The sequence below is a fragment of the Grampus griseus genome (assembly GCF_964374135.1).
Source record: "Grampus griseus genome assembly, chromosome: 17".
Classification (NCBI taxonomy): Eukaryota; Metazoa; Chordata; class Mammalia; order Artiodactyla; family Delphinidae; genus Grampus; species Grampus griseus.
The window spans coordinates 46418835-46490923 of NC_139011.1; the positions used below are offsets into that span (position 1 = coordinate 46418835).

At 37.1% G+C, this 72089-nt stretch overlaps 1 protein-coding gene and 1 long non-coding RNA gene across 5 annotated transcripts; one reads left to right on the forward strand and one right to left on the reverse strand.

Moving 5' to 3' along the window:
* Positions 1-24453: 24453 nt before the first annotated feature.
* Positions 24454-54750, reverse strand: RIPK2 (receptor interacting serine/threonine kinase 2; the record flags this gene model as incomplete). Of its 3 annotated transcripts, none has more annotated exons than XM_082674974.1 (11): positions 24454-25064; positions 25871-26026; positions 27643-27736; positions 28849-28932; positions 32338-32423; positions 36789-36950; positions 37788-37837; positions 38918-39075; positions 46962-47117; positions 49735-49888; positions 54578-54750. In XM_082674974.1, 11 exons carry the CDS (start codon positions 54748-54750, stop codon positions 24727-24729), a joined length of 1611 nt encoding a protein of 536 aa, XP_082531100.1. In that variant the 3' UTR covers positions 24454-24726. The 3 variants fall into 3 exon arrangements, with proteins under 3 accessions (XP_082531100.1, XP_082531101.1, XP_082531102.1); XM_082674975.1 differs by lacking the exon at positions 54578-54750 and adding an exon at positions 51039-51224; XM_082674976.1 differs by lacking the exons at positions 49735-49888; positions 54578-54750 and adding an exon at positions 48586-48632.
* Positions 54751-55391: 641 nt separating this feature from the next.
* Positions 55392-59894, forward strand: LOC309835134. Of its 2 annotated transcripts, XR_014297939.1 has the most exons (4): positions 55402-55526; positions 55745-55791; positions 56724-56911; positions 59221-59894. It is a non-coding gene; the product is annotated as an uncharacterized lncRNA (long non-coding RNA). The 2 variants fall into 2 exon arrangements; XR_014297938.1 differs by lacking the exon at positions 55745-55791 and having other exon boundaries at positions 55392-55526.
* Positions 59895-72089: the final 12195 nt, after the last annotated feature.

Below are 72089 nucleotides of genomic sequence, written 5' to 3' on the forward strand. Positions count from 1 at the left end.
GTCCACAAGACCACATTTCCTCCAAAGACTATTGGGGAGAATCCTTCTTTGCTTCTCCCAGGTTTTGGTGGCTCCTGGCATCCTTGGCTTATGCATACGTCACTCCAGTTTCTGCTTCTGTCTTCATATAGCCTTCTCCTCTTCCATCCGTGTCTTCTCTTACCTTTTATAAGGACACCTTGTCATTGGATTTAGGGCCCATCGAGTCAATCTAGGATGGCCTCATCTCAACTTTCTTAATTTAATGACATCTTCAAAGATCTTTTTTCCAAAAAAGGTCACTTGAACAGATTCCAGGGGTTAGGTCTTCAACATATCTTTTTTTTTAAGTCCACCATTTGGCAAAATTCATGAAGCAATAATAATAATAATAAAGAGCATTCTAGTCAAAAGCTGGGGAATAATGCAAAAATAATAATTTTGGTTTTAAAAGGTACAGTCTGGGTCCTTCTTTCTGAATGTACTTTGCCAGCTGGGCTCTTTGCCTCTGAAGACCACTCTGAAATTGAGATCACACAGCGTGTGATATGCATGTAAAAGATCTAGGAAGGGTGAGTGGGCTGTCAAGGATTAAAAAGACTAAAGAGACTTGTGTGTGTGTCTGTCTTGTTTCCTGATGTACCTATATGCTAAGTCCTTGAACAGTGACTGGCACACAAAGGATTTCAGTAAATCTTGTTTAATGACTCAATGATGTGTCTGCCACCCTTTGGCATATATATCCCTACATTTATCTATCTATCCATCTATCTATCTATCTATCTATCATCATCATTTTTTACTGTCCTGTATGTTTGTATTTTCCTCTACAACTAGAATATAGGTAACTTGAGAACACAGGTCCACACTGTAATTCTTTCTAGGCTGCATAGTCCCAACACATAAATTTCTATACAAGGGGCCCAATAAAGATGAATTAATTCTGATACCACAAATGACTGATTTATCTGTGAGTCTTGCTCATAGTTGCTATTTGCCCTTTTGGTTGGGATGACATTTATTTTAGTGTAAAATAATACAATGTTGGGTTTCTTTATAGCAGCTGCTCAAATGTGTCATCAAGGATTTTGCAAATGAAAGAAGAAGAATCTATTTAGTAACAGAAAGGGTTCAAGAGCTGATTAAGTAGGTCAGGTGGTTCTGCTGTTTGATTCAGCAGAATTCTTCCTAGAATCTGCAAATTAATATCTGGGTGACCTAGGGAAAATCACTTACACCTCCATAACCTCTCCTAATCTCAGTTTCCTCATCTATATTGTAGGGATAATCATAGTACTACGTTCCTGGTGTTTTCAGAATTAATGATATTTGCTAAAACATTTGATAATGTAAGCTTTGTACAGAGTAAGCAGTCAAAAAAATTAGCTGCTATGTTATTCTTAACCATTCCAGTTGAAAAGACCATCTCTCTGCTAATTATCTCTCTCACATTTAAATCTCTGGTCTGGTGCTCTTTCATGCTTTCCAGACAACGGCTTACTTGATATCTCCAAGTGGCTGTCCAAAGTCTTCTCAAATTTATTATATCTGAAACAGATCTCCTTATTCCATTCCCCCAAACCAAGCATTAACCAAAACCAAATCAAATCAAAACAAAATTTCTTCCTATTCTCTTTCCTATCTACTAAACTACTTAGGTTCAAAACCTAGTAGTAATCCTTAATTCTTCCCTTCCCTCATATATAATCCATCACTAAATTGTATTGGTTCTAACTCTAAAATGCATATTGAATCTATTCATCTCTCTGTCTAAACTGTCCCACTCTAGTCAAGGCTTTCTGAGGGGAGTCTCATTCTTGCCTCTCCCCTCCTCCACAATCCACTCTTCACCGAGCCATCAGTGGGCATAAATTTTTCCTTAAAACTCTTCAGCCGTTTTCCATCATGTTTAGAATAAAATTAAACTCCTAAATACACTTCACGTTCTGGACTGTATTTATCCTCCGACTATCTCATACCACCCTTCTCCATATTGCTCCCAGCTCTTCTTTTTGCCTGGAAAGCTCTTCCTCCACTCATTAACATGGCTGGCTCATTCTCCTCCATAGTATTGCATTGTGAAGTGCCACTTGCTAAGAGATGTGTTTCCTACCACCCCGAGCAAATTAATTTTTTCCACCTCACACTCAAATTCTTTCTCACAAGACCTTGTTCATTTAATTTTTCACTCTGTTTGTAATCTGTAATTGTCTTTTGTTTGTTTGTTTGTTTGCTAGATCATTGTTTCACTCAGCCAGGAAAAAGTAATTTTTTTGAGGTAAGGTCTTCCTCAAAATGACATTACTTGTACATCGTGAAATAAGTAGCCTAGTTTCCTTGCTTTCAAAAATGCCTAATTTTGTTTAATTAGTGTCAGGACAAATACAGATATTTTTAAAAGGCTTAATTCTCCCTGTTGAAGATAGTTTCCTCCCCTCATTTTTTTTTTTTTGACTCAGAACATTTACTTTAGAAAACAGTATTGTAAACATTTTCTCGTCTCTTTCAAATGTACATAAATCCTTTTGGAGACTAAATAGGCCTTTGGTAACTATATAACCCAGAAATGTTTTTCTGAAGACGGGGGGGGGGGGGGGGGGGGGGGGCATCTCTTAGAAATGTAATCATCAAAGAAGACTGTGCCCCATTTCTTAGTTTCTGTGAAAGGGTCAGGGCCTAACTTGGGGGAGGGGGGACACATGGCTCCAAGTTGCAAAACTATCTTGTATCATAAGATATGAAAAGTTTATTGTTCCTTTGGAAATTAGCTAACACAGCTAACAGAGAATTAGCTAACACAGAAGTTCACCCCAATTTGACCAGGTAAGTCTAGGATGAAATATATATGACAAACAGTGCTGGCAAGTCCTCTTACTTGAGAACTAGTTATTGTTTATCTTGAGGAGGTACATGAATAGGTTGTATCTGCTTGGCTACGTAGAAGGGTAACATTTATTTTTATCTTTTAGAGAGCTGACTGTGATGCCTATCACATTGTAATTTAATGCTTATTCAATAACTAAACTTTTATTTCTCTATTTACTTTGTGGAAGAGAACTTCTGGGCAGGGAAAATATTTTGTTTTTAATTATATTTTCCCAACATCAGTAGTAAATATACTTCAAGTTTAAAGAAAAATTTAACTGTTAAGTGCTTAATAAAGTAATAGCACTATGGCAAATAAAATTTCTAGTTAACTGATTTTTTTAAATTCTAATTGTCTTTAGTGGTCATACAATACACTCAGGGCAATTTTCAGTGTTCCAACCAACTTTCTTTTCTTTTTGCATTCTTTGATGGAAAATGCCTGTGCAGGTCTAGCTCCTTGATTTCATTTGTGAATCATTAAAAAAAACAAAAAGGATTCATAATATCATTAGCAAAAGTTGCTTTTGAATTAGTGACAAAATAAGCCTTCTAAGGTAGTTCTCTTTAAAGAGCATATTTACTAGTAAATAGATTAATACAGATATAGCTGACATTCTCCACTTTGCTTTCATCATAGAAATATGTTAGACAGTTGGTTTTCTTCATTTAACCCAGTGTAATTCTCTTTACACAATGACTGTGGCAAGAATGATAATATGACTTCTAATGGAGAAAAGGGAAGTAATCTAAAAGAAGTTTCATGTTGATCAATGCTCAGGAAATAGCATACTTCAGATAGACATTACTTTAGGAATAAAGTAACTGTGTTATCTCATAGTACTTTGAAATACCTTGTAGGGGAGGAAGGAAAAACTGTTCCTCCATCTTCTTAGGGTCCCTGGCTAGGTCTGAACATTAAACTGACAAGACAGTTTAACAGGAGAAAAGTAAATAAATTCTACTAATTTTTTACATATACATGTGAACCTTCACAAGAGAATGAGGAAGTGAGCAAGACAGGGAGGTTTCATGCCTTTTAGACAAAAAATAAATTTGTGAAGAAGTGACAATACAAAGGGGTTTGGGTTAGGGGTAGTAAATGATGAAGAGAGATAAGGGTTAGTTTAACAATATGTGTTTGTACAGATTTCTTGGCCCTAAATTCCCTGTCTCTGGTAAGAAGCTCTTCCTTCCTCCTGATACAGAGAGGGTACATTTCACATGGGAGTTTTATGACCTGTTTTAGCAAAGAAGGGTGAGGAGGCCTTCAGAGTGACCTTCTGCTGTTTTCTCAAACTCCTTCAGCTTAAGATATTTTATATGCCAAGATGCTATATTTTAGAGTAATGTGTCCTGTACCCCATCAGCCTAAATACAGAAGGCTTTGAAGTCTGCATCTCCTGCAGGTTCAGAATCACAAACCTGGTTTTTTCCTCCAAGTACAATATTTCTGGAGGGGAAAATACTCCCTGGAATTATGCTGTCAAAGACTGAGAAGAACCTGTGATAGAGGACATTTCTTCCCTGGCAATTCTATTTACTCCTAAAACTGTTACCGATATGAAAGATGAAACATTTCTTTCTTCAAAAAGCCTTTTCCCCAATAAGTTTGTGTATCAGGAGTGAATTTGTCTATTACGCTTAGGAACAAGATACATCTATTTATGTTTCTAAATTAATTAAACTGACTCAGGCCCTTACCTGATAGGGTTGGTGGGAATTCTGAATCTTACTCTTTCTTCAGGATCCTAAAATTTATACCCAACCTGGCAGGCAGAATAGGGAGAATGCTCATGCTCCAAAGACCATACCTTTAACCCATGGTACTCACTGTCCTTCCTCTTGCTCTTTCTGCTATATGCTGGTGCTATTGGGTACTGGTCCTGCCTGACCTGGGCAAGCCCAACTATCCATTGCTATCCACTCTCCTGCCCCAAACCCCCATCCTGGTTCCTCTGGAGTACTGTGCTTGCAAGGGTCCAGTCTTTTCAACCCAAGAAAACTTCCCAAACCACCATCGACCCTCAGAGCAACAGGAAAGCTGCTGCTCAATTAGAGCTGCTTTAGGACTTTCATAGGCTTCTCCATATATAAAAACTATTTTAAAATGTATATTTTACAACTGCTTGTATTAGTTTTTGTTATAGTCATTTTTTTTCCTCCTAATTTTAAAAGAAATTAAATTTAAAACATTTTCATGGGCCTTAGGCTCTGAGCCTTTTGCGCTTAACAGATAAGTGGACCAGGCTCCCAGGACTAGTTTCCACCTTCCTCCCTTAGGGTAGATTCAGCTCCATTGTTCATAATAAGCCTAAGATTCTAAACTGTTAATGCACTTCTGGGAATAGAAGAAATTTAGAATTTTGAGTCAATTAACCTTTGTAGGGGGCCTGGGTGAAATATCTCTCCTTTGTTTGTGATAAGGCTATCCCCTCAATAATAGAGAAAAATTTTCAACCTTTTATTCCCCTTACCCCTTTAAACTTTGTGCCATTCTACTAAGGGGCAGAGGTGGAAACAAGGGTGGTGGTCATCCTGCCAGTTAGAGCCTTTCTTAGTGAGTGCATCCTTTTTTTCAACACTTTGAGTGTTGTAAACTACTTGGAGAATGCCTCAGAAACAAATATGAGGGAGGGAGGGTAAGGTGAGAGAGCTCAGTGATCTTAGTGAGGAGAAGAGACTTCAAACAGGAAATGAAAAGTACTTGCAGCTATTCTGTTCATAAGTTCCCTCAGGGTTTCTGAATATCTGCAAAAAGGAATCAACCAAAGGTGATGGAAGTTGGAACTTTGGACTGGTTATCTACCATAACAAACTACCTAGGTCAGTAGTTGAATAAGAAGTGGTACAGGGCTTCCCTGGTGGCGCAGTGGTTGAGAGTCCGCCTGCCAATGCAGGGGACATGAGTTCATGCCCCGGTCTGGGAAGATCCCACATGCCACAGAGCAGCTGGGCCCATGAGCCATGGCCACTGAGCCTGCGGGTCCGGAGCCTGTGCTCCACAACGGGCGAGGCCACAGCAGTGAGAGGCCCGTGTACCGCAAAAAAATAAAATAAAAAATAAAATAAAATAAAAATAAGTGGTACAGTTTTCATGAATGAACAGTTTCTGGATTATTATTTTGAGGATCCTAGTTTTAAAATTTTCTAGTTGTTCCTATTTCATAGTAAATTCTAGTTTTAAAGATATATCCACTCAAATCTCTCTAAGAGTATTATTTATACTTATTTTAAAATTGTCTTCTGTTTAGCCTTTAATTTTCTTAATTTTTTTTAGATAAATTAAACTTGGGGATTCTTTATACAATTGGTACCCTTAAATTGTGAGATTTTGGTGGCCATAATGTCTTGCACCTAGATTTTATAAGCAGGGCCTGAGCAATACCATATTGTTTCTATGAAAGGAGAGGAGACATGTCTCTTTTAATATTTTAATGTACTCCTTGCCAATAAAAAAAAAAGTGTGCTTACATTGAAATACACATTTATTTAGTTAGTTTTGGCTGCTTTGGGTCTTCATTGCTGTGCACGGGCTTTCTCTAGTTGCGGCGAGCGGGGGCTACTCTTCTTTGCAGTGTGCAGGCTTCTCACTGCTTCTCTTGTTGCGGAGCACGGGCTCTAGGCGTGCGGGCTTCAGTAGTTGTGGTGATCTTGGAGAGGCAGCAATAAGTGGTGGCATGAAGTGATATCTTAATTCCCTGCCCAGGAACTGAACCTGGATAGCCTGGATGAAAACCAGAGATCCTAGCCACCACACCCCCTGGCTTTTGCCCCCAGTGAAAAATGCATTACTCACGGAGGCAAAGCTGTAGAAACAGGTACAAAGTTTATTATTAGAGACATAGCACAACACAAGTGGGAGAGCACACAAAGAAACTGTTTGTTTAGTTAAGATAGAAGCAAGGCAGAGATGCACACCCGGAGAGAAAGTGTGTGGGCATCCTCCCTAATGAGGAGGAGTGCAGCAAACAGGCGGTTAAGTCATTTATATAGGGCAGTTCTTCCCGCTCTTTGTTTACCTTTGGCCAATTATCTGGTTTCTTTTTCCACACCTGACCTACCTTAGGACCCTCCCCAACATGTGTGCGCAACATTTTTCCAAGATGGATTACAACCCAGAGGCGTATGGGATGGCCTTAGCATCACATATTATGGGGTGGTGCCCCCTCCTTTTTGGCCCCCAAGGAACTTTCCTGCATATGTGCAATGTTTCCCTTGCCCAAGGATGGGAAATGTATGACCTCTTGATCTTTGAACAGCGTTTACCCCCTCTCTGTCCCTGCCATAAAAGTGGTCAATGTCCGGTTATTTACCCTATTCCTGTTGTTGTTTCTTATATCGAAGTGCAGATCTCGAAATATAGACAGGAGTCTGGTCATAAATATGTAGTCTGGAGCCCGTTTGTCTCTTTCTTCAGGAAATGTAAACAGGGAGCTGGTAATGAATGTCCAGCCTGGAGCTCATCTTCTTCTCACCCCAGGAGGTGTGAACAGGAGGCCAGTTGTAAATGCCTAGCCTGGAGCCCATCTGTCTCTTGCCTCAGTGGCACGCAGGCTCAGTAGTTGTGGCTTGCGGGCTCTAGAGCGCAGGCTCAGTAGTTGTGGCGCATGGGCTTAGTTGCTCTGTGGCATGTGGGATCTTCCTGGACCAGGGCTTGAACCCGTGTCCCCTCCATTGGCAGGTGGATTCTTAACCACTGCACCACTAGGGAAGTCCCTAAATACACATTTTAGATTGAAAAAGCAAGCCAATACTTTTTAAAAACTAACCTGGACATAGAAATTATTTTGATTAAACTTGTAGATTTCATATTCTTTATGATAAATAATATGTAAACACTAAAAATATTTCAATTATGTTCATTAGTGACTATATGAATGGGTGTACCTAAATAGTGATGATTAATTGAGCTTTGTCAAGTTAATGGGAGGAAGCCTGTGGCATTTTCCAGACTTTGGCCCAGAATCACTCAACATTTTAGTTAGTAAAATGAAAAGTTGATGGATAAAATTACCAAGAGCAACTTTGTGAAATTTGTGGATGAAAAGCTGGGAGATTCCAGATTTAGGAACCAAAACTATATTGAATGACTGGAACTAGGGATGAAGTTAGAAAAATTAATTTAAGAGAGATAAAGGCAAATTGTTATATATGGGCCTAAAAACCCAAGTAGAAATAAGGCAAAATAGCATAGATATAAAAAGACAAAGGATTTTTAGGTAATAGTTAGATATCAATTCAGCAATGAAATGTGACTGCTAAAAATAGGTTTTTAGTATATTAGCTATAAGGGAAGAGATATCCCAACCGTTCCGGTAAGACCTAACTAGATTAGGAGCACTGTGTGCAGTTATGGGTACCATAATTTAAGAGGAATAGAGATCATGCCTCTTCTTAAATAGCCATTGAAGGAAAGAGGGATTATGTTGAAGCAGGAAAAAAAAAAAGTCATCAGGAACAGAAGTTGCTTGGAAACATATAAAGGGCTGTCATATGGAAGAGAGATTAGATTTATTCCATAATCTTAAATAACAAAATTCAACTGAGTAAATTTTAAAGATCTAATTGGTTTTATTAAATGATTCATAAGTCAGGCAGCATCTCATCTAGTGACTAGAGAGGGGCTCCAAAGGGCTACAGAAAGGGAAAGGTTTTTAAAGATAGGACAAAGAAGTCATAAACAAACAAACAAAAGGATTGTTTTGGGTGAGGTCATTTTCCTTTTGGGAACAAAAAGGGTCTATGTGGCAGATTACCTCACTGGTGCTGACCAGATAATTCCATATTGACCAGTTAAGATTACATTCCTAGAGAAGGCTGAAACTGCAATTAGTTTAGGTATTAAACCCCAGTTTGTTGATGTGAGCCTGGGTCAAGTGACTCCATTTTGGGCCTGTGGTTTTCTTTTTAACAATACTGTTCCAAGGTTTGGACCAATAGATACATACAACAGGGAAATAGATTTTTAAAATCAGTGTAAGTGTTGGTGTCATCGAAAAAAAATTAATCAACAGTCAATCTAAGAAAGAAATGGATAACTTTATTCTAGTCAAGCTGAAGATTATAACCTGGGAGACAGTCTTTCAGAAAGCTCTGAGGATTGTTCTGTCCATTAGAGGTGAAAGCACAGTTATATAAGCTTTTGAGACAACAAAGTAACATACTGACAGTTTACATAGGCCAACAAGGCAAATAGTGGATCATCATGACCCCTTACAGGATTGAGAAAGGAACGTTATCTTCTAAGGAGTTACCTTGCTGGCCCCAGGAAGATATTGCTTGTTTTTGGCAAGCAGGCATTCCTGTGTCTTCTAAGGAGATCTAGTTAATGTATAATGCAGATGTACAATGCACACTGCAGAGGAGGGAGTAGTGGCTTAAAAAAGGCAGAGAGAGAATTTTATGTCAAAATTTTCTTGTCCTGACTTAACAACAATTTTATTTCATATAGGAAAGAACTATCTGATAGAATGGTCTGGAGATGAAATACATTGCCTCGATAGGTAATAAGGTCCCCCATCATCAATGAAAGTTTTTATTCATGATACATGTGTACTTAACATCTTCACTGTAGAGGAATTTGAGGAATATCTGAGGCATAATTTTTCCTTTCAACCTTAGAAAATCGTTAATTCTGACACCAAACTTAAAATGATTAAGGACAAAATTGGTAACAAGAGTAGAGGCACTGTAGAATAATTTTTCAGGAAAAGGATTAGAAGGGAAGAACAGATCAAATAAAGGAATTTTATTTTTAAGGAAAATCCGGGTTTTGGGGGGAAAAAAAAGGTCCAGTGGAGAGTGACAGAAATGGCAGGAGGTAGTGTGGGAAGTAGGCTCTATGAAAGATGGGAAGTGCAATTTTAGAGAAGAAACACATTTCTGAAACTAATGAGTTGCTTGTGAGAATGGATAAACATGGAAGTTTTCTGATTCTCCTGTTCTCCCAATTGGTCCTAATTTTTCTTCATAAATTAGGAAATTAAGTATTTGACTGAGGAGGCTGAGGGTGGGCAGAGGATTAATGACAAAGGAGGGAAATATAAACCACCTCTTACTGCTTGGTACTGCTGATTCAACACCCTAATCTTTCATAATTATGCCAATTTCTTTAGTATAACTTTCAGCATAATTTAGTCTTGCATTTTGTGTTGTCCCACATCAGCTCTGCTTTTCTGCTGTCATAATTCGTTTGTCCCTTCTGAAGTTCTTCCTTAAAGGGCTGAGTTGTAGATTCTAATCCACTGATCTGATTATCATGTTTAACGTGAAGTGATCTTTTCAAAATGTAAAATATAACTAAAATTGTTTTAGGAATTCAAGTTGGATGAAAAAGAAAGTAAAAATTTTAAGTTAAACCTCAGTTCTGAGATTACATTCTGAAGACAAGTGTGGCAATCAGACATAAGGAAAACAGATCTGTGATCCAAAGAGAAATTAGTTTATGCACAACTCTATCCTGTTTCTTTTTAAAAATTTCTTTTTATTGAAATATAGTTGATCTACAATATTGTGTTACTTTCAGGTTTACAGCAAAGTGATTCAGATATATATATATATATATATATATATATATATATATATATATATACGTTTTTGATTATTTTCCATTATAGGTTATTACAAGATATTGAATATAGTTCCCTGTGCTATACAGTAAATCCTTGTTGTTTATTTTATATATGGTATTGTGTGTCTGTTAATCCCATACTCCTAATTTATCTCTCCTCCGCTTCCCCTTTGGTAACCATAAATTTGTTTTCTATGCCTGTGAGTCTGTTTCTGTTTTGTAAATAAGTTCATTTGCACTATTTTTTAGATTCCACTTATAAGTGATATCATATACTATTATTTATCTTCTTCTGTCTGATTTACTTCACTTAGTATGATAATCTCTAGGTCCATCCATGTTGCTGCAAATGGCATTATTTCATTTTTTTTATAAGTAATATTTCACCATATATATGCCACATCTTCTTTATCCACTCATCTGTTGATGGACACTTATGTTGTTTCCATGTCTTGGCTATTGTAAATAGTGCTGCTATGAACATTGGGGTGCATGTATCTTTTTGATTTAGAGTTCTTGTCTTTTCCAGATATATGCCCAGGAGTGGGATTGCTGGATCATATGTAACTCTATTTTTAGTTTTTTAAGGAACCTCCATACTGTTTTCCATAGTGGCTACACCAATTTACATTCCCACCAACAGTGTAGGAGGGTTCTCTTTTTTTCCACATCCCCTCCAGCATTTATTATTTGTAGACTTTTTGATGATGACCATTCTGACCTGTGTGAGGTGGTACCTCATTGTAGTCTTGATTTGCATTTCTTTAGTAATTAGTGATGTTGTGCTTCTTTTCATGTGCCTGATGGACCTCTGTACATCTTCTTTGGCGAAATGTCTATTTAGGACTTCTGCCCCTGTTTTGATTGGGTTGTTTGTTTTTTTTATTGAGTCGTATGAGCTGTTTGCATATATTGGAAATTAAGCCCTTGTCGGTCACACAATTTGCAAATATTTTCTCCCAACCCATAGGCTTTCTCTTCGTTTTGTTTATGGTTTCCTTTGCTGTGCAAAAGCTTGTAAGTTTGATTAGGTCCCATTTGTTTCTTTTTGCTTTTACTTCTTTTGCTTTGGGAGACTGACCTAAGAAAATATTGCTACAATTTATGTCAGAGAATGTTTTGCCTATGTTCTCTTCTAGTAGTTTTACAGTGTCATGTCTTATATTTTAGTCTTTAAGCCATTTTGAGTTTATTTTTGTATATGGTTTGAGGGAGTGCTCTTACTTCATTGATTTGCATGTGGCTGTCCAGCTTTCCCAACACTACTTGCTGCAGAGACTGCCTTTTCTTCATTGTGTATTCTTGCCTCCTTTGTCAAATATTAACTGACTGTAGGCATGTGTGTTTATTCTGGGCTCTCTATTCTGTTCCATTGACCCATATGTCTGTTTTTGTGCCAACACCATGCTGTTTTGATTACTGTAGTTTTGTAGTATTGTTTGATGTGTGGAAAGGTTATGCTTTCAGCTTTGTTCTTTTTCCTCAAAATTACTTTTGCAATTCTGGGTTTTTTGTGGTTCCATATAAGTTCTAGTATAATTTGTTCTAGTTCTGTGAAAAATATCATGGGTAATTTGATAGGGATCACATTAAATCTGTATATTGCTTTGGGTAGTATGGCCATTTAAACTATATTAATTCTTCCAATCCAAGAACATGGTATATCTTTCCATTTGCTTGAATCATCTTTAATTTCCTTTATCAATGTTTTGTAGTTCTCAGTGTATAAGCCTTTCACCTCCTTGGTTAGGTTTATTCTTAGGTATTTTATTTTTTGATGAATTGTTGAGATTTTCCCCTTTCCTATAGATTCTTGCTTTTTTCTATTTAGAGAAGACCATTCAATATTTCCTTTAGGGTAGGTATAGTATTGCTTTATTTTTTGAGTTTTTGCCTCTCTGAGAAATTCTTTATGTCTCCTTCTATCCTAAATGATAATCTTGCTGGATACAGCTTGCTGGTATTCTAGGTTGTAGATTTTTCCCTTTCAAGACTTTGAATATATTTTGCCACTTCCTTCTGGCCCACGAAGTTTCTGTAGAGAAATCAGCTGATAACCTTATGGGGGCTTCCTTGTAACTGACTCTTTGTTTTTCCCTTGCTGCCTTCAGAATCCTCTTTTTCATCTTTAACTTTTGACATTTTAATTATGATATGTCTTAGAGTAGGTCTGTTTGGGTTCATCTTGTTTGGGATGCTCTGTGTTTTCTGTATCTGAATATCTATTTCCTTTTTTAGGTTTGAGAAGTTTTCAGCCATAATTTCTTCAAATACAGTTTCGATCCCCTTTTCTCTCTCTTCTCCTTCTGGGATTCCTATTATGTATAGATTGACATGCTTTACTTATCCCATAGATTTCATATGTTGCTTTCATTTTTAAAATGTCTTTCTGCCTGCTGTTCTGATTGGGTGATTTCCCTTATCCTATCTTCCAGATCACTTACTCATTCTTCTGCATTATTTAATTTGCTGTTTATTGCCTTCAGCTCAGTTTTCATCTCAGCAATTTAGTTGTTTAATTTTGATTAACTCCTCTTTAAAGTTTCTAATTCCTTGTTACAGTGATCTGCATTTCTATTGATAGTCTTTCTTAATTCCTTCAGCATTTTTATTACCTCCTATTTGAACTTGGGATCTGGTAGACTGGAGAGGTCTGTTTCACTGTTCTTTCAGAGTATTTCTCTTGTTCCTTTAATTGGGTGTAGTTCCTCTGCTTTTTCATTTTACTTATATTGCTCTGACTCTATGAATTTAAGAGAAACAGTTATCTACTGTGGTCTTGAAGGGCTGTTTTTATGTGGGAGCAACATCTGTAGACTATATGGGTCCAATATTTTGGTGTGAGGGCTGTTTTTAGTGTGGATGCTTGCCACATCTTTCCTCAGGGTGTGCTGGCCCTTGTCCCCTTGATAGAGGGTGTGACTGGTGTCATGGTGACCAGTGCCTGCAATGGATGTTGCGCAGGGCCTCCTCTTTTCTTTGTGGTTGTCACAAACCTGTTGGGGGCAGTGTCTGCTCCCCAGTTGTTGGAGTAGAAGCCTCCAGATACAGTTCTAGGCTATGGTGTGATGTAGACAGGACTGGAGGGCTCCCTCTGGGAAAGGAGCTGCTGTGTGTTCTCTCCAGGAGCTGTTTGCTAGTAAGTGTGACACTGTGATGCCACCTGCCACCTGGTGTGCATGCCAACAAAGATCACCATTACTGGCACTGTCGTCCATGGCCACCTCCACTGGGGGAGTGTCAGTAATTGGCTTGGAGGTTCTTTAGGCAGGCATGTGCACTCAGAGCCACTGGCATGAAAACCTGCAGAAGCAGGTCCCTGTGCCCACTGTGGGAGTGCCAGTAATCAGCTCAGATTTCAGCCTGCCTCCATGTGTTCACACCCACAAAGTTGGCAAAACCTGCTGTGACTGGCACCCTGCTTCACTGTGAGCAAGCTAATGAGGCTGCTATGGTGAACCCACGCCCCACCCCTCCCTTCCTGTGTTGACAACGGGGCTCCTATAGCAGACCTATGCTCTGTTCTGTGCACAACCCAGGTTGCAGCTGGGCCACACTCCAGGCCCTTAGGCTGTTTCTGTGCAGCCAAACTGAGTACCCTCCCTGGGTCTGTCTGAAGCCTGAATATCAGCACTGAGTAGCTGTGCACGTCAGCAGGCGTGCCTCTGAGGCAGGGAAGTGTGGCAATGTGTCATGGACTGTCTGTGCTGGTCTCTCTTTATCTTGCGGGGCTGTAAGCCAGCTTCTGCACTCTCCTCCTGAGCTTCTGAAGCTCCCTATCTGTCCTACCAGACTTCCCAGCCAGTGAAGGAAGTTCCCAGGGTGAGGGAATCTTTCTTCTTTCATAGTTCCCTCCCAGGTCTCATCCTGATTCCTCTTCCTCTCCCGTTTTCCTTCATTCTGCCTGGTTATGTGGCAGTCTTACTTGTAGCTTAGGTTGTATGAGATTTTCTGCAAGCTTTCAGTAGTTATTCTGTGAGAATTGTTCCACATGTAGATGTATTTTTAATGTATTTGTGGAAGGAGGCAAGTTCCATATCACTCTACTCTGCCATCTTGATCCCCTCCTCTATGTGTTTCTTAAAACAAACTATAGCATGCATAATGGTCTGGAGAGTTTGTTAAAACAGATTCCTGAACTCACCACCAGAGATTGATTCAAAAGGTCTGGTAGGGGTCATGAGTTTGCATTTCTAACAAGCTCCAGGTGATGCTAATGCAGCTGCTCTGTGGACTACTCATCTGGGTAGCACTGCCTTAACATACAGTGCAAAGAATGCATTAGCATTACCTGTTACTATCTAGTTAAAAAGTAGATTATTATAAAAGTTTAGGCCCCTTCTTAGAGTGATTGAATCTTAGTCATTTTCTTATTAATTCTATTGTTCACATTCATGTATACCACCTATAATTTAGTACTTCATATTGTCTTTTTATTTGAATATTATAAAATGAAAATTTTATATATTATAAGTAGAAAACCAGTGCCACTTGTTATATGTAATTTTCAAATGAAATATTATTTTAAAAATTATAAAAATTCCTACTATTTTTCCTGAAGCCTAGTCTTTTTCTTAACAATAAAGGATGATAGCACAACTGTAACATTCTGCTTTACTTAACTAGATGACTCAATAAAGAATTACAAAGAACTTCCTTTGTGACTCAAATGTTAATTTAGTGCTGTTTGTCTGGATACTACCTGAAACAATCCCATCTACTACCAGCTGTATTCACATTACATCCTGGGAAATGTGATTTCAAGGAAACATCTTCCTCCTCCCTTCTCCAGCTTTCATTCCAATGAACAATTCATTAAAGAGATAGTTAGAAACTGTCTACGCCAGGCCCTGTTCTATACTGACAGGTCATACTCAGAATACCTTGTGGCACCTTCCCCTAAACATCACTGTATCGATTACTGGTATAATGAACATTGGTTGCTGAGACTGTAACAATTCTACTAATGGCTGAGAGCTCATCGTAGATTCATCTTGATCCTTGTCATCATCTTCATCATTGTACATTGTTATTTGTGCAGAAAAATTTGCAGAGCTGCAATGACGGATGACTGCATCTGTGCCTCCCTAAGTTATGGAAGAAAGTGGCTGGTATGCACAGAGCCATAAGCATACAGACTGATTGGAAATCTTGAGTTTTTAGATCTACACAGAAAATGAAATAAAAAGGGCAAAGTTCACTTTATCAATCCAGATACCACATCATCAAATGATAAAAGTCTATTTGAAACCATCAAGATTCAAAATTCTTACAAAATTGTATACAGAAACGGGTAAAGCCTCCAAAAGATTTTTCCTCCCATTTCCCAAATTAAATCTTTATCCAAACACTTTAAAAAATAAGATATAATAAAATATAACTCACAAGCTTAGTTTCCAACTTTCCCTAGTAATTTCCATATTTCTCAAAGACACAGTAATGAGGCACCACAGGTCCAGCTCCAAAATGGAGATTAAAATACTTATTTTAATAAAATATTTAATTGTCTCAATGCCATCTAGTCATTTTACTCATTTTTTTCTTTTTTCAAACTGTGGGTCATACTGTATATCCCAACTTGAAAACTTGTACTTTCAAATTTATCTTGTATCACACTTTTTGCTGACACTGCTAATAAACATTTTCAGAAAAGGGCTATTATTACTTGTAAGTTTTCACATTAGTGACATAACACACTAAACAAAAAAAGAACTCACACTGTATATTATTGGTATGAAAGAGTTAAGAAAATGAAAAAAGCATCCCTGATAATATTATGTGGCAATTACAATGAATGAATTAAGCTTATATGTGATCTGGAAGGCTGCACATTATGTACTATTAAGCGCAAAAATCAGGTTGCAGTATGATGTGTTATAAGGATGATAATATTAAGAAAAGATCCATCCCCAAATGGGCATATATTTATTTTTTTTAACCTTAATTTTTTTAAATTGAAGTATAGTTGACTTACAATGTTGTGTTCATTTCTGCTGTATAGCAAAGTGACTCAGTCATACATATATATATATATATATATATATATATATATATATATATATTCTCTTTTTTAAATATTCTTTTCCATTATGGTTTATCATAGGATATGTTTTTTTCTTTTTAACATCTTTATTGGAGTATAATTGTTTTACAATGGTGTGTTAGTTTCTGCTGTATAACAAAGTGAATATCTATATATACAATTATCCGGATTTCTCCTCCCACTTGCGTCTCCTTCCCACTCTCCCTATCCCACCCCTCTAGGTGGACACAAAGCACCGAGCTGATCTCCCTCTGCCATGTGGCTGCTTCTCACTACCTATTTATTTTACATTTGTGAGTATATATAAGTCTATGCCACTTTCTCACTTTGTCCCAGCTTACCCTTCACCCTCCTGTGTTCTCAAGTCCATTCTCTACATCTGTCTCTTTATTCCTGTCTTCCCCTAGGTTTTTTAGAACCCTCCCTTTTTTTTTTGATTTTATATATATGTGTTAGCATACGGTATTTGTTTTTCACTTTCTGATTTACTTCACTCTGTATGACAGTCTCTAGGTCCACCCACCACACTGCAAATAACTCAATTTCGTTTCTTTTTATGGCTGAGTAATATTCCATTGTATATATGTGCCACATCTTCTTTATCCATTCAACTGTTGATGGACACTTAGATTGCTTCCATGTCCTGGCTATTGTATATAGTGATGCAATAAACATTGTGGTACATGACTCTTTTTGAATTATGGTTTTCTCAGTGCTTAGAACCAGTAGTGGGATTGCTGGGTCATATGGTAGTTCTATTTTTAGTTTTTAAAGGAACCTCCATACTATTGTCCATCGTGGCTGTATGAATATACATTTCCACCAACAGTGCAAGAGGGTTCCCATTTCTCCTCACCCTCTCCAGCAGTTACGGTTTGTAGATTTTTTGATGATGGCCATTCTGATTGGTGTGAGGTGATACCTCATTATAGTTTTGATTTGCATGTCTCTAATGATTAGTGATGTTGAGCATCCTTTCATGTGTTTGTTGGCAATCTGTATATCTTCTTTGGAGAAATGTCTATTTAGGTCTTCTGACTATTTTTGGATTGGGTTGTTTGTTTTTTTGATATTGAGCTGCATGAGCTGCGTGTATATTTTGGAGATTAACCCTTTGTCAGTTGCTTCATTTGCAAATATTTTTTCCCATTCTAAGGGTTGCCTTTTTGTCTTGTTTATGGTTTTATTTGCTGTGCTAAACCTTTCAAGTTTCATTAGGTTCCGTTTATTTTTGTTTTTATTTCCATTACTCTAGGACGTAGGTCAAAAAGGATCTTGCTGTGATTTATGTCATAGCGTGTTCTGCCTATGTTTTCCTCTAAGAGTTTTTTAGTGTCTGGCCTTACATTTACATCTTTATTCCATTTTGAGTTTATATTTATGTATGGTGTTAGGAAGTGTTCTAATTTCATTCTTTTACATGTAGTTGTTCAGTTTTCCCAGCACCACTTACTGAAGAAGCTGTCTTTTCTCCATTATATATTCTTGCCTCCTTAATCAAAGATAAGGTGACCATATGTGTGTGGGTTTATCTCTGGGCTTTCTATCCTGTTCCATTGATCTATCTTTCTGTTTTTGTGCCAGTACCATACTGTCTTGATTACTGTAGCTTTGTAATATAGTCTGAAGTCAGGGAGTCTGATTCCTCCAGCTCCATTTTTCTTTCTCAAGATTGCTTTGGCTGTTCGGGGTCTTTAGTGTTTCCATACAAATTGTGAATTCTTTTGTTCTGTTTCTGTGAAAAATGCCATTGGTAGTTTGATAGGGATTGCACTGAATTGGTAGATTGCTTTGGGTAGTAGAGTCATTTTCACCATGTTGGTTCCTCCAATCCAAGAACATGGTATATCTCTGCATCTGTCTGTATCTTTAATTTCTTTCATCAGTGTATTATAGTTTTCTGCATGCAGGTCTTTTGTCTCCCTAGGTAGGTTTATTCCTAGGTATTTTGTTGTTGTTGTTGTTGCAATGGTAAAAGGGAGTGTTTCATTAATTCCTCTTTGAGATTTTTCATCATTAGTGAATAGGAATGCAAGAGATTTCTGTGCATTAATTTTGTATCCTGCTACTTTATCAAATTCAGTGATAAGCTCTAGTAGTTTTCTGGTAACATCTTTAGGATTCTCTATGTATAGTATCATGTCATCTGCAAACAGTGACAGCTTTACTTCTTCTTTTCTGATTTGGATTCCTTTTATCTCTTTTTCTTCTCTGATTGCTGTGGCAAAAACTTCCAAAGCTATGTGGAATAATAGTGTTGAGAGTGGGCCACTCGTTTTGCTCCTGATCTTATAGGAAACGGTTTCAGTTTTTCACCAGTGAGAACGATGCTGGCTGTGGGTTTGTCATATATGGCCTTTATTACATTAAGGTGGATTCCCTCTATGCATACATTCTGGAGGGTTTTTATCATAAATGGGTGTCAACTTTTGTTGAAAGCTTTTTCTGCATCGATTGATATCATCATATTGTTTTTATCCTTCAGTTTGTTAACTGTAATGTTGTATGACACAGATTGATTTGCATATATTGAAGATTCCTTGCTTTTCTGGGATAAACCCCACTTGATCATGGTTTATGATTCCTGTAATGTGCTGTTGGATTCTGTTTGCTAGTATTAGGTTGAGGATTTTTGCATCTATGTTCATCAGTTATATTGGCCTGTAGTTTTCTTCTGATGTGACATGTTTGTCTGGTTTTGGTATCAGGCTGATGCTGGCCTTGTAGAATGAGTTTGGGACTGTTCCTCCCTCTGCTATATTTTGGAAGAGATATGTGAAAAGGATACGTGCTAGCTCTTCTGTAAATCTTTGATAGAATTTGCCTGTGAATCCATCTGGTCCTGGGCTTTTGTATGTTGGAAGATTTTTAATCACAGTCTCAATTTTAGTGCTTGTGATTGCTCTGTTTATATTTTCTATTTCTTCCTGGCTTAGTCTCAGAAGGTTGTGCTTTTCTAAGAATTTGTCCATTTCTTCCAGGCTGCCCATTTTATTGGCAGGTAGTTGCCTGTAGTAATCTCTCACGATTATTTGTATTTCTGCAGTGTCTGTTGTCACTTCTCCTTTTTCATTTCTAACTCTATTGATCTGAGTCTTCTCCCTTTTTTTCTTGATGAGTATGGCTAATGATTAATCAATTTTGTTTTTCTTCTCAAAGAACCAGCTTTTAGTTTTCATGGTCTCTGCTATTGCTTCCTTCATTTCCTATTCATTTATTTATTTATTGGGTTCTTCTTTCTCTACTTGCTTTAGGTGTAAGTTTAGGTTATTTTAGATTTTTCATGTTTCTTGAGGTAGGATTGTATTGCTATAAACTCCCTTCTTAGAACTGCTTTGGCTGCATTCCATAGATTTTGGGTCACCATGTGTTCATTATCATTTGTTTCTAGGTATTTTTTGATTTCCTCTTGGATTTCTTCAGTGACCTCTTGGTTATTTAGTAGTGTATTGTTTTGCCTCCATGTGTTTGTATTTTTTTTTTTTTTTTTTTTTTGGTGGTACGTGGGCCTCTCACTGCTGTGGCCTCTCCCGCTGCAGAGCACAGGCTCCGGACGTACAGGCCCAGCGGCCATGGATCACTGGCACAGCCGCTCCGTGGCACGTGGGATCCTCCCAGACTGGGGCACGAACCCGCGTCCCCTGAATCGGCAAGCGGACTCCCAACCACTGCGCCACCAGGGAAGCCCATTTGTATTTTTTACAGATTTTCTCCTGTAGTTGATATCTAGTCTCATAGCATTGTGGTCGGAAAAGATACTTGATATGAGTTCAATTTTCTTATATTTACCAAGGCTTGATTTGTGACCTAAGATATGATCTATCCTGGAGAATGTTGCATGAGCACTTGAGAAGAAAGTGTATTCTGTTGTTTATGGATAGAATGTCCTATAAAAGTCAATTAAGTCCATCTTGCTTAATGTATCATTTAAAGCTTGTGTTTCCTTATTTATTTTCATTTTGGATGATCTATTGGTGAAAGTGGGGTGTTAAAGTCCCCTACTCTGATTGTGTTACTTTCGATTTCCCCTTTTATGGTTAGCATTTGCCTTATGTATTGAGGTGCTCCTATGTTGGATGCATAAATATTCACAATTGTTATATCTTCTTCTTGGGTTGATCCCTTTTTCATCATGTAGGGTCCTTCTTTGTCTCTTGTGATACTCTATTTTGAAGTCTATTTTGTCTGATGTGAGAATTGCTACTCCAGCTTTCTTTTATTTCCATTTGCATGGAATACCTTTTTCCACCTCCTCACGTTCACTCTGTATATGTCCCTAGGTCTGAAGTGAGTCTCTTGTAGATAGCCTATATACGGGTCTTCTTTTTGTATACATTCAGCCAGTCTATGTCTTTTGGTGGGACCATTTAATTCATTTATATTTAAGGTAGTTATTGATATGTATGTTCCTATAACCATTTTCTTATTGTCTTGGGTTTGTTATTGTAGCTCTTTTCCTTCTCTTGTGTTTACTGCCTAGAAAAGTTCCTTTAGCATTTGTTGTAAAGCTGGTTCGGTGGTGCTGAATTCTCTTAGCTTTTGCTTCTCTGTAAAGGTGTTAATATCTGTGTTTTATCTGAATGAGATCCTTGCTGGGTAGAGTAATCTTGGTTGTAGGTTTTTCCCTTTCATCACTTTAATTATGTCCTGCCACTCCCTTCTAGCTTGCAGAGATTCTGCTGAAAGATAAGCTGTTAACCTTATGGGGATTCTCTTGCATGTTATTTGTTGGTTTTCCCTTGCTGCTTTTAATATTTGTCCTTTGTATTTAATTTTTGATAGTTTGATTTTTATGTGTCTTGGAGTGTTTCTCCTTGGATTTATCCTGTATGGGACTCACTGTGCATTCTGGACTTAAGATTGACTATTTCCTTTCCCACATTAGGGAAGTTTTCAACTATAATCTCTTCAAATAATTTCTAAATCCCTTTTTTTAATCTCTTTTTCTTCTTCTGGGATCCCTATAATTCAAATGTTAGTGCATCTAATGTTGTCCCAGAGGGCTCTGAGACTGTCCTCAATTCTTTTTATTCTTTTTTCTTTATTCTGCTCTGCAGTAGTTATTTCCACTATTTTGTCTTCCAGGTCACTTATCTGTTCTTCTGCCTCAGTTATTCTGCTATTGATTCCTTCTAGAGAATTGTTAATTTTATTTATTTTTGTTCATCAGTGTTTGTCTGCTCTTTAGTTCTTCTAGGTCCTTGTTAAATGTTTCTTGTATTTTCTCCATTCTATTTCCAAGATTTTGGATCACCTTTACTATCATCACTCTGAATTCTTTTTACAGTAGGCTGCCTATTTCCTCTTCAGTTGTTTGGTGTGGTGCGTTTTTACCTTGCTCCTTCTTCTGTTTATTTCTCTGTCTTCTTATTTTGCTTAACTTACTGTGTTTGGGGTCTCCTTTTCACAGACTGCAGGTTCATAGTTCTCGTTGCTTCTGTTTCTTCTCCCAGAAGCTAAGGTTGGTTCAGTGGGTTGTGTAGGCTTCCTGCTGGAGGGGACTAGTGCCTGTGTTCTGGTGGATGAGACTGGATCTTTGGTGGGCAGGACTGCATTCAGAGGTGTGTTTTGGGGTGTCTGTGAACTATGATTTTAGGCAGCCTCTCTACTTATGGGTGGGCTTGTGTTCTTGTCTTGCTAGTTGTTTGGAATAGGGTGTGCACCACTGTAGCTTGCTGGTTGTTGAGTGGAGCTGGGTCTTAGCATTGCGATGGAGATCTCTGTGAGAGCTTTTGCCATTTGATATGACGTGGGGCTGGGAGGCCTCTGGTGGGCCAATGTCCTGAACTCAGCTCTCCCATCTCAGAGGCTCAGGCCTGACACCTGGGCAGAGACCAAGACCCTGTCAGCCACTTGACTCAGAAGAAAAGGGAGAATAAAAAATAAATAAATAAAATAATTAGAAAAAATTAAAAAAAAATTTTTTTAAATAAAAAATAAAAAAAAGGAAGAACCAAGCCAAAAAACAAATCCACCAATGATAAAAGCTCTAAAAACTATTCAAAAAAAACTAAAACAAAACAAAAAAAAACCCCAAAAATGGACAGACAGAACCCTAGGACAAATGGTAAAAGTAAAGGTATACAGACAAAAATCACACAAAGAAGCATACACATACACACTCACAAAAAGAGAAAAACGAAAAATATATATATATATCAAAAGGAAGAGAGCAACCAAATCAATAAACAAATCTACCAATGATAATAAGCTCTAACTACTAACCTAAAATAAACATAAAACCAGAAACAAATTAGATGCAGAAAGCAAACACCACCTCTACAGTTGCTCCCAAAGTCCTCCGTCTCAATTTTGGGATGATTTGTTGTCTGTTGAGGTATTCCACAGATGCAGGGTACATCAAGTTGATTATGGAGATTTAATTCATTGCTCCTGAGGCTGCTGGGACAGATTTCCCTTTCTCTTCTTTGCACAGCTCCTGAGGTTCAGCTTTGGATTTGGCCCCACCTCTGCGTGTAGGTCACCTGAGGGCGTCTGTTCCCCGCCCAGACAGGGAGGGGTTAAAGGAGCAGCTGATTAGGGGGCTGTGGCTCACTCAGGCCAGGAGGGAGGGATGGGTACGGAAAGCAGGGCGAGCCTGACTGGCAGAGGCTGGTGTGATGTTGCAACAGCCTGAGGTGCACCGTGTGTTCTCCCGGGGAATTTGTCCCTGGATCATGGGACCCTGTCAGTGGCAGGCTGCATAGGCTCCAGGAGGGGAGGTGTGGATAGTGACCTGTGCTGGCACACAGGCTTCTTGGTGGCTGCAGCAGCAACCTTAGTGTCTCATGCCCGCCTTTGGTGTCCGCACTGGTAGCCGTGGCTCACGCCTGTCTCTGGAGCTCGTTTAGACAATGCTCTGAATCCTCTCTCCTTGCGCACCCTGAAACAATGGTCTCTTGCCTCTTAGGCAGGTCCAGACTTTTTCCCGGACTCCCTCCCAGATAGTTGTGGATCACTAGCCCCCTTCAGGCTGTGCTCACACAAGCAACCCCAGTCCTCTCCCTGGGATCTAACCTCCGAAGCCTGAGCCTCAGCTCCCAGCCCCCACCCGCCCTGGCAGGTGAGCAGACAAGCCTCTCTGGCTGGTGAGTGCTGGTAGGCACTGATCCTCTGTGTGGGAATATCTCCACTTTGCCCTCTACACTCCCGCTGCTGTGCTCTCTTCCATGGCCCTGAAGCTTCCCCACTGCCCACCCCCCATCTCCACCAGTGAAGGAGCTTCCTAGTGTGTGGAAACGTTTCCTCCTTCTCAGCTCCTTCCCGGAGGGGCAGGTCCTGTCCCTATTCTTTTGTCTCTGTTTTTCCTTTTTCCCTACCCAGGTACGTGGGGAGTTTCTTGCCTTTTGTGAAGTCTGAGGTCTTCCACCAGTGTTCAGTAGGTGTTCCGCAGGAGTTGTTCCACACGTAGATGTATTTTTTTTTCTTTTTTTTGCGGTACACGGGGCTCTCACTGTTGTGGCCTCTCCCGTTGCAGAGCACAGGCTCCGGACGCGCAGGCTCAGCGGCCATGGCTCACGGGCCCAGCCACTCCGCGGCATGTGAGATCTTCCCGGACCGGGGCACGAACCCGTGTCCCCTGCATTGGCAGGCAGACTCTCAACCACTGCGCCACCAGGGAAGTCCTGTAGATGTATTTTTGATGTATTTGTGGGGAGGAAGGTGATCTCCATGTCTTACTCCTCCGCCATCTTGAAAGTCCCCCCCAGGCATATACTTTAAGTATGAGCAGGAAGAAAGGGATAGAACGATACACATCATGCTGTTAACTTTGGTTGTTACCTTGATTGTTACTTGAGGCTAGGAATAGAAGTAGAAACACATGTTGAAGGATTAATTTTTTCTTTATACACTTTGTATTGCTTATCTTTGAAACAATTTTCTAAAGAACTCAATAAATAACATTTAAAAGTTTCTTTGATTTAAGTCTTCAGAAAGTCAAGCATCTTAAACAATAAATAATCCACAAAGAAAGTATATGTGAAAATGGGACACTGTTTTGTACAATAAAAATATAATTATTACATTGAAAAAATAGTTTCAATTAACCAAAGAGACAAAAAGAATTGAACTATGCAGCAAAAATCAAACTTTCTACTGTATTAATTTAAAAAATAATGTCATGGAAGGAGACTAATATTTATCTGAAGAAGAAACTTCATTTAACTTTCTAATATTCATATGAATCTCATAAAAACATTATCAAGGCAAAAGAAATATAAAATACCCTTTTATGCATTGACTTTTCTTCTTGAAAAAGAGTTACTTATAGGTTTTTATTGTGGAATAAATTTAAAGATGAAGATTGAGAAACCACAAGTATTTCTGGGTAAGGTTGAAGACCCATTTGCTTGTTATCTTTCAATTTTTGTACTATAACTTTGGCAAATTCTTCTCCTTGGATGTCACTAGTATCCAATAATTGTCTGACTTTTGAGGTCCTTGTAGGTTTGGTACTAATGAGTTCATAGTCCTCCTTCATGATCAAATCCCTGGACAGGAGGGCATCTAGAGATTGGTTAAGGCAGGCTTCAGTCATTTGGTTCACAATATCTTCCCTTTTACTCTGGATCCACTGTTGGGTTATACCAGGCTGAAATTGCTCTGTAGAAAAGCAAGGGATGACAAGTAAGAAGGTGGGGACAGATATATAGCTATGAGTAAAATTAGATGAAAAACAAAATAATAAGGCATAAAACCTAATTTTGCTGTGATTGTTCTCATATGGAACACCAGTATTTTGAGGGATGCTATTTATTTTCAGGAAGCATTCAGATATTTGGGTTATCTCTTCCCTTTCCCTCCAAGAAAAAGTACTGCTTTTTTTTTTTTTTTTTTTTTTTTTTTTGCGGTACGCAGGCCTCTCACTGTTGTGGCCTCTCCCATTGCAGAGCACAGGCTCCGGACACGCAGGCTCAGTGGCCATGGCTCATGGGCCCAGCCGCTCTGCGGCATGTGGGATCTTCCCGGACCGGGGCACAAACCTGTGTCCCCTGCATTGGCAGGTGGACTCTCAACCACTGCGCCACCAGGGAAGCCCAAAGCACTGCATTTTTATACACTATAATTCATGGGGGCAAATGTCACTTTTTCTCAGATTTTTTTAAAAAACATAAAGAATACCTGCATATTTGATAAATAAACAAAAATATATTTACCTTTAGTAACATATTGTCACACCTCCTCTTAGCAATCCCTCCCTAGATAGATGTTCATGGAATACTATTTTGGCCTATTATTACATATCAACACTCATGTCTTTGGGGATTGGAAGTGCTTTCCTACTTATGGTATGTATATAGCATACTGAAGAAATAGAGACAAATAAAACATCATATAGCAAATCTACTGAACATATGGTTGTGAGATAAATGGCATCATTTACAAAGTGTCTCATCGTACATATTTACCTGAATTTCCCTCCGCTGAGAGTGGATTTATTATTGCTAAGGAGCATGGAGCAGCCCTGTGATCACAGAATGTTGCTCTTTGAGCCACAGAAATGTTACTGTCACAACTGTGATTTACTGGACATTGACGCATCACAGAAAAGTCTTGAGTTTTTCCTATAAAACACAACATCTTCATTAGGGGTAGAATATTCCTTAGCTATTTCTATTAGCTAAAATATGAACATCCGGGTCATAGAGAGGGTAGTATTCAGTGGCTCTTAATTTTTCACTGCATAAGCTGGTTCATAAACCTAATTCCACAAGTAAATATTTTTTAGATAAAAAAGGTTAATGCTTAATGTTTTTACCATATTTCCGTCTGTCCTATGTAAATTATAAATCATAGAATTTTACTTCTTCATGTGGTACCATATTTTTTCCTTCTGTGTCATCTTCCTCCTTCTGCACTTCAAATGTGTCCTCTAAATTACATATGATGTGTCTTTCTACACTCTCCTTTGGTAAACTTATTCAACCTCAGGGCCTCAATTGTCACCTCCCTTCCCAAATCCATGTAATTAAATTTTCTGTCTTCAGTGAACCCTACATTTTCAACAGCTCAAATTAAAAAAAAAAAAAAAAAAAAATTAAAAACTTAATTATTCATCTTAACTTTAAAACCTGTTTCACTTCCTATTTCTGTTAATAGCATCAATGTTCTTCCAGCTAAACTTGTTCAGCTTTATCTTTTTTTCTCTCTTCCTTCCTACAAGTGAAAAGTGTGTCCTCTGTAACATCTCTCACACTATTCTCTCCTTCACACTCTGGAGCAGGTATCATAATCTCTCACCTGTAGTACAATAATAGACCAATAGTCTCCTAACTGGTCTCCCCACCTTGAATCTCCTTTTCCCTTCCAAAATATCCTACATATTCCAGCCAGGATAAATATTCCTAAAGCAAAAAATTTTATCATGTCACACCCTTGCTCAAAAATCTGCAGTAATTGTTCCCTACCCAAGCAAAAGAGCCTGAATGGCTTAGCCTAGTATTAGAATTCATCATGATATGAGCCTGAATGGCTTAGCCTAGTATTAGAATTCATCATGATATGACTCCACCCTCCTGATCTTTCATTCACCCTCTTCACCAGCTAAACCCAACTACTCACTGTTCTCTGTTTTCTTGCTTCTTTGCCTCTATGCTGTTCCTTTTGCCTGGAATGCCCATCCTTTATAACTATAGGTCCAACCTTCAGCCAGAAATAATTTCTTCATAATGATAACATGGTGTAGTAGTGACATGAAAATACTTATCAAAAAGACCTGGTTTCGAATCTTGGATTTGCCAGCTACTAACTATGTGATCCAGAAGTCTTGATCTTAAGAATCTGTAAAATGAGGAATATCTCCCTCACAAGGTTGTTGTGACAGTGCTTTGTAAAAAATGTTACTCTTCCACTATACTACCATAGTTCTACATCCCTATATCTTTTATAATACATTGCTCTTTGTCTAATATTATGGTGACTTAGAAACATTTCTCCTCTTTCTTACAAGAGATTTTTAAAAATATCTTTCTGTAGTGTCTAACATAATGCTTTTAATACTTAAATATATTTGTTTAACATCCCACTACTATTTTCACATCTTTAGACTGTCACTTTTAAAAAACGAGTTATAAATGCAAATGGAAGACATGTTCCATACAAACCATGACTGCTTGCAAGAATATGATCTTGAAAGAAAATTGAAAACTTGCAAGTAATACTGACTGAAAAATTTACGTACTAGATAAAAAATCATTGTCTTGAGGAGCTGAAAGGGTCCTTGAGGTTCCAGGAGAAACACTAGTTTTATGGAGCTGAGCGGATCCACACGATTCCTAAAATAAATAGAAGATAAATGATTTAGGTTAAAGAAAAATCATTTTAAAAGTTATACAGCTTTAATTTCTAAACAGTTCCTGCTTTTGGCTTATTATAAATAAAGAATCAAAACTAATACAAATTACACTTTACAAAATTAAACACATATGTGAAGTAACAAAACTGTGAACTTGATTTCTTTATCAGGTCAATTGGATGGGTGGGGCAATAGTTAAATATATTAGAAATCATTATTTTTTCAATATTTTGTACATAATCTCAGAGACTCTGTCCAGCTCATGAGAAATTTGAGATCTGCAGCTCTGATTACCTACTGATTTAGAGCACATGCCTATTCTCAATGCCTCAGGTTCCTTCAACATGGAGAAGTGGGAATCCATGGAAAAAGTAATATAGAAGTTGGATCTAATCCTAGCTCTGTCATGGAATTACTACCTAAGCTTCGACAAGGCATTTAAATAATTTGGCTCTCAGGTTCTTTTTCAGTGTATTTATCTAAAAATGAGCCTGTATGGGCTCAAAGATCCAATGATGAGATAGTGAATATAAAGGTGATTCAAAGACTACATACTGTGTTTTAAGATTCATTTTGAAGGTATTATTACTTTTCTGAATCTGTAAAGAGAACATATCTTATATATTCTTAAAAGAAATCATTAATATGAAATAATTCTGAATGAATGCTACTAAAGAAATCCTTCTTTTTGGATAGCCACACAAATGGCATTTTCTTTTTATTAATCATTGTAAGAGGTTAAGAACAAGGCAGGTATTATAGCTCTTTTACATTTGAATAAGAAGGTATAATAAGAAATACAGTGGCAGAACTGTACCAATGATTTGTCTATGTACTACCCTGGAACACCATCCATTACATAAAACAAGGACAGGGACAGAAGTCAATGCCCAAGAGAGAAAGGACTGTGATTTGATGAGATGAACAATGAACTAAGAATCAGAAGAGCTGGATTTCAAATTGGAGATTCCCATTCTAAAATCCTAAAACCTCCCTGGACTTTAGCTTCCCATCTATAAAAGAGTGAGAGAGACTAAATGATTGCTCATATTCTTCTCACATTTTGAGTTTAATCAACGTAATTATTTTTACCTCCTGTGGACCATAATTTACAGGTATGTTCAGAGATAACTCCATTTTCTTCTTGTCACATAAGTGAGCGGTACTTGAAGCATTCTGTAATAAGAATGAACATATGTACTTGAATTAGAGATAATTAGAAAATTATATGAGTAAAATACAATCTACTTAACATATTTTATATGTTTATCTTTATATGTTTATACAAAATCAATAGAAAATCTCAATCAGTTGAGAATATAATATCTAACTTAAAGTAGAGATAGTGTAGAATAGGGGAAATAACTTTAGAGACACAGGCTTTGAATCCTGCCTCATATTAACTGGTTACCTTGAGCAAATTCATCCTTTAAAATGGAATAATATCTACATGCAGGATCATTCTAGAGATTGAGATAATGAATATAAAGTATCTGGTTCAAACTAGATACTTAATATATTTCAATTTGTATGTGTATCTATCTATCCATAATTATTAAGCATTTACTATAATTTAGGCACCATGATTCTAAGTACTATTATTATTTTCATTTTATAGATAAGAAATGGAGGGCTGGACTAGGTAAAGGAGGCAGAGTGCCCTAATGGAACGATGGGGGCCAATGAGATCTGGTTTAGATCCCAGGATACCTGTTTGACTTTGGGCATGAGACTTAAACTTAGTTTACTTATCTGTAAACTGGAGATGAGAATACCTATTTTGCAGGATTACTGTAAGAAGGATTAGAAGTAATATATGCAGAGTCCCTAAGATTACTTTGTAAGCATTCAATAAATGGTAGCTATTAAACAGATGATTTATTTAAACACTATGCCTTTGTACTAAAATTGTTTAGTGATTCACTCCTGTCTCTTTTTCTTTTTCTTTTTTCTTTTTTTTTTTTTTTGCAGTACGCAGGCCTCTCACTATTGTGGCCTCTCCCGTTGCGGAGCACAGACTCCGGACGCGCAGGCTCAGCGGCCATGGCTCACAGGCCTAGCCGGACCGGGGCACAAACCCGTGTCTCCTGCACCGGCAGGCGGACTCTCAACCACTGTGCCACCAGGGAAGCCCTCACTCCTGTCTCTTTAAGCCAGACTTGGATTAGCTGCCATCACTATTGAGTGATTTAAAAACAAAACCATTGGTCTGCTTTTCTTCCCCAAACCAACATAACGTCAAATGCTCTACAGAACTTTAGAAATTGGTGGGATCCACACCCAGCGCTTCATTATTCATACTTAACAACTGTCTGCTCCATAACATGTCTAAGAAGTTTTAGGAGAAAAAAAACTGCTATTCATCTATGTATATAATCTATGGGGCATAGTACTTTACACACAGCAGTCCAGTGAACATTTGTTAAATACATTTTTATATGAACCTTTAAAATTCATCTTTGGATCCATTTCTGTTATGTCAATTTCTTCTGTTCTTTTAAATTTATTAAAATATTTATTGTTATACAGTATCATTAATTACTAACATCACTTTTCATAACCGATCAGTTAATGATCATTCAAATTATTTATGAATTGGGGCTTCCCTGGTGGCGCAGTGGTTGAGAGTCCACCTGCCGATGCAGGGGACACGGGTTCGTGCCCCAATCCGGGAGGATCCCACGTGCTGCGGAGCGGCTGGGCCCGTGAGCCATGGCCGCTGAGCCTGCGTATCCGGAGCCTGTACTCCGAAACGGGAGAGGCCACAACAGTGAGAGGCCCGCGTACCGCAAAAAAAAAAAAAAAAAAAAAAATTTATGCACTAGTGAGTCAGTCCCTAGAAAGAAGTAAAATGACATATCAAAGAAAAACTTTTTTTGATTCAGTTTTTACTGCTCAAGACATAAGAGATACTATCTGTGAAAACATGAATTATAGGAGCCAGTTCAAAGAACTGAAAAAAATGTAGGAAACTCAAACAAAACAAGTCACCCTAAATTGTGATCTTTGTTTTCAGAAATTTCTTTATGAAAAATCTTATTATCTTAATAAATTTGTATTCTACCCTTGGCCCTGACATTAGTTAGCTGTGTAGAGTGTTATGTGACTTACTTCCCTATACCTCAGTTATCTCATCTATAAAATGGAGATGATATTCTTTCTCTAACAATTTTACAGAATTAATACAAGGATTTAAAAAAAAAAGAAAAAAATAACAACACTGAGTGAAAACAATACAGCAACTTAAAAACAGTGACCAAAGAAAGTAATGCTATTTAAATGATACTCAAGTATTTAAAAATATACACTAAATTACTTTATTTAAGAAGCAAAAATTTCTCCCCCAAATTAACAGTTTTACATATAGATCCTAGTATTTAAGTTGGTTGGGGACAAAAAAGGAACTGAATTGGTTCTCTTCCAGTTCAGTATCTTAGAACCAAGAAAACAGACCCTTCTATCCACCTTTGCTTGGCAGAAGAGGAGAAAGTTGTGAAGAGAGAAAAGGGAACTGAAAAGACAAGGCAAAAATAAATGTTAACAGAAGTTTGTATCTACTAAGAAGTGGAGAGATTGGAATGTTCTGGAAAAGACTACCTACTCAGAAGCAGAGAAGTCAATGAAAACTTATCAAAAGATTAAAGCACAGTTCCTCCTTAGTTCCTTAAAAAACTCAGGTACTAATACTGCCACCATCAATTTTAAGTTTGGTTAAGGGCAGTTGTTTCCTTTATGCACTTCCCTTTTAAACCAAAGATTATGTTAACAGATCCAGCAAACTGCAAGAGGCAAGCAATGTCATTTAGTGATAAATCAATTGTAGATTATGCCTGTTCACAACCTTAGACATTGGCTAATAAATGATGGTTTTTATTATCATATCTCAAATGCAACTTAATGAAACCCAGAAAGTGTTAAACTAGGCTAACTTTGTCCCTAAAGGACTGTAGTTGCTTTCTAAACAATTTTTGATAGCAGCAAGAAAACCTTGCAGTAATGGGTCCCTTCAATTGTTTTTCTGATCTACAAGAGCAGAATGAGTAAATAAGACAACTGTTCTAGGTAATTCATAACAACTGCTACTTTGGTCTATGCAACATGGAGTGTTTGAGTGGGAAAACAAAAAGATACAAACAAGCCATAGAAAATACACATTTGGGCCTCAATTATTAATAAAAATTCTACAGCTTAACTTGGCAGTAAAGTGCAATAACCCAGACATCTTTTACTCTTTATATATCAAAACTTTAGAGAAATAAACATAGAATTAAAACAACAACAACAACTGTAGTAATTTAGGGCATTAACTGTATACAACTGGCACACATTACACATTTTAAATTTACATTTGCTATATGAGAGGTCTGAAAATCCCTTTGAAATCTGGAGGAGGCTGTTTAAATGAAATGGAAAAGTTCTTTGGTGACAGATTCAAGGCAGCATTCATACTCTTTGCTAACTACTGCCCCAGTACTGTAGCTTGTATCTGTGGAAGGTATGTAGAAAAAAACTAAATTAAACTAAACTAAAACTCTCCATGATTTAACATCCTAATTTCCAGTATTACATTTAACAATTTACCTTTGTTTTCTTTAGTTGAATAACAGCTTCAAGAAAAGTTATCTCTTCAAATGTTCGCAGAACTGGTTCAAGTTCTATTAAACATTCTAAATAAGAAAAATAAAATGAGTTCAGGTTGCTTATAACCATTAAAATGAAAAACATAAATGCTAATATTTAACTGATAAGGCCCTAAGTAAATTTTTCCCCAAACTGATGACATTCAACTGTCTTAAGAGCGTTTAGTACAGGCATAAAGATAGGCATATCTAAAGATAGATCAATGGAACATAATTGAGAGTCTAAAGCCCTTACAAGTATGGGCAATTGTTTTTTGACAAAGTTGCTAAGGCAATTCAATGAGGAAAGGATAGTCTTTTCAACAAATGGTACTAGGACAGTTGGATATCCACACAAAAACAGAAAAATTTAGATTCTTACCTCACAACATACATAGAATTAACTTGAAATGGACTATGCACCTAAACGTAAATACAGGTGAAAATCTTCATGACCCTGAGTTAGGCAAATAATTCCTAGATATGGCATCAGAAACAGGATCCATAAAAAATTTTTGATAATAGGACTTCAAAAAAATTGAAACCTTTGGCATTTAAAAAGATGCTATTAAGAAAAACAAAAAGACAAGCCCCAGACTAGGAGAACACTTTTACCTATCACGTATCTTTTAAAGAGCTTATATCTAGAATATAAAAAGAACTCTAACAACTTAAGACAAACAACCCAATTTAAAAATGGGTGAAAGACTGAATTTCACCAAAGGAGACACACAAATAGCTAAAAAGCACATGAAAATATGCTTAAACACCATTAGTCATTAGGAAACGCAAATTAACACTAAAATGAGGCATCACTCCATACCCACTAAAATAGGTAAAATTAAAAAGACAGAAAATACCAAGTATTGACAATGATGTAGAGAAACAGAAAACCTCACACACTGCTGGTGGGAATGTATCATGATGCAGCCACTCTGGAAAACAGCTTCGCATTTTCTTAAAAATGAAAGATAAATTTACCATACAACCAAGCAATTCCACTCAGGTAGTTACCTGAGAGAAATGAAAACATATATGTTCACAAACAGACTTGCACATGAACAGTCATAGCAGCATGATTCATAATAGCCAATGAGTAGAAACAATCATAAGTACCACTATTACTACAATAATATATGGACCTGTTGCTTAAGGGAGAAGCCAGGGCTCTAGATATAAAACTGAGCATCACTAACATACAGATGGTATAAAAGCCATGATCTGGTCTGGATCATCTAGGGGGAAAGTACAGATGGTAAACAGTAAAGGACCCATATTAGAGCTCTGAGGCATTCCAACAGTTAGAAATTGAGCAGAGGAAGAAAAAAAGTGATAGAGGAAGAGAGGATAAGAGGGAGTATGGTCTCTTGTGTCTTGGAAGCTATCAGAGGGAAAGTTTCAAGGAGGGAAGAGTCAGCCATATCTAATCTGCTGAGAGGGCAAGTAAGATAAGCAGTATTTTCCAAAATTGCCATCCTTGGTAACTTGAACAAATGCAGCTTTAGTGGAGATATGAAAACAGAAGACTGATGTAAGTTTGTTAAAAATTGAATTAGAGGTGAAGAAGTAGAGACAATAAGTATGGACAATTCCTACAAGGTGTTTAGATCTAAATGGGAGTAGAAAAATGAGGTGGTAGCTGAAGGATGATATGGGGTCAAGAATTTTTTTCCTATATAAAGATAGGATATAATAATAGCATAGATCTGTATGACAGAAGAACGATCCAGTAGACAGGCAGAGATTGGCAATGCAAGAGCAGAGAGAGAATATAAAGAACAGAATGCTGGAGAGAGTAAGGGAATGGCATCCAGAGCACAAGTAATACTGTTTACAATTGTGTAAGAACACTTTTTTCCCACTGTAAAAGAGATAAAGCAGGAAAGACACGTCAAGTACAACTAAGTTTATAGATCTGGTAGTGGAACTACGAGGGAGTTCTCTCTCATGATTTCTACTTTCTCAATGCTCAAAAGAAATACAGAACATAGGGTGTAGGAGGTTTAAGAAGGGAAGATAAGGTACAATATGCATTACCCCTGTCTTGTCTTCCTAAGTTCAGAATCTATTAAGAAAAGCCACACAATAATGAGAGATGATGATCAAAACATCACCTTTATTACTGATAAAGCTAATTGGAATCTGTCCCTTTTTAGATCTGTAGCATATGGGCTTAGTAACACTTTGTCCCTTCAGTTGACAGATTTACTCACTCAGCTACAGGCCTCACCTGCTTCCATATGGGGAAGCACAAAATGCGTGCATCCTTTAGACAAGCTTACTTCTAAAAGGAGGAGAAAACTGAGAAGGGACTAGATAAGTACGCTTGCTTTTTCTCTAAAACTAACAAATGAGGAGGAGGAGTGCTGAGGGGCAGATAGGACTAGAAATGTTCCTCCCATGCTTTCCTTCTTAGGGATTGAAATGGAATTTCATCTTCACTTTGGAAACATAAAGTATGGGACTTACGCATCTCCTACAGTAGTACAAGATGATCATCTAGTCTGTAATTCGCAAACTTTTGGGTCTCAGAACTCTTCAAAATTATTAAGAGCTTTTGTATATGTTGGTCATATCTATTGATATTTACTACATTAGATTAAAACAGAAAATTTTAACACATCAGAGTATATGAAAACACATTCCATTATCCGTTGGAGCAATGATATCATCATACTTAATTTAGTCTCTGGAAAGATTTTTCCAGAGGATGAGAGTAAAAAGGGAAAACAATACCTTAATATTTATTATTTTGAAAAGTTTTGATTTTGTGAACCACTTATAAAAGTCTCAGGAACCAACCCCACCTCCAGAGGTCCCTGCACCACAACTTAAGAACAGGTGATATATGAGAATGGAATAATAGATGTATTTGAGAAACATAACAGAATTGCTAAGTAGAGTTTAGTGCCTAGTTTTAGCCATTAATTTAAAGAGAAACCAATGAATTCCATTTCTGGCCAAGATGAAGAAACAAGGACCAATTCACCCTCCTGCCTTAAACAACCATTAGCCAGACAAAATGCATGAAACAGTGGTTTTCAAGACACTAGATATCAGGCAACAAAGGACAGTGATCTCTAAGTGATAGGAAACAACTGAGGTCAGCCTTATGACAGCCTGACTACCCAAGCTAACTGCCTTGGGAGAGTTTCCAGCTATACTACAGGGTAGGGAAGTAAGGCGGGGCCCAGAGGAAGCTCAGAGTTGAAGAGACAGGGCTGGGAGTTAGGGTAGACGGAGGCAGATAGAGTTTATAGGACAGAGCACCAAAGAGGAGAAGTACACAGACAGAGAACTACAGAGATCCACAGAGCGCTCCTCTCAAATATTCAGCAGCACTGATCAATGCAGGATGTAGAAGTAAGTAAGCCAAAAGCCATTGTTCTGCAATGAACAATAGGGAAAAACCAGGAAGTTTGTAGAGAAGTACTGCCTAATGGCATGATCTTCAGAAGAGCTAGAGTCTTTAGGGAATGGAGAAGAAATTATAGTTTGGAAGTGGCACTGGGGACAAAGGAGATATGTATTGGGATGGCCAAAAAGTTCGTACAGGTTTTTGTAAGATCTTATAGAAGAAGCCAAACAAACTTTTTGGCCAAGCCAATATATACATACATATATGTACATATATATACACATACATACACACACACACACACACACACACACACACACACCCTATTACATGGTTCTGGGAGATAAGAGATAAGATGTTAATCCATTATTATAGCAACTTTTGATTTTTTTTAAATACAATGCTGATGAGCACTAGACATAAGTTTTGAATGGAAAATATATTTGGTTTTTTTTTTAGTTGGAAAGAAGATTCCCAGTCTACAGCTTGTCTTTTCATTTTCTATAGCATCTTCTGAAGTGTAAAATTTTTCAATTTTTTTGAAGTTCAATTATCAAAGAATTTTTTTAATAGGTCTTGTTTCTGATGTCATATATAAGAGCTCTTTGCTTAACCCAAGATCATGAAGTTTTTCTTCTATGTTTACATTTAGGTGATGATTCATTCTACTTCTGAAATAAATCTTAATTCTATCTGATTTTTCGATCTCCAGGATTGGTCTGGAAATTCTACTCTTGCCCTTCTCCAATCAATTTTATACATAGCAGTGAGTGATATCTCCTAAACTTAAATTTAATCATGTTATTTCCCTGAAAAACTCACTTTAATGGCTTTCCATTGTACTTGGAATAAATTTCTAACCTTTTTATGATGATAGTCAACAGCCTCTCCTTACCACTTCAATCTCATCTCATAAAATAAAAACAACTTTGAATTAGAAAAAAAAACTTTTGAGCTTGTCAGCTAACTTTCGTAGTTGTTCAAGGAATATTTTATTTACAGCGTATTTATTATTTTTGTAATTCAAAAGGCCCAGATTAAAACTGTACACTAACTTAAGAAAGACGGTCTTTCATCTGGATTTTGTGCCCATCCACTTTCTATTAGAGAGATCATAAGTGCTCGATGAGGTATATCAAATGGCAAACTTTCTTCATTAGTGTCAGGTCGATGTCCTTGTGACACACTATACATAATCTGCAAAGGATTGGTGACTTCTGTCAAAACAAATATTTCATTCATTAGAAATATATTATGATTTAATATATTAAATACATTCTAAAGCCAACCAAATGAACATGAGGGAATCTTAAAATCTTAGGAATAATTCATTACTTCCCTTTCTGTCAAAGGAATATTTAGATCCCAGCTATTGCCAGACTTGCTGCCTCTTGTGGGAGGAGTTTATATCTTCACCTCTTTAATTCTGGGCTTGGCCATGTGATTTGATTTGGCCAATGGAGTATGAAGAGGGCAGAGTAAAACAGAGCTCAGCAGAGCTGAGCAGAACCTAGCAGAGCCAAGAAGGGCCACAGCAACTAATAACCCAATGTGAATGAAAAATAAATGTTTAGTTTGTAAACTACTGAGATTCTGAGGTTGTTACACAGCAAACTGACCTAAATGAACCTCAAAATAAAGAAAGAGACAATATTATCAGAAAATTTTTAAAGTATTCTTCAGTATTTGCTGGTCTTTAGAAGAAGCACTACTGAAATTTTCATACAAACGATTTTATAGCTGGAATGAATCTTAGAAATAAGAATTCAAAATTCTTATTTTGCAGATAAAAAAATGAGGACTTAAGAGATTTAGTGGCTTATAATAGAGTTAATTACTATCAGAACAAGAAGAATCTACACATTTTTCTGATCCTTAATCCAGTACTTTCCAACATACAGTGGATTCACAATGATAAACTGTTGTTTTTCTAGTGTGTTTTCCACAAAATGACTGTTAGGCAGATTTAAAATAAGTGATCTTTATTCAGATAGTTCTGAGTATGACTTACCAATACGATGTCACCTAGAATAAGGAAGTCAAAGTACACTTACCTTCAAAAGGCTGTTTTCTAGATAAGACTTCCCATGTGATAACTGCATAGCTGTTTAAGATAAAAATATACATATAGTACTTTATAAACTATTCATAATAAACTAAAATGGTACTGATTTTAAAAGCTGACTGTGAGATACCATTTTTTAAAGTAATAATGTAGTGAAATGCTGCTTAAAGAATCACTATATAGAACCAAGATGATGAATATTCATATACAGTTTTGTTTTGAAAGGGAATTAATTCAATTTGAAAAATTAGGAAATTACTGTAATAAGAACTTGAAGTTATAGGCAAGGATAACTTGTGGATGATTCTTTAACACCTAGATAAGCTATGCCCTTTAATTACATGATTCTATTATTCACACAAAATAAAGAGCAATAAAAAAGGCTGTCTCATGTAGCCCTATTCTATTGACTCTTTTTCTGGTGTAAGTACTGTCTCTTTTGGTAGTGTTAAATGTTAATTGCACTGTTTCCCTCCCCCTATCAAGGTCACATATGATAAAAACCCTTGAATATTATAAATTGATAGGACAACAAGATATGCTTTAATAATTTTTAAGGATGTAAAAGTAGCTTAAGGCGAGGCATCAGGACTTCCCTGGTGGCGCAGTGGTTAAGACTCCATGCTCCCAATGCAGGGGGTCCGAGTTTGATCCCTGGTCAGAGAACCAGATCCCACATGCATTCTGCAACTAAGGAGCCTGCATGCTGCAACCCAGGAGCCCATGTGCCGCAACTAAGGAGCCCACCGCCGCAACCAAATAAATAAGTAAATAAATATTAAAAAAAAAAAAGCAAGGCATCTTTATTTTCATATTTTTAATTTTTAGTTTTTTTTTTTTGGCTGCACCACACAGCTTGTGGGATCTCAGTTCCCTGACCAGGGACTGAACCTGGGCCACGGCAGTGAAAACCAGGATCCTAACCACTAGGCCACCAGGGAACTCTCAAAGCAAGGCATCTTTAATATGAAAAACATTAACCACTGTCTCTAATTTATTTTCACCACACTTATGAGAGAAGCATAAAAATCATACTTTTAAAATGTAGTTTCAAAATTCGGATTGATTAATCTTGTTTTTTAGACAAGGTTAACTCTGAGCAAAAGTAACATGCTGTACCTGTATATATCATGCTTGATAGTAGCCCTTGATTTTTGTCCAGGTTCATAGTTTTCAGGTGGCATATAGATAATTGTCCCTCCTTCTGGTGCAGATTTACTATTTCGTGATTGTGACAGGGACATCATGCGCCATTTTGATAAGCCAAAATCTGCAATCTGGAAGGGAAAAGAGTAATTGAATTTTTAAATTTTCTCTTTAAAAAAGTTCAAGAATTGTTTTTGTTTATATTTATTATATTTAGACATGAGACCAGAGTAAATGCTATATATATTAATATTTTATTTCTGTAATAGTCTATTAGTTTCTTAACAAATTGGATTCCATAGTGCTGAACCCAACAACTCTAAAAGCAATATAAACTGACTTGAAGTTCAGCATAATATTACAAATTTTAAAAGAGACTAAGTTTTGAAAACTTAAACAGGAGTATTTTTGCCTTTTATTCTGAATGAGTATATACACTGCACTTTTTGTGACAAGTGGCTTTATATCATGTGCTTTCAAAATTTACCTATACCTCACAAAACTGCTAAACTAGTCATATCTAATACGATTGTCACTGGGTATTGTTTACAACTCAGGTTTCTATGTTCTTATTTATAATGTGCTAAAAATAGTATCCTTAAATTTTGAAATAAGTAAAATTCCAATACAGTATAACTCATTATTATATGATTTATGCCTACCACTAAAAGAATATCTGTTAACAATAGTATAGTTAGCATATAAAACATATTTATGTCCATGACAAGGAGTGCCTAAAGCATTATCAGTGACAAACATTCTGTACTTTTGATATGTCCTTTACAGTTTTACTTCACTTGTAAATTTTGTGCAGATACTATCAATACACAATATCTTATAACTAAGTATCTAAAACGTTCCAATGTTTTTTTTTAAAAGGGAGACAAAAATGTAAGAACAGAAACAATATTTAGTGAACAAAAGAGTATAGGAAAACTCTGAAGACATTTAATTTAAGTCACTTAGACCTTCACACGGCACAATTTAGGAGTCAACAGAGTGGAATGAGCTCTATCCAGCACACCATTTGTGGTTCAATCATTTAACTCTTAAAATGTTCACTAGCTTTAAGAGAAGAAATAAGTTATTTAGTGTTTAGATGAATTTGAGATTAAAAAAAATTATGGCCCCACTCCAAAAAGGGAGGGGGTAGTCTATATGAATCTTCCATACAGTATCATAATAAAAGGGTAAGTCTAAGAAAAATAATTAGAAAAGACCAAGAGGAAACATGGTGCCACTACATGAAGATAAGCTGGATTGATTTCTAAAGGCAATATAATATGTGTTCTGGAACATGGGTTCTAGAGCCTTGATTACTTAGATTTACATTCCACTTCTACCCCTTAATTAGCTGTACAACCTTGGACAAGTTTTCTAATTTCTCTGTGCCTCAGATTACCCATCTTTAAACTGGGGATAATAACATAACACAGGGTTGTACTGAGGATATTAAACTAGTTATTCTAAGTGAAGCACTCAGAACAGTATCTGACACGTAGTAAATGACCCCTGTGTGTTAGTATTATTAATGTTTTGTACATGGGAATAAGCCTCTAAAGATTGCTCTCATTCATACAATACTAATAAGCACAGTACATAGTTTCTGGGCCTTTAATACACTTTGAGGTGGTATTAAGACTCTGGGGAACCGTATATCCTACTTACTTCTACTTGCCACTACAAACTCTTATTCCTCCCACTCATTCTCTAAAAGCAAAAACAGTCCTCCAGCTGCACATCTGCTAGGATAATAAGCATTACTATGAGAAGCAAAGTTTACTTCTCTGCCACAGTGAAAAATGTTAAAAAAAAAAAAACAAACTGGGATGTGGTCCATCTTATACCTGACCCACAAATTGCAACCTACTGGGCTAAATACTGGTTTGAATACAGTGCTGGAGAAAATGTATTCTGAGCTTGCTTCCTTATGTGCTCCTTTTACTTCACCTAAGGTCTTCATCTATGTTTTTAAATCTCACGTAGAAAACTTAATCAGAATTCCCTTTATCAGCTAATTTAGTTTGGCTTTCACATGGAACCATATTTGTCCCCCTTCTCTATTACAAACACCATATACCAAAGACACGATTCATTAAATCTGGATCTTCCAGAGAAGAAAAAAAAGTGAAGAATATGATGAGAGGAATACAAGTTCCATGATTTCTTGAGGGTCCTGGTATCATTCAGCGATGAAGACAGAGAATAGGAATTTTTCTATTCTATACAAGATCTTAACATGCATTTCAAAGGTAAAGGTTCTTTTTAGCTAAAAAAGATGATAAAAGCAACAAGAATTTACTGCATTAGCACAGGAAACTATATTTAGTATCTCAAAATAACCTATAAAGGAAAATAATCTGAAAAATATATAAAACTGAATCACTTTGCTGTACACCTGAAACTAACATAATATTGTAAATCAACTATACTTCAATTTAAAAAAAGATTAAAAAACTAGAGGAAATTAAAACACACTATTCATAAAAATCATCCATAATCTTATTACCCTACCAGAATAGCTATTTTCATTTATATAATACTCTCCATGTCTGTAAATTTATAAAGTTATCAGTAAGAAGCTATGAGGAATAACTTTAAGTATTCTTAGAAGTTCCACACATGATGGACAGAATAGTTGAGAAATCAAACATGGTACATATAAACATTTATTTCAAATAAGCCTACCACAGGTTCATTTGTATTTAAGGTGCACTAATTGATACTGACCAGCAGATAAACAAATTGAATGTATTCTTTTTAAAGTAGAAAAGTCCTGGTTGATCTTAATTGGTAGTATATGTTTTTCTTTTAGATACTATGTTTCTGGTTAGCATTCCAGTATTTTATTTCAAAAAATTTACTTCAAAAAACTGTAGCAAGGTGTGTTTCCATTTAATTTCATTGAGTGTTTTAAAAGATTTTTTGCACTTCATTTAAAGGCTCTTCCAAGAAGATAGGTAGATCAGGTAACTGTTACTTTTTCATGAGTCACTGATAAACTCTGACTTTTAAGGGACATTTATAAAATAAAAAGTAGAGACACACAGGATGCATATAAAAGAGTATCATAATTTATAAGAATAGTATTAGAAAGGTCACAGTTTTGTATGTGCTAAAGCTAATAAAAGTTAAAAAAAACACACAAAGCCAAACTATTTTAAATTCTATTTATTTCAAAGAAAGACCATGGGTACCCTACTGATCAATGAAAAAGAGAAAGTAGGGATCATCATCACCTATTACTTTGCTTCTGTTTTCTGTATCAAGAATGGTTTCTGGACTGAGATGAAGAAAGTAAAGTCCAAGGAGGTTGAAAAGTTTATAAAGTACAAATCTCAGGTCATTTTACATATATTTCAGGTTTAGTTAGAATACTCGCAAATACCTCCATGGTGATGGAGAGGTATTACAGGATACGAGAAAAGCAAATGTCATTCTGATTTTTAAAAAGGGAAAATAATATTGATTTTGCAAATCTATATATTGGCAGAGACTATCCTTAATCCCAGGTTTAAAAATTTAATGAAAGGGTTACTTTATGAGTAATTGATAAAAGAGCCAGAAAGAACTAATGAAAAATTATATTAGCCCAGTGATCAATTTCAGACCTCATGTGACATATCCCAAGTACTTGGGATGTCTAGCACAACACCGTTGCTCCTCAAATACTTAATAAAGGAAAGACAGACCTCATTTCCTTTTTTGTCAGTAGTACTACTGTCAAAGAGTAAACGTTAAAACAGTTTGTATATTATAAAACATTCTGAGGTACTTTAATAATATCCTTGACTATTAAATTATCCGGCCTATTGGGTATATATAGAAGATCTGGAATTCTTCATTTGTTCATTCAACAACTACTTATTGAATGCTTCTATACCGCATATGCTTAGCAGGCGGCAGTGAATAAAACAGACTACATTTTAGTCTTTGTGAAGCTTATTATATTATAATTGGGAAGATGGTCAATAAACATATTAATAAAAAATGTTTTGTAAGATGGTGAAAAATACTATGGAGAAGCATTAATCAAGGTATGAGGATACAGAGGAACTAGGTGGGTTGTCAGGGAAAGCCACTGTGATAATGAGGAAGAAAAGGAAAGGGAGTAAGTCATGAGTATGTAACAAGGAAGAATAAAGCTGACTCCATATTGGATCTGTTTCTTTTACTTTAACCTTCGTATTCTATTGCTTTTGCTGCAACTTAAGAATGTTGCCTATAGCCTGAAATATACAAGACAGCCCATTCTCAAGGCTCTGACCTTTAAGGGTATAACACTTTTCTATTCATACAGAGATAAAAAGTTACAGAACAGACAATTACATTTGTCTTGTTGGACGTTTACAGGAACATCAAGATCTGACCTACATGGATTGCTGCAAGAACAAAGGATTCCAAGAAATTTGCAACAACCAACCACACCCTCTCCCCTTTTAGTCTGAATTCTAGCTTGGGTAAGGTGGTTCTTTGGGACACTAGTCCACCATCTTCTTGGTCTACCGGCTTTCTGAATAAAGTTGCTATTCCTTGCCCCAACACCTCGTCTGTTGATTTACTGGCCCTGTCCTGCAGTGAGCAGTATGAACTTGGACTTGGTAACAAGGACACCTGGGAAAGCAGTCAAGCAAGGACTTTTGTAATATTCTAATGGAAAAAAATGGAGAAATATGGGCTGTATAACAGCTCTTTTAGGAGTATTCCAAACAAAATGAATGCTTATTCTCCGAAAGTCCTAATTAATAAAAGGATTGATATTGACCTAAAAGGAGGTTTTCAGACCATGTTGTGTAGCTCTGATTTGAGCTCTGTACTGCTTAATAGTTAATCATGACTTGAAGATACAAAAAGTAACTAATTAAATTTGAAGATGACACAAAACTAGAGGACAAAGTTAAAAATCCTTGGACTACAGAAAAACATTCAAAAAGGTCTTAAGAGCTGAAGTTATCACCCAAATCTAACAAGATAAACTTTGATGATGTCCAGAAAATATCCTGTGAAGTACATGACAAGGAGACATGACTTAAGTAACAATACATTAAAAAAAAAGAAAGAAAGAAAACCTCTCAGTGTTTTTTGTTGACACTGAGCCCAACTTGAATGTTGTTATAGGACTGCCCCCCAAAAGACGAATTAGTAAGGAACTATGAATACGAAGTAAAGTATTTAAGGACGATTCTACATTTATCACACCACATCAGGGGTGTAACTGACCAGGACCCTATGAGGCCTTCCTGGGACAGACCTCCCTCCACATATCTACTGCTTTAGCTCCTCTCTAAAGTACCTAGATAATAGTATCTGATGCATATTTCCTGAGTTTTTCAGATGCTAAAACCACCAACAAATGGAAGAAATTAACTACTTGATGATCATGGGCATGTAATCCCCAGACCTTCTAGCACCTAAGGATTGACCACCATCAACCAATCAGAGAATTTGTGCAAGAGCTGACCACATACCCAAGGTGTGCCCCTTCCTCACCTTGCCTTTAAAAATGCTTTGCTGAAACCCTTTGGGTAGTTAGGGTTTTTTCAGCATGAGCTACCTCTTCTCCTTGCTTGGCCCTGCAATAAAACTTTCTCTGCTCCAAACTCTGACATTTTGGTTTGTTTGACCTCACTAGTGTGTTGGCCACACAAGTTGTGTGTTGGCCACACAAACTTGTGTTAGGTAATATGGGTATTTTGATTAGTTTTGAGGATCAAAATTTAAGAGATTTAAACACAGATGCATCTAGATAGCACCTGGGATTAAAACCTATGTAATAAGGAAATTGGCTGAAGAAACTAAAGATGTGTATAAGGGAAAAGTGTATGTGAGAAGTAAGGGGATTATAGCTAACTTCAAATCTCAGAAGGACTGTCAGGTGGAAATAAAATTGGACTTTGAACTCACTTTATCACTAGGACCGATGAGTGGAAGCAACAGAGAAGGAGTTGATCGTATAAGAAAATGTCACAGTCATTCAGTTACGGATCTTAAACACTCTCTTGTCACAGGGTAACTGCCTTGGGAGATGAGGGATTGTTGTAGTGAGGATTCAGAGGACCAGCTGATTAGGGGACTAGAATAAGTCACTTCTACCTGTATGGTTCTATAACTGATGTAATAGATTCGTCTCTTTTTTTTAAGTAGTATTGAGGCAGCAGCTTGCTTCTCTCTTCCTTTTCCTTCCATTTTATTCTAGGCAGAGGGGGTGCCTTCAATAAAGGTTTATTTTTTCACTTAACTTTTCTCACACTTTTTATATTTATTTTTCTATTGTTCCAACTTCCTTATTACTTATTTGAACATTTTTGGATACTTATAATAATCTTCAATTATGTATATTATTTGAAGTGTAGCAAAATACTATGTAAAAATAAAGTGAGTTACATTTAGTATTAATTTCTCAGCAACTGCTTTTTATTTGCTGTCATCAGTTACATATAGGGTAACTGAAATCACTACTCCTCTGGTGCCTTTAGGTATCTAAATCTTAAGCTTTATGCAAAAAATTAATTCAAAACAGATCACAGATCACAGATTTAAATGTAAAACATAAATCTATGGAACTTTTAAAAGATAACATAGAAGTAAACCTGCAATACCTGTGGCTTCGTGAAGAGCGCTTAGACATGACAGCAAAAGCATGATCATAAAAGAAATAAATTACAACTTTTGCTCTGTGAAAGACCCTGTTAAAAGGATGAAAAGAACAAACTTTGGATTGGCAGAAAATTTTTGCAAACTACATATCTGATTAAGGACTTATATCTAAAAATTATATAGAACTCTTAAAACCCAATAGTATAAAAGCAAAGAATCCAAGTAGAAAATGGTCTTAAGATATGAAGAGATGTTTCACTGAAAAGGATATAGAGATGGCAAATAAATAAATAACAATATTCAACATTATAGGAAAATGAAAATTAAGACCATGGTGCTATATCACTATACATCTATTAGAATGCTAGAATAAAAAACTATGATAATACCAAATGCTGGTGAGGGTGCAGAAAAGCTGGGTCTTATATACATTGCCGGTGGAACATACAACGGTACAGCCACTGTGGAAAGTAGCTAGGTAGTTTCTTAAAAAGCTAAACATATGCTTACCATATGACCAAGCAGTTACACTCTTGGGCATTCATCTAGGAGGAATGAAAACTTACGTTTGTTCAAAAAGTTGCACAGGACTGTTCATAGGAGCTTTATTGTAATTGCCAAAGACTAAAAATAACCAAAATATCTCTCAACAGCTGAATGGTTAAACAACTTTTGTACACCCATACCATGGAATACTATTCACCAATGAAAAAGAAACCAACTGTTGACACAAGTAACAACTTAAATGGATCTCAAAGGCATTATGCTAAGTGAACAAAGCAGTCTCACAATATCACACACTGTATGATTCCATTCATATAGTATTCTCGAAATGACAAAATTATAGAGATGGAAGACAGGTTAGTGGTTGACAGTAGTTAGGTATGATGGAGGGGAGAAGGTATGACTATAAAGGGGTAGCATAAGTGATATCTTTCTTGTGACAGAGTAGTGCTATATCTTGATTGCTGTGGTGGTTACACAAATTTACACATGATAAAGTGATACAGAACTATATACATGCATTGTACCAATGCCAAATTCCTGGTCTTGAAATAGTACTATAATTATATGTGATGTAACCACTGGCAGAAATTGGGTGAAGGGTACATGGGACTCCTTTGTATTATCTTTGCAACCATCTATGAATCTATAATAATTTCAAAATAAAAAGTTAACAAAGGTATAATCGACAATTTAAATTAAGAACAGAATGACTATTTTGAACCATAATTTTACCAATGTCTGTAGTCTAGGAATAACTAACTCACTGCAGCAGGAAGAAGTGGCACTGAATTAGGGGCCATGGAAAAGGCAGAGATATTAAATTGGTAAGATATAAGAAATAACTAAAAAGTCTTTAAAACTATTAAACACAAGGATGCAGATAAGCTTTTTTTTTAAAAAAAAAAGTAACTACCTTAACGTGAAATTCATTATCCAATAAGATATTCTGAGTCTTCAGGTCATGATGAAGTAGAGGAGGATTCATATTGTGCAGGTAATTTACACCTAGTGCAATTTCATGCAGAATACGAAATCTTAATGGCCAAGGAACATCAGGATATTCATTTTTCTTCATATATATGGAAAGAAACAAAACTAAAATTAGTGGCCAAATTTATTTCCACTTAGAAAATGAAATATTCCATGAGGAAATATAGTATTAAACTAAATATCTGGTATAACTAAATTCAGGGCAAAAAGTACTCATTTTGTTATATTACCAATTTGACGTTATTTAACATCCTTGTATCTTACTTTCCTCAATTTTTAGAGAAAATAATGACTTTACAGTACTGATATTTCCTTTTAGTTTATACTGGTAATGCAACTACATGGTATGGGGTCTTTCTTCAGTTGAGACAGTTTTAAATTATTTTTTATCTATATAATACCCAAACATATATTTATACTCATAGCCATCTTCCCATTCTATGGCTTCTTATCAAATAACTTGTGCCCATGAATGTGTACACACACACACACACACAATTTGTTTCTATTCAAAATTTATATTTTAAATTTCCTATTAATATAAAACCATACTTGATTATGATGATAACCACTGCATCAATTAAAATTATGACCATAATATATTTACTTACTAAGCATTAATACTTCATATTTTTAAATCATATATTTACTTGCATTTCAGCTTGAAAAATTAGCATTTGGGAGTTTTGCTTTTGTGAAGGAGACAAAAATCATCTTCATTTCTAAGTATATATAACATAGAAACATTAAAAATGTAATGTTTTCTATTTCCTGGTACTTACAAGTGACAGTCATCTGAAGTTTCTTAAATGTTTTCTGAACATAAAAGTTAATACAGCTTCCCAGGAGAATGAACATACTCAGAAAAATTAGATAATTTGGGAAAATCCAACAATGAATCTTCAGGGACCATGCCACTGGGTACATTTTACTAAATAATATGAAAAAGTATGCTTCCACTGAGCTCAAAACTGTTCTTAAGAATTTTTTTTCTGCAGATGGGTCAGCTTATAGTTCATTGATTAACTAACTTGGCAGGGGAGTGGCTCAAAATACTTGTCTTTACATAGTATTTTGATTTTTTTCATCAATCTTTTGTGAGGTTGGGGGAACGTGCTTCAAGATAAATCCTGACCTAATAATACAGGACACCAAAAGAAACACAAAACACAAATGTTCAACATTACTTCCTCTTGTATACACAGATTCCCATCCCCTTGAGTAATTGAATCTTTTAATCTTTAAAAAGGTAACTTTTTCTGAAAATTATATAGTTTAAAGAAGTAACAAGGCCTCTCTGCAGTATACTGCTATATGGAAGCTTTTGATCATGGAGAGGAAGGTAGATGAGTGCTCACTATGTATTTTATGATTCCTTCCAGGAGTCAGCAATCCCCCTGTAGGAGGCTCTAGAATTTCTAATGGGCTCCAAATTTGGGTACCAGAGCATCTACTGTGGTGCTGGGGTATGGGAAGACAACATTAGAATTTATGCTTATACTCATTTAACAAAAGGAAACTGTGTTTAATTAGTATTTGTATCTTACTTGCTGTGTTGGTTACACAAATCTTATGCACTGACACTAGTTACTTTACTCTGTCCTTGTTTCAGATGGTCCTGTCACAAACAGAATGTGTTGTATCCTGAAATAAAGAGGAAGTCACTCCATGAGTGGTGACAGTGGCACTCATTCTCTCTTGTTTGCTTATAGAACACTGTGATGTATCAGAATTTAGGAGTGTTCAGTGACTAGATTTTACAGATTATGTTACTACTCAGTTTTAACTAAAGCACCCCTCACAAAAGAGACCAAGTTCTTTAAAAATATTTCTTGACAGAAACTGCAGGCTAGAGATAATCTTAGTAATATGAGAGCAAGCAAACAACAATAGATGGATACACATATTTTGAGAATGAGGACACCCCCCACAACCGGGCCATATTTGTTTACTGATGGGATTCACAATTAAAGCCAGATAACTGATACCTTGGGAAAAAGGTACATGGCTCATGCCATTGTCTATTATTGGAAAAGCTCATGTATTTGATACTCAGATTTATTTGGTCTATTAATTCAGAACTTTATGAACTGGTATTATTAACATTTAATTTGAACCCTACATTGTCTTTAACATAAAATGAAATCTGGCTTAAACTAACAATAAATTGTATGGTGTGCAGAGTTTATCTTTTCTCTCTCCTGTTCCTCTCTTACATATATAGACATGTGGATATTAGAATTCAGTGTAAACCTCAGGAACAGTAACCTAAGCAAAATAATCTAGGTCACTTAGAATGCAGGGTCTGACTCCACAGTATTTTTTTTTTTTTTTTTTTTGCGGTACCCGGGCCTCTCACTGTTGTGGCCTCTCCCGTTGCGGAGCACAGGCTCCGGACGCGCAGGCTCAGCGGCCATGGCTCACGGGCCCAGCCGCTCCGCGGCATGTGGGATCCTCCCGGACCGGGGCACGAACCCATGTCCCCTGCATCCGCAGGCGGACTCTCAACCACTGAGCCACCGGGGAAGCCCCACAGAATTTTTAACAACACAAAAGAAGCCATAAATGGTGAAGTTTTTCATTATTCTTATTTTGATTCATCTATATATCCCCAAATAATCTGATCATTTGTAAAACTAAAGTACTATATAGGTTGAATAACAGAATTATAACGACTGAAAATGTATAATACTTACCCTATGTAGGAGTTCATTTAATGACCCATTTGGCATGTATTCAGTAACTATTCCCAAAAATTCAGGCTCATTGCAAATTCCCAAAATTGGAAGAATGTAACTAAATCTAGCTTTGTGTAAAATTTCAGCTTCTCTTAAGACATCATTTCTTTCACTAAAGAAAGAAAATGTATAATTATTTCAAAGTAAGGAAAAATACACAATTATCAAGCCCATAAATATTAGTTAATCCTGGATTTTTTCATTCATTAGCTTTTGACCTCATGTAAATTATGCAGCTTCTCTTAGTTTCTTCGTGTTTAAAGTTGGGATAATATCTACCCTATATATTCCATAGGTCTGTTTAGAGACCAAAATACCTGTATAAGCCACTGACAGAAAAAAGTGCTACATACAGATTATTATTGTACTCTTCTCAGGAAAGGGAAAGAATACCATGTTTAAGTTTATAAAGTCTATATTAGAATGATAGGTGCTTGAACTAATTACATTAAGTTTATGTTGTATTAAAATGATCACATTTGATTAGACTATTATATTAAATTTTATGGTTGCATACCATGTAAAAATTTTCTAAATATCCTGAATATTAAAACACTTAAGTGTTGTAGATTTTAATGACTAGATGATAATAGTTGCATAAGGGTCAATAATGCTTAGAAATTATATACTGGAACACAGGAAAAGGACACTGAGAACAGGTAAATGCTTAGAATGGATCCCTGGGCTAACTCTGGATCCCAGGTTCATCTGATTTTTCATTCATAAAACAAATAAATATTGAACATTTATTATGAATAAAGAACTGTGCTCAGCATTATGGAGACTAGTAAGTTTAAAAAAACCAAAAAACAAAACACATAGTCTGTGACCTCAAACTGTCCAGAAATCTTTTTAAGAAAAATAAGTACTCACTGTGGTCTTGATTTACACTTCTCCAATGATTAGTGATGTTGAGCACCTTTTCATATACCTATTGGTCATTTGTATGTCTTTCGATGTGTTAATTATATTGATATTGGTAATTATTCCATGATGATGTATATGTATAGCAAATAATCATGTTTTGCACTTTAAATATATACGATTATATTTGTCAATTATTCCTCAATAAAGTTAAAAAATAAGAAAAGCAAATAAAAAAAGAAAACCAAATACTTAAAATATAAGGCAGAATATGATAAGCGCCATCAAAAACAAGTAAATAAGCAAGCAAATAAATAAATAAATATAGGGAGCTCAGAGAACTAGTAAATCTGGGCTAGGGAGTTGCTACAGCCTTTAGAGAAAGATGTCAACAGTACCTTAAGGATGGATAGAATTTCAACCACTGGAAAAAGGGCATCCAAGATATGTGGTCCCTCTCCAAGATGGGAGAGATTTTGCCTTTCTTTTTCATCTGTGTCTCCCCAGGATCTGGAACAGTACCTGGCACACAGAATTTGTCTAATAGATGTGTATCAAATGAACTCAAGGAAGTTAAAGTACAGGCTATATCTGGAAAATGACAAATTGTTTAATATGAATCAGGATGTGTAACAGCGTGTGTAAAGGGAGTGAAGGTGAATAGGGTAGGGTAGGGCCTCATCGCAGAGCCTTAAAGCCAGGTGAGAGCATTTACACTTGATTTGGTAGTCACTGAGTTGTGACTACAGGTTATTGAGCACAGGAGTGACAGGAGTGGAACAAACTTTTAGGATGATTAACTTGGCAGCAAGGTGTAGGATCAGCAGAAGGAGGTAGAGTTTGAAAGCCAGGTATTAGAAGATTATAATACTAGTTAAGATGTGAAGCAATGAGAGTCTGAAACTATAAAGGTTGCAGTGTAAATAGAAAGAAAAACACTAGCTGAATAGAATACCCAGGCTCTGGTGGCTGACTGATTGACCTGATTGACTAAGGGAGGTATATACATATATATATGTGTATATGTGTGTGTATGTATGTGTGTGTATACGTATGTGTGTGTGTACATATATATGAAGGGAACTGCATTTGTCACCAATTTTTTTCCATGGACGATTTGGTATTGGTAGCAGCAGTAATAGAAAGAGAACTGTCTCTAGGAGAAGCTTATTAGGTAAACAATGATGATTAGTTGGTGTTTAAACCACCCAAGCTCTTGATGAATGGCTGCTGAAATAAGATAAGCAACAGACATTCCAGACCAGACTATGAAGCCTCCTTTAAAAACAAACAATAAGCAAAATAAAGCAAAAAAATCTTAGTCATCTATGTTTTGAAGAGGTAATATACTTACATGTTTCAAAATTCAAGAATTACAAGAATGCATAAAGAGTTTCTCTTCTTCTCCCTGCTCTTCAGCCACTTAATATCCCAACTGTGAGGCAACCAATTATACCAGTTTGTGAGACCTGCTTTAATTAAATTTATATTTCCTAAGCTGAAACAGGTCTGTATTTGCCTCATGAAATGTAGGTCAACAAGACAGTTATTGAGTAGCACCTTTGCTGGGAAGGTTCCTGGATACTCTGAGAAAGAATTATAGAGAGGGCATGCTAGGGGATATCTTAGTGATACTTAATATACTAATTCCTCCTCCCATTAAGAGTATGATGCATTCTTCCTTCTCTTGTGATCCTATGATGTGTTGGCCACTTTACTACAGTTGGTTTCATTATCCCTACTTTATATATGAGAGCATGAAGGCTCACATAAATTAATAATTTCTACTGGTCATGCCAACAATAAGTGGCAGATTTGGAGTCAGATTTGAATTGCAATTGTGGGACTCTAAAGCCTTTGTTTTTTCCACTCACTGCTTAATCAGAGAAGGAAAATTCTTGAAGTCAGATTTCAGGAAGAATGAGTGGGAAAACAGAAAAAGCCAAAACAGTTTAAAAATAGGTTTTTATATTAAAAAAATAAAATGTAAAACAGCTTTTATAGGCATATTACCAAAATTACCCATAACAAATTTCAGTTACAAAACAGTTACACTGTTTACACAAGGTATTTGAACAAGCTGTCAGACTCATCTACGCATAAGGAGTTGGGAGATTGTTGGGGAAGGTCCACTCGTTGGGCAGAAGTCAGGTTACAGAGAATAATTTACCAATCACTAAAATAAGAACATGTTACAGCACATAAACTTATTTTTCTTTTGTGATCTCAAAGAACAATGCAAACATTATCCACACCAGAGCCCAAGAAGTACATGTATCTGTTATTCCCACTTTATAAGTGAAGACATAAAACACCCTGTGAGTCAACTGCATAGCCCAGTCCTATGCTCAGACTACATAAATACTGCTAATGTTAACATTCTAGGTAACAAGTGGAAGAAAAATGTGATGCAGTAATGCCAGAGTGTTGCACTGGTCCTTATGGCGTCTTTGACGGCAGAATTAATTTCCTATCCGATTTAGTGAAGAATTTTAGAAGATGAAATTGTTAATGAGCACGAAAGGGAACTCCCTTCATTTCTTGGCCCCAAATGGCACAAAACTTAGATAAATTAAAATCTTGAGAAGCAGCATCCAAAATGGGAGGATCAATCTCCTTTAAAATACCTAAGGAGTCCATCAGTGCTAGATTTCCACATATTTTAATAGTTGATTCTAAAATACATCTACCCTCTCTAATCAACCACCACCTTTCAAAGTTGACTACATACACATAATTTCCCAGTAATTGCTCCACAGAATTCAAGACCCTGGGTAAATATACCCCGTATATCACTAAATCAGGATTATGGTACACAAAAAGCAGGAACAATTTCTAGAGGTGTCTCAAACTTACTGTGAGATCTAGCCCATCCAAGCCTGATAGCAAGAGAGCAAGTAAAAGCCACAGGCAGATGAAAGTCAATACCATTAGCAGGGCTGAAGCTGAGGAATTTATCTGCTGTTGGATACTGACAGCCTCTAGCTAATCAGGCATCTAGCATGATGTATTTTCACTTTAGTTATAGGGGGAGGAGAGGAGAATGTTGCAATCATGGATGTTAACTCACTAAGAATTGAATGCAGGGCCTAGTTAAATTCCTATTGGAAGGAAAATACACAAGACTAGTGACTAGACTCATTGATTAATATATACGGTTGAAAGGTTTTTCTGGAAACAGGAACTAATCTAGCCTTCCCCTGAAATCTGGACATTGCACTAAACTTGTTCCAGGATGGGAGACACATTCAAAAGTTTTGGTCATTTAACAGCTTTCTGATTTCAGTTTATTGTTAGCAAAAATAATACAAGTTTCCTCTAGAGACAGGCTTCCTTCCCTGTGACGGTAAGAGGAGAAACTAAATTGAGTTTGATATCTAAACTTTCATGCCTACATGTGTAAACCAAAAACAACAAAAAGCCCAAACCAAAACGTCCCAGACTCTACAGCAGTGCTGTTCAATAAAAATATAATGTGAACCACATATACAATTTGAAATTTTCTAATAGCCACTTAAAAAAAAAGTAATATCCACCTGTGGCTAAGAGCTACCTATTGGGCAGTGCAGCCCTAAAATTCGACTTCAAAAAAAAAAAGGGAAAAACAAAGCAAACAGAACCCAACTTCAATAAAGAGGACGTTTAGAGTTGGGCTGTGATTGCTGATATTTGGTGTCTGGAGAAAGGAGGCCCAGGAGTAAGAAAAAAAGGAGAGGGCAGTGAAAAGAAGCGTGATTGCTGCATCTACAGAGAAGCCTGCTCTCCCCACCATGTTAGCCCAAGCGTTGAACGGCTGCCTAGAGGTGACGAGGTGTGCGGCCGATCCCAAGTGGTCACCGTCGCTTGGGCTTCAGAGCCCGCTTGCCGGGGGTTAGAGCCAGTGGGGTGGAGAACGCAGATTTCGGGGATCCGCGGTGGAGCCGCCAGGGCGCCCTACCTGTCGAGCAGCGGGGTGTGAATGTGCAGGTGTTTCACGGCCACCTGAACGCGCCAGTCTGCGTGGCGGGCAGAAGACACGGTGCCGGACGCGCCGCGGCTCAAGTAGCGCAAGTCGGCGAGCTTGTGGTACGGGATGGTGGGCAGGGCGCTGCAGATGGCCTCCTCGTTCATGGTAGCGGGTGGCGCGGGCACTCAGGCAGCCGGTCGATTCCGGAAGTGCCCGCCGCTCCCGCGGCTCCACCCCCTGCGCGAGCCGGGTCGGCAGGCCCTACAGCCTGCCGGACATTAGGTCACGAGGCCGTCCATTCTCCGCGCAGCCCACGCCAAGCCGCAGCTTATCCGGAGCCGGAGCGGACTCTTCTCTTCTAGAGACTGGTCAACTCTGCGGCGGCGGGGCGCACAGGGGAGGAGCTTCCTCTCTCCAACCTGGCCCTCCCAGGCGCTGCCAGCCACCCGAGCCCGCCTTTCGGAGCTCCTCCCTCCCCAGACTTCTCAGGCGACGTCAGCGGCGGATGCCGAGGCGGGGATGAGGGCCACTGGCCCGCGATCCTCCCAGCAAGGCTCCGGCCTCGGCCTCAGGCCCGAGATCTCCGCCTTGTGGCGACCAGACGACGTGTGCCACACCGGCGGGGCTCGGGCGGGGGCTTCGAAGTAGGGAAGTGAGCCAGGGGCGCTCAATTTGTCTTCTCTCCCCCCAACCCACAAGGTTGGAAAGGTTTTCTTTTGGGGAAATTGCCTCTCCGCAGCTTCACACCCAGTCAGCGGACCTTCCCACCCAGGAGGAATGTCCTCTGGTCCCATCGGCGCGTCTTCCGGGAGTCGCCAAACACCAGACAGAGGTAGCGGGGTGGGTGTGGCAGCTGCCATTTCCTGACTCCGCGCCTGCGCGGAAAGCCCTTTGAGGACGTGCGGTGGTGACTTACTAGGGCTCCGCACTTCTCAGCCCGGTGAGTCAGGTAGGGGTGTAGATTCACTTGCGTACCTGGACTCCAATCTAACCTCACTTCCAACTACTTCAGTCGTGTGGGGGTGGTTGATAAGCCCTGTCAGAGCTTAATCCTGTCTAAACGTTCAGATGTTTAGTTCCTGTTGAGTGCTTCTCTACTAGGGACGTATTCTTCTCTCTCTCTTTTTTTTTTTCCTCTCCTGACGTCCATAATTACAGACAGAGATTGAAAAGTAACCTTGAGAGAGTCCCTCCCTTGATTCCAGGTAAGACTGCAAACATTTCTTTCTTATAGATCTGGGAAGAATGCTGTGTTTAATGCCAACCAAAAAAGACTGCAAAGATCTTTTTACCTTAAACAAACACTTTTCTACACCTGAAATGACTATTTTGCAAAGTGTGGTGCAAATATTATACACAATACCAAGTCCATGCTAGGCATTTAATGAATTCTAAAGCAAAAGTAATAGGGAATGCCTGACTTCAATCAGGGATTTCTGCCTACAGAAAATCAGTGCATCCTGTATTTTTGTATTGCCTGAAATGAGAGTAGCAGTGTTACATTTTACAATAAATGGAAGCTGTAATGAAAGAGTGTGTTTTAAAATTTGATAATTTAAAATAAAATACTTAGCTTTAAAGATATGGTCTGATAATCTATGGTTCATTCCTTAATAAGCTTTTTGCTACAAAAAGTGCTCAGAAAACTTTTCCCATTCATTCATTCATCCAGTCAGTTTACAAACAGAATTCTAGAGAAAGAGAACAAAAATTAAGAAGGGAGGAAATGATCAAAATAATAATTCAAGAATTTCTTCCAGGACCAAAAGACAAAGATGTTCATATTTAAAGGACCCACCAGCTACCCACAGTGACTGAAAAAGGACCTATGTTAAAGCACACCATTAAAAAGATCAGAACACTAAGAATAAAGAGAAGATTCTAAAAGTTTTCAGATGGAAGGAGCAGGAATAAACGGATGAGAATTAGAATGGCATTGGGTTTCTCAACAATAACACTTTTATGCTAAAACACTACAGTGAAATTTCAAGTTTTGTAAGACAATAACTTCCAACCTAGAATCCTATAGTCAAACTATCCATCAAGTGTAAGAATAGAATAAAAACATTTTCACATATACAAGGATGAAAACATTTATTTTCCATCCATCCATCCACCTTTTTTTTTTTTTTTTTAGGGCAAGTTACTAGAGGATGTGCTCCAACAAAACATGAGAGCAAGACAAGAAAGAGAAAGACATGGGATCCAGAAAAAAGGACCAGGAGAATGTGAAGGGAAATGCCAGGGTGAAAGATATGTGGCAGAATTAGAGAGCAGTCGTTTTCACCGGAGAAGGAAGATGGCAGACTCCAAGAAGAAAGACTGGTTAGTGTAATTGAATTTATTTAGATTACTAATTTTGACTATTTGGGTAGTTATATTGATAGATGTTTGATAGATCTAATGAAATACATGATAAAATTCGAGAGAGAACTTAAAAAATATAAGCAAGTAAAAAAAGGAAGCAATTATTAATTCCATGAAAAGTAAAAATTAGACAAGAATGGAAACAGTGTTTCTCCAACTCTTCTGTGGTGGTGAAAATTTTAAGACTTTTTAGAGCTTCTGAAATACTAGTATATTATAAATCTCGAAGGAGAGAACATGCAGCATAGAGCACTATAAAATTTATTTATATTTTTAATTGCATTACTTTAAAATTTTTAAAAATTAGTATTCACTTGGTTCAAAGTTTAAAAGTGTAACAGACAGATAATTCAATAGAAAATTAGGCAAAAGACCTAGGTAGTTCACACAAGGGTATATCTAAATAGCAAATAGCAAATGAATGTGAAAAGGTGCTCGACATCATCAGTCATTAGAGAACTACAAGTTAAAACCACAGTGCAATATCACTACACAAATACAAGAATAACTAAAATTAAAAAGACAGAATATAGCAAGTGTGGGTGAGGTTTTGTAACAATTGGAACCCTTGTACATTGCTGGTGGGAGTGTCAATTGGTACAATCAATTTTGCAAACTGTATGGCAGTACTATTAAAATTGCAGATATGTGGATCCTCAGCAATTCCTTGCCTAGGTATATGGACATGCATATGCATATACTAGAAAGTTCATAGTAGTGCTATTTATAATAGCTTCAAACTGGAAATTACCCAAATATCCATAAATACTAGAATGGATAAGTGATTCGTGGCCCATTTAAACAGTGGAATACTAAACAGCAATGATATTGAGCAGTGTACAATATTGATGAATTGCACAAATACAATACTGGATGAAAAAGCTAGACACAGAAGAGTATACATTTTATGAGTCAATTCCTATTAAGTACAAAAATAAGCAAAACTAGCCTATGCTTTTAGAAATCAGGATAATGTCTACTCGTGTAGAGTGGTCATAGTGACTAGAAGGGACAGGATGAGGCCTCTGGGGTGATAGAAATGTTCTGTTTCTTGATCTAGGACCTAGACTCTTGGTGCCAGTTGCACGGGTATGTTCAGTTATGAAAATTCTTTGAGGTTACACAATGTGCACTTTTCTGTATATATATATATGTTATACTCCAATAAAAGGTTAATAGGTTTAAGTACAAAATAAATAATATATGTGGGTGTATATTATGTCTCTTACTTTTATTTAATTAGTATTACAGTATATACCTGTTCACCTTGCTTGTCTTTCACTTAGTAATCTATTTCAGATATCTTTCCATACAAATGCATAAAAAGCTTTCTCATTTTTTTTTTTTAATGATAGATATGCCATAATTTACCCCTCATTGGTGGACACTTAGCTGTTTTCCACATATTTACTATTACAAATTATGCTGCAATAAGTAATCATTACATATGTCATTTCATACATGTGCAAGTGTATCCATATATATGCCCTAGAAGCTGAACTGCTGGACAAAAGAGTTATGTTCATTTGTAATTTTGGTTTGTATTGTTGAATTGACCTTCACTGAGGTTGTTCCAGTTTTCTTTTTCTGCAGACAAATGAGAGTGCTGTTTCTCCACATACCTTATTTCATTTCTTTTCGAGATAGATAGTATAATGTTGATCTGCTGATTCCTGTATTTCAGTGCTTCTAAACTCATTTAAATGCTAAGATTCTTTTTATTGCAGACCTTCTAAATATCTGGCTTCAATTTGTTTATCACAGCCTCAAACCTTTAGCTTTCATTATAGTTTCACTATTATACAGCTTAAAAATATGTATTCTTAGTGATATGTACATTGTTTAATTAATGCCCATAATGAATGGCTAATGACAGGAAACCTAAAGAATACTAATGATAAACCACATCAACTAAATGAGAAGCAAAGAACATGAGAATAATTATGCAAATTAGGCTAAAAAACAAGCTTCACACCTATATGTTGAATTCATCTATTCAAAATTCTGTAGAGTCATATTAAGTCATATTTTCCATTTACTGAGAATAAAGGTTATTTATATCTGCATGTGCTATTTTAGGGACATGGTAGCTTGAAATGGCATGCTTGAAATCTCTCAGAGTCTGTTTTTTTGTTTTGCTTGTTTTTTTAACTTCAATGCCTTTTATTCCTGTAAGTTCTTATTTATTTATTTTTCTAATTTTATTTTTTAAATTAATTTTTATTGGAGTATAGTTGCTTTACAATGTGTTAATTTCTACTGTACAGCAAAGTGAATCAGCTTTATGTATACATATAATGTCCATGGACAGAGGAATGGATAAAGAAGATGTGGTATATATATACAATGGAATATTATCCAGCCATAAAAAGGAATGAAATTGGGTCATTTGTAGAGACGTGGATGGAGCCAGAGACTGTCATAAAGAGTGAAGTAAGTCGGAAAGAGAAAAACAAATATCATATATTAACGTTTATACGTGGAATCTAGAAAAATGGTATAGATGATATTATTTGCAAAGCAGAAATAGAGACACAGATGTAGAGAACAAACGTATGGACACCAAGGGAGGAAGTGGGGGGGGGGGTGGGATGAATTGGGAGATTGGGATTGACATATATACACTATTGCTACTATGTATAAAATAGATAACTAATGAGAACCTACTGTATATAGCTCAAGGAACTCTACTCAATGCTCTGGGGTGACCTAAATGGGAAGGAAATCCAAAAAAAGAGGGGATATATCTCATAGTCTTTAAAATTAGAAACAAGACAGAAAAGTTGAAAAATAAACCACTTAAAAAAGTACAAATGCAAGAATTAAAAACATCTCATATTCTAATTTTTTCTATTTTTTGGTCTGAAAGCATCTGGTAACCATTGGGGGAAAATGGGTGAAGGATATGTGGAACCTCTCTGTATTATTTTTACAACTTCCTGTGAGTCTATTATTATCTCCAAATAAAAAGTTTTAAAAAGTTGTACCTGGGTGTATTAGTTTCCAGGGACTGCCATATCAAAGAACCACAAGAATTATAAAAAGGTATGTAAATGAGAAGTAAGGCTTCCTGATTCTTCAGATCTCCAGTTCACCTTCCCTAAGACAACAAATAAATTTAACAAATATTATGTGCCATAATGCTAGGTGCTGGAAATACAGGGATAACAAAAGACACATGGTCTCTGTCCTTAAAATGCTTTTAGTGTTCTAAGGGAGATAGAACCTAACCATACAATTACAGTAGAGTGTGATAAATGTTCTGGTAGAGAGGTCCAGGGCACACTCAGAAATTAGGGGAAAGAAGCCTGCATGGTAATTTAATGAAGAGAGGTAAGGCAAACTGCCCAAAGTCATAGAGTTTTTAAACTACAGAGACATGATTCCTGCACAAATCTGTTTGAATTAAAGCTCATATTCTTTCTGGGAACTGCTTGCTGTATCACTAGGGTATTACATTTTCAGTTTCACTTTATATGATGTCTCAGGAGAGGAATTTAGTAGCAAGAGGGAATTTCCCAGCTACAAAAAGACAGTGATGGACAAAAATTTATTATTAAGGGACATTTCATGGGAAATACCATTTTCTTTTGACATTTTACTTGGCAGGTTTCCAAGAGTGTGGAAAGATGTGTTACCAGTAGCTCAGTCTGCATTTAAAAATTTTAGCTCCTGAATTAAGCAGGATATTTTGCTTTTTCAAATGTCTTCAGAACTCAAAATCATTTTCTCCAGCTGTCACTCCTAGCTTGTTAGCAAAATATACTAAGATATATTTTTTAGGCAATACACACACACACACTCAGAGACAAAGACACACTTTTTTTTTTTTTCTGCTTTAGGCAGTGGCTATATGAAAGAGATTATAAGTTCAATACCCTTTTTAGTATCCTTTTTTGGGCAAGCATAGACAAAGTTGTGGAAGAAGGCAGAGCTTTTCTTATGGTAGTAGCCAATATAGTCTAGTTCAGGAGTCCCCAACCCCCGGGCCGCAGACTGGTACCGGTGCACAGGCCTGTTAGGAACTGGGCCGCGCAGCAGGAGGTGAGCGGCTGGCAAGCGAGCAGAGCTTCATCTGCTGCTCCACATCGCTCCCCATTGCTCGCCATCCCCCCCACCCAGTCCGGGGAAAAATTGTCTTTCACAAAACCGGTCCCTGGTGCCAAAAAGGTTGGGGACCACTGGTCTAGGTCATAACAGCGCCGGCTGGTGCAATTTGGAATCGGAAACATGATTGAAGCAGGGATCCAATGTCAGCAGCTGAACAGGTTGCCAGAGAGAACTCGAAGGTTTATTGGGAACTAAGGAACACTCAGGAAGCTTCTTTGACTTAATTTTTATAATTGTAAAAAGGAATAGAAATGTCTGCCCTGCCAGGGAAACCTTGTTGCACAACTCCTGCCAAGGACACTGTTCACACTGGGGAGGTGCCATTCATGTGGAATACATTATGAATGGGCCCCCTAGAGTTGTGTGATGTGGAGGCCCTATAGCCTACCTGTCTCCCAGGATTGTTCTGAGAGACTCAAGTTATACAATGAATATAAAAGACTTTATAAGTTATAAACCTGTCAATCTATGTAAATAATAATAATAATAGTTATTCTCCTGGCCAGCTCTGCCCTTCAAGCAAAACATTCTTACCTAGTTTAAGAAAGAGAAAAGCAGCCCTTATTAGCTGGGAGCTGGCCTGGCACTCCCAGTGAATCTGTGGCATTCTCCTGTTCAATATAAACACTTCCATAGAACATCAACCTCAGACAGGATTATTTTGTCACTGTAGTGGAGCAAGAAAAAATAAGACCACTTCATTATCATGTTTGAACAGACAGAGGTAAAAACATTGTTCAAACCACAAAAATGATCAAACATTGCCCTTTACTGGCTAATAATAAGTGCCTGCTTCTTCTTTACCAATTATAGCTTTATCTCAATTTCATTATTCTCACTGTCTAGATATAAATTATTAAGATACCTGATCAGAGAATCACTCCTGCTTCCAGACAGCATCCAATGCAGGGAAGATACCCGTTTTCCTTGAATGCTCCTCAGAATCACCTACAAGAAGTCCAAATCCTGTAATAAATTATTTCTAACATCCTTACTGAGATGTCCTGATTCCTCATGGTACACATAACTCCTGCTTGCAATGAGTCAGTAAACCCAGATTTATAGAACTGCAGATGTGTCCCTGGTGGTCTTTGGATAGAGGACATTGTTAGATTCATAGAGCAGTTATTACCCAGCCTGGAGCCCTCACTGTCTGCATTTCAGTTAAACAACTGGCTCCTCTAACTTCTCTAGGGACTTAGCTATGGTGTAGGGTCTTTTTCATAGCCCAGAACTCCTGAGGAAGAGATTCTGGTTGGCCATAATATCACCCTTCAAGTCCTTTGTGGATTATGGGGATATGGACATGAGGTACTGAATTTCTAAAACAGCAACAACAACAACAATATCGACAACAGCAATAATAACTAAGACTTATAGGTTAAGAATCCGCCTGTGAATGCAGGGGGCACGGGTTCAAGCCCTGGTGCGGGAAGATCCCATATGCTGCGGAGCAACTAAGCTCGTGCACTACAACTACTGAGCCAGCTCTCTAGAGCCTGCAAGCCACAACTACTGAGCCCGCGTGCCACAACTACTGCAGCCCACGTGCCTAGAGCCTGTGCTCCACAGCAAAGAGAAGCCACCGCAATGAGAAGCCCACACACCGCAACAAAGAGTAGCTGCCTCTCGCCGCAACTAGAGAAAGACCGCGCACAGCAACGAAGGCACAATGCAGCCAATAAATAAATTAATTAATTAATTAAAAAAAAACAAACAACAACCTAACACTTATATAATGCTTGCTACGTGTCAGGGACTCTTCTAAGCAATTTCCATAGAGTAAATCACTTAGTACACCAACACTATGCAATAGATGCTATTATCACTCTAACTTTGCAGATGTAGAAACTGAGGCACAGAGATGTTAATTACTTGTGTAAGGTCCCACAGCTCTTAAGAGGCATAGCCAGCAATTGAACAAAGGAAATTATATTGCTATATTCTGAATCAGTTCAACTGTTCTCATGAAGTAATAGAGTACTGAGAGATGGAGTGTGAATGATTTGGCACCACTCAGCACACTTTTATATGAAGAGTTATTTTATACGTGAGCAAGGATATCTTTTAAAGAAGTTCAGTCGAGCGATCTTAAAGTGTTGATGTGTCTCTTTAATAATAGTGTCTGTTAGGAATAATTTAAACTTTATGGAACTAACTCCATTGGCTATAATTTGCTTTTTCTTTTACATATGAACATTTTAATTCGGCATTTATTGACTGTCTATGATGTGAATCGCTCTTTGGTATGTAGTATTGGACACAAGCTCTACATTGCTATCTACAGAATAAATAAGCTCTACACTGCTGTCTACAAAAGTGATGACTAAAGTCTTTATATACATCATGATGATTTAAGTCTTTATATACATCATTTTTGTCGTTTAGAAATCTTCCTTATTATAATAACAACTTGGAATTGGAATATAATTGGCAATAACTGATCTGATTCTAGAAGAAAAATATGGGGCTTTGGCACCCAATGGAGTTAAAAGTCTCCTTCTTCATTAATCTATGTGCATGACCTCTTTGGTATTTTGTAATCTCAGTGAGTCTCATTTCCTTCATCTATTAAATAGTGAAAATAATACTTTTCTTAAGGCTGTTAGGAGAATTAAATAGGATAATGTGCATAAGATTATACCCAATAAGTATTAGTTTTCTTTCTCAAAGTAAAATATTTGGGCCTTGCCAATTTTAGTCTAAGTGAGAATTATCAACTTTATGATTGTCAAAGCTGGGTTATGAATTAGTGAAAAATGACTTAAAAACTGTGTAGCCATGCTGTTGTTTCAAATGTGATCTCTATGCAGACATGGGCCATATCTGTTTTGTTCAACAGTGCCTAGGACAATGAAAGTGATAATAATATACCTACTATCACCTTAGACTGTGGAAGGATGTTATGGCCAGTAGAAGACTGCAATTCTTGGGTGAAAAGTGTGCAGAATTCTCTAATGTGCTCATTTCAAGTTTTTGTTTTATCAAAGTTACAAGTTCATGTTTAAAAATCATTATAGTTCACAAAGGTAAAATTATGACAAAAGTACAGGATTTTAAAAAATATTTGCAGCCAATATTCTGATAACTCTCTGAATCTAAACTGAATCTCTAAACTCTTAGACTGTAGTCTAAATAGCAGTAGTATTTTCTTTCACCTATTTAGAAAATTAAAATATTATTAAAGAAGCCATATACAACTGAATATGTTGGATGGAAGATATTTTATTTCAAGCATAATTAGGTATTAACTTAAGTTTATTCCTTTTAGTAGATTTAGTGAAAACTTAGTCATCTGATTGAATGAATATATCAATCTTCTTTAAAAACTTATTATGAAATAAATAGATGAAAGAAGTATTAAAGTTGAAATAGTAACTTCTCACACATAAAAATGTTTTACATTCTACCAAATACAATATCATTAAGACAAGCTTGTGTTGTAATTATTATCTCTATTGAGATATGATGGGGCTAATAAATGATATTATAAAGGCAGGAAGATTCCAAAGAGAAAGGGAAGAAAAAAAGATGAGCTACTATGTTACCAAACCTACAAGTCAGGTAAGATACTTCTCTTCCCCTAGGAAGGAGTACTGGCCTGATGAGGGAAGGGGAATGGATGGTACAGCGAGAGCCTGGGTATATTATTCCAGTGAAAGAACTCCTCCTGGAAGAAAATACCTGGAATGAGGGGATGGTGGTAAGTGTTCTTCCCAACAATTACCATTTTAAAGATGGGAAAACTAAGTCTAAGAGTAGATTGACTAGCTTCAAGTATTACAAGTAAAAGGTGATAGAACTGGGAGTAAACCAGATGGTTTATTTCAGATTTATCAGAGGGCCCTTATTAATGAGGTACACGATATAGTATCCTAGAATCACAGTAAAACCAGGACCTATACATGTAAAAGTCAGAGCCGAATATCATAAATTTGCAGCTTTCTTTATATTTGCTTTGTGATGAGGTAATGAACTTATTAGAATAAAAGTATTGTATATATTTTTATTTAGTGAGTACTCAAATGGTGCATACATCTGAATTAAATGACTGAAATATCTCAGTTATTAAGAAGCTATCATTGGAGACGTAGCAGAGTGTACATATGTTTATGCACACAGATATTTAACAGAAACACAGTAAAGAGGTTCAATTATATTCATGCTGCAGTATGGAGGTTACCAGAGAGTTAATGAATGAGGAATTTAATCACTATTATTTTGTAGGGTGTAAATGATTGAGAAAAACTTACAGAAAGAGGTGATCTGAAGGTCAGTTCAAAGGAGAGAATGATTTTTAGCTGTTTCCAGAGAGCTTTTGGTACATTTTAGAGAGGGCTACAAAATCCAAGAATGAGAACCATGTCCCACCAGGACAACTGGTGGGTCTGCACATTTCAAAGAAGCAATAGCATGGTGAATGAAGTCTGTACCTCACTACACTCTGGGCAATAAAATGTTTTAAGAGTCAGGTTCCATAATATGAGTTTGTAACATCTTATCTATAATTTGTGGGTAGATGGGCAAAGGCTTGGCCTTAATCACACATATAAAAACACGTTAACAGGATCATGTTTGGTTTTAACCCCAGTCTCTATTTTAGTACCTGCATTGCTTATCCTTACTGAAACTTGCTTTCCTCATCCGTAAGGGAAGTACTTTATGAACTGTGACATACTAATTAATTTTAGTTTTGAATCATGGCTCTTCTTTAAGGTTTTCTTTGTTCTAGTTTAGTGTCATTTGAGGGTGAACACTGGACAAGGCACATATAGAAAAACACAGGGTATTTCCTGCCTCCCAGGAGTTTTAAGAAAAGAGAGAACAGTTTTTAGAGGCTTAGCACTTATTCCACCCTTGGATGTTTCCCTACTAACATGGTTTCTAAAATTACTCATCTGTGTGGAGCTCAATAAATATTTCTCCACTGACTAACATAAGACAGGCAGATCAAATAATTAGATGTAACACTTTCATTCGTACAATATAGCATGTTATCTTACACATGAAAATTGCAAAATAATGTTCAAAGAGTAACCAAACTGGCTTTTAGGATCTAGCTGTGTCAGTCAGTTTTGGTTTATTATCTCTCTCCTCTGCCTGCTGTATCTTGTATTTATTTATGTAATCTTCATGTATAACTTCTAAACTATAAGAGCTAGCCACTATGGCTTTGAATGTAATGAAGTCACAGAATGATTAAGGAATTGTTTTCTAATGCAACTCTCCCTAAACCTCAAAACATTAGAATAATTCTATAGTCCTCCATTTGTCTCAGTTACTGCTTAGAGCACTAATGCAGCAGGTTGTGTGCCTAGGCATTATGGGGTACTTGCTTTCACTGTTGAGCTTTCTAACACTACAAATAAAACATAGATTATTCAGAAAGTACAAAGGTTCAACATCTTCCCACAAAATCGTTGATGAAGTTATTTCATTAATTAGCTCTTAAAAACAAAACAACTGATAGCAACAGGATACCTATTGATTTATGAGATAAAAAATTTCCTTTGAAAAGATAAATATTGATGCCAATACACTGGTGATGAAGTGGAGCCTAGGGTGTGGGGATGAGGCCAGCTAGCAGGCATTGTCTGAGTCAGGACCTTGAGCTGGGTCAGGAGGAATAGACTTTATTGATCATTGATCCTGGGGGTGAATGACAACATCCTGTGAGATGTCTGAGTCAGTTCTGAAGTAGGTTCTCGTTCAAGTTGGGCAAACATGTAAGAGCAATATATAATTGCTTGGGCACCAGCCCAACCTGGAGTTGATGCTTAGGATGAGGTAGGTAGACAGAGACTAAAGGATCAATTTTTTAAACCAATGAGAAAATCGCTGAAGTTGCTCTACTCAGGGCAGGCGTTGCGGGGTGCAGAGTACAACTGAGGAGTGGTTTATCCTTAATTCTTAAGTGTGCTAAAAGTAGACGTGTAGTTTTATTATATGGTATTTTGGGTCAGTAATGATAGTCTTACATACATGTCTGCTTCTATATGTTACTTATACATTATATATATTACATATGTGTATCTATATATTACATTAGTTCATACATGTACATTGTATAAAATTTAGAAGAATCAAAAGGGGTATAGTGAAAAGTTAGTCTCTACTCCTCTCTATGCCTCCCAGCCACCAATTTCCCTCCTGGAAGGTGAATTACAATTGCCAGTCTCTCACTTCCTCCTTTCATGCTCTTTGTTCTAGCCGATTAATCTCCCCAAGCCCAAGGGCTCCTGCTCAGAAATTTTCCAGCTTCTGCATTTTCCTGTCTGGTTAAATTTAACTTTATTTACCTATCTTTCAAAGCCTCAATGTTTTATTTATTCTTCTTTAATTTCTTTTTTCCAGTTCTCCTAACAAGCTCCCTATGTCTCATTCCTACAGGTACTTGTTCTCACTTCTCATTCATGATCTTCTCTCTTCTCTAGTCTATCTGAAATTTCTGCTTCTTTGAGACTGAAGTCAGACCCTATTTCTTCTGACTGCTCCACCCACCCCCATTGATTTCCTTCTTCTCTGAACTCCTAGGCATCTACAAAGTGGGTTATGCTTCAATATCCCAAAATGATACCAAAATATGTTAAATAAAATATTAAGTTGCATTATTTGGCTGGAACTATATAAATCCAAAGAGGCAAAGAGGTTAGCTCAAAGCTATCAGCTGTTACAATTATCTTTGGTTAATGAAAAAAATTAGCATACAGAATTTTTCAAAATATGGTTCTTGCGGGGAAAGAGAAAAAGGAGTACTTGCTGGGGAGAAGTTGCAAACCACTAACTGTACACACATCTAGTACCTAACTATGTAGTCAAGTGGTTGAGAGCATGACCTTTGAAGTCAGGCACACCTAGGCTTGACACTCTCTGATCTTTTGGAGCCTTGGTTTCTCAACAAGGAAATGAGTTAGCAAGTAAAGCACTCAGCACAACGCCTACTGTATGGTAAATGTTCAATAAATGTTATGTGTTATTGTTGTTGTTGTTAAATCTTATTTGCTATTTTGTAAGGTTTGTCTCCTGTGTTGGGCAGAATAGTTGACCCTCTTGCCCCTCCAAATGTCCACATCCTAATCACCAGAGCCTCTGAATATTACCTTACATGGCAAAAGGGACTTTGCCGATGTGATTAAATCAAAGATATTAAAATAGGGAACTTATTCTGGATTATCAGGTAGACCCAGTATAATCACAAGGATCCTTTATAGACGGAAGACGAAGGCAGAAGATTCAGGGAAGAAGAATCCGTGTCAGAGTTAGAGTGATTTGATGTGAGAAGGAGTCAATGTGCTGTTCAGGCTATGAAGATGGAAGAAGAGCCAAGGAATACTGGCATCTAAAAAGAAGCTGGAAAACATAAAGGGATTGTCTCCCAGAGCCAGCAGAAAGGCTTTTAGCCCAGTAAGATCTGGTTCAGATTTGTGAGCCCTAGAATTGTAAGATAATAAGTTTGTGTTGTTTTAAGGCACTAAGGTAGTGGTAATTAATAAAGCATCAATAGGAAATGAGTGTACCTCCCCAGCTGAAGACCAATTTCGTAAAGCTCATAGTGTCCAGAGTAGTGTGGGATGGGAACATAAATGAAAAAATTGGGTTTACTGAGGGTTCCAGCAGAGAGGCACAGCAACTTGTAAATTGCCCTTTATAGTGAAGAAGAGGAAATCAGAGTTAGCTACAAGCCAGGTCTCTTTCTAAATGTGGATTTCCATTACAATATAAATTGAAAATACTGGGGAAATTCCCTATCTCACTGCCCGGGAAAGATGCCAACAGGCCATAAATTCACCTATACTCCAGTCAGGTTTTCCCCCTAAGTGTCCTTGCCTCCCTTACTTACTGCTAATTTACAAGATCAGTAATAATCACTATCACGCACTGGGTGCACAGTCTGTCTCAGGCATTGTGCTAAAGGTTTTGTACACATTATCATATTTAATCCTCACAAAATTCCCATGGTGGTAAAAAGAAATGTGGTACCTTGTTTTTCAAAGTTCAGGTCATGAGTCTCAGTGGAAATTGAAATCAGTTTGGTGAGGATTGACAAGGAATTTTTTTTTTTTTTTTTTTTTTTTTTTTTGCGTACATGGGCCTCTCCCGTTGTGGAGCACAGGCTCAGCAGCCATGGCTCACGGGCCCAGCCGCTCCGCGGCATGTGGGATCCTCCCGGACCAAGGCCTGAACCCGTGTCCCCTGCATCGACAGGCAGACTCTCAACCACTGCGCCACCAGGGAAGCCCCGACAAGGAATTTTAAACAATAAAATACAGTAGAAAAATACCAGTGTACTGCATAAAATGAATAAGTATATTTTCATAAAATTTGGTTTCAGTTATACATATAACAAAGACTCTCAAGTTACAGGTGAGTCTTAATTGATAAAATATATATGTATTGGGTTGTGTTGTAGAACATATTTCTTTTTTTTTTTTTTTCTTGCGGTACGCGGGCCTCTCACAGTTGTGGCCTCTTCCCTTGCGGAGCACAGGCTCCGGACACGCAGGCTCAGCGGCCATGGCTCACGGGCCTAGCCGCTCCGCGGCATGTCGGATCTTCCCAGACCAGGGCACGAACCCGTGTCCCCTGCATCGGCAGGCAGACTCTCAACCACTGCGTTACCAAGGAAGCCCTGTAGAACATATTTCTTATAGTGGGTTACATTAAAAAACTTTTAAACCCACCAGTAAAGTGGTTAAGAGTATAGGCGCTGGCAAAAAGGTTACCTTGGTTTAATCCTAGTTCTTTGTCTTACTAGCTCTGTGATCTTGAGTGGGTTACTTGTTCTCTCACAGAGTTACTTTGTCTCCTTGGGGCTCACCTCAAAGGGTCTTTTTGAGGATTAAATGGATGAATCTAAGTAAAGCAGTTTGAACGGTGCTTTAGTAGCAAACACTCAGTTACTGTTACTTTCCCAATGTTACCTGGTTAGCAAGTGGCAGAACTGGGCAGATTCCTGTTCTGTCTGATAAAGTTTAGTCTTGAGTTTGAAATCAAAGGTAATTTCAAGCTGACTTAGGTGTCCCGTCAAAACAAACAAAGAACAAAATAAGTCTGCCTTTACAATAATTTACCAGCAAATTAAAAAGATGGGAACCCTCATCTTCTCAGGAAGTTGGCCTATGTTGGCAGAGTCTTGTCTCTGAGAGAGTACAGGTTTCCTGTCTTGTTCTGCTCTGAGTTACAGGAGAAGAATATGTGGAAGGCACTAGGTTGTTTGACATATAGAACAAACTGGTGACTCACATAAAACTTTACCGTAGGATCACCATATAAATGTTTACATCTAAAAGGAATCAGGTAAAGGAGGAAATCATGGAAGAATCTGGAGGGAGGCCTTCAGCTAAAAGTTTGTGAGATGACTGCTTTTGTTATTGGTTGTATTTGTCTTTTGTTTTTTTCTGCTCTGTTTCCTCCCTCTGCTCCAGCAGGCAGCTGAGGCATTTTATCAATTTCTTAAAAAATTTTCTGATGCTACCTGGTATTACGTGATTTGAGTGTTGGTTGAAATATATAGCCAGGCTATACTGCTTTCACAGGCTCTGAAAATTTCAGAATTTAAGAAGCTAATGAGTTTCTTAAGTTATGCGTAAACCTTAGTTGCTGAAAATTATTCTGGGCCTTTAAAATGCTGATTTTTATATTCAGCCAACAGCCAATTTAAAAATGAATTCCATACTACCTCCAATTTGCTTGATTGTAGAGTAATTTTATATCTAGTTAAGGTTTTGTTGGAATATGTATTTCTAGATTTTACGGTTTGGAAAGTGTGTGAATCCAGCCTCTCTACCAGGATGTGGCAGGGAGTTAGCAGTGTTTTGAACCATCAGGGAAAGGAAGTAGATATATTCAGCACCCTGCCCCATCTCAACACATTCATTTTCTCATCTTAGTAGTGGTAATCTTTCATTTGTTATTTTGGTTTGAACGTTGTTTGTAGCATATGGCCCTAATGCCTTAGAGCCCTAAGTAGAAGGGAAAGTAGTGCTAATAATTCTCTGACGGAGACGTACCCCTTCTTCCCCCACTTCTTTGTTCTTGAAAGATATGATTTCTCTTTTATTATTTATTTATACTTTTTAAAAGAGCAGTTTGAGGTTCACAGCAAAATTGTGGGGAAGGTACAGGAATTTCCCTTATACTCACTGCCCCTGCACATGCATAGCCTCCTCTATTATCAGCATCCCCCGACCAGAGTGGTTCATTTATTACACCTGTTTAACGTACACTAACACATCATAATCATTCAGAGTCCATAGTTTACATCTGTTTACATGACATAGTTTACATTGCAGTTCATTCTTGGTATTACACATCTCACACCAGTCAGAATGGCCATCATCAAAAAATCTAGAAACAAAAAATGCTGGAGAGGGTGTGGAGAAAAGGGAACACTCTTGCACTGCTGGTGGGAATGTGAATTGGTACAGCCACTGTGGAGAACAGTATGGAGGTTCCTTAAAAAACTACAAATAGAACTACCATATGACCCAGCAATCCCACTCCTGGGCATACACCCTGAGAAAACCATAATTCAAAAAGAGTCATTTACCAAAATGTTCATTGCACCTCTATTTACAATAGCCAGGAGATGGAAACAACCTAAGTGTCCATAATTGGATGAATGGATAAAGAATATATGGCACATATATACAGTGGAATATTACTCAGCCATAAAAAGAAACGAAATTGAGCTATTCGTAATGAGGTGGATGGACCTAGAGTCTGTCATACAGAGTGAAGTAAGTCGGAAAGAGAAAGACAGATACCGTATGCTAACTCATATATATGGAATTTAAGAAAAATCATGTCATGAAGAACCTAGGGGTAAGACAGGAATAAAGACACAGACCTACTAGAGAATGAACTTGAGGATATGGGGAGGGGGAATGGTAAGCCATGACAAAGTGAATGGCATGGACATATATACACTACCAAACGTAAAATAGATAGCTAGTGGGAAGCAGCCGCATGGCACAGGGAGATCAGCTCGGTGCTTTGTGACCACCTAGAGGTGTGGGATAGGGAA